The sequence below is a fragment of the Dermacentor variabilis genome, chromosome 2 (assembly GCF_050947875.1).
Source record: "Dermacentor variabilis isolate Ectoservices chromosome 2, ASM5094787v1, whole genome shotgun sequence".
In the NCBI taxonomy this organism is placed as follows: Eukaryota; Metazoa; Arthropoda; class Arachnida; order Ixodida; family Ixodidae; genus Dermacentor; species Dermacentor variabilis.
The window spans coordinates 140,502,112-140,574,200 of record NC_134569.1 but is presented as its reverse complement, the minus strand read 5'-3'; the positions used below and the strand labels follow the sequence as shown (position 1 = coordinate 140,574,200).

The window sequence follows — 72,089 nt, the reverse complement described above, 5'->3', positions numbered from 1 at the left end:
CTTTTAAGAACCTACGCTACGAGAGAACTTCGTTCCGTGACTAAAGTTACGGCACACAGATATTGGCCACCTCCCAAACTTCCGCAATGCTATCCGCATAGGCCTAGTCCATTCATAAGCCTACAAGTGCCATCAAAAGCTTCCTGCAATGAGGCTACATTGTTGTACCGCCTCTGGCTCACGATCGCACCGCGGTCGAATTTCGATGAGGGTGAAGTGCGAGAACATCCGTGCACATAGATTTAGGTGCACATTAAGGAACGCCAGCTGGTTCAGATTCCCGGAGTGCCCCACTACGGCGTGCTTCGTAATAGGATCGTGGTTTTTGGCACGTCAAACTCCATAATTTAATTTTGGTTTACAAAGGCGACTGGTTGCACATGCTGAATGGCGGATGCGCCCATGCGCGACTCTTGTGGAACAACAGAAACTATTGAACACATTTTTTGGGGGGTCCCTATCCGGTACGACGTCGAGCATGAACCTTTCCGGGCAGCTTTTAACCGGCTGGACACTGGACTATACTCGGAAATGAATATCTTTCGATCATGGCCATGCGTGTAGATGGAATAGAAAGTCAGAAAAAGCGCTTTTGCGGTATTTCAAGCCGAAAGCTCTTCGCGATCATTTGTAGTCTCGGTGCTCACTTTTAAATGGGCGCGGAACTGTACTCTCTTTCTTTCCTCTGTTATATATATATATATATATATATATATGTGTGTGTTACGAAGATTTGCGAAGAAATGGTTTTATTTACAGGCGATGGATGATGATCGTAGCGTGATAGTAGCGCAGCTCGGCCTCTCCAACGCTTCGTCCTCTTCGTCTTCCCTTCTTTTTTTCTTGTCCGTGCCTTTCGTATCTGTTACATTTCCCCGCAAGCAGACGAAACCCGTGGGGCGAGTCAGGATGCACAAGCAGGGTAGAAAGGCTTCAGGCGAGCAATGTGAGTCAGCTGAGTTCTGCTTGATCGCCGACCGTTGCACAGTAGGCGAGCTATGACGTAAGTGAGTTCGCTCAGGCGGTCCACAACTACAAATGGGCCTGAATATTGTGACAATAACCTTTGGCACAATCCACGCTTGCGTTGCGGTGTCCAAAGAAGGACCAAGTCACCTTTTTCCAACGATACTTGTACGTGACGGTTGTCATATCGCTCTTTCGAACGACTTTGCGAGGCCAGAGTACGAAGACGAGCTATTCGACGCGCTTCTTCGGCGAGACACAAAGTCTTCGATACAGAATCGTCACTGTGCAGAACGAACGGTAAGAAAGTGTCCAGAGGGCTTCGCGGTAACCTGGCATAGAGGAGATAAAATGGGCTATAGTTCGTGGTTTCGTGTTTCGCCGTGTTGTATGCGTAAGTGATGAAGGGCAGCACGTCGTCCCAGTTCTTATGATTGGAGGAGACGTACATGGCAAGCATGTTGGTCAGCGTTCTGTTCGTCCTTTCAACGAGGCCATTGGTCTGTGGATGATACGGCGTGGAATGACGGAACTGGGAAGTGCACAAATGAAGTAGCTCTTCAATGGCATCAGCAGTGAACTGGCGACCACGGTCGCTGATGATGACACGTGGTGGGCCATGACGAAGGACCGCGGAACGCAACAGGAAGACCGCCACGCAAGCGGCGGTGGAAGACGGTATGGCTGCAGTTTCTGCATACCGTGTAAGATGGTCTACGCAGACAATTATCCAACGGTTCTTGTTGCTAGATAACGGGAATGGACCCAAAAGGTCAATGCCTACTTGCTCGAATGGCGTGTTGGGTGGTGTCAATGGCCGAAGGGGACCAGGGGCTGCGGTGGTCGGTCGCTTGTGACGTTGGCACGTTTCACAACTAGCGACATGGCGCTTGGTTGTTGCGTACATCTTGGGCCAATAAAAACGCTCCTGCGTGCGGTGTAGCGTTCGTACGAAACCGAAATGGCCGGATGTCACATCGTCATGCATGGCGCGTAGAACGTCGGAGCGAAGGCTCTCCGGGACAACAAGCAGAAAACGCGCTCCATGCCCGGAATAATTAATTTTGTAGAGTAATTTATCACGGACGGTAAAGCGACCGCTGCCTTGAGAAGTACGGGCGGTGACAAAAAGCGGATCGAGGGTAACATCACTCCGTTGTTCTCGCTGAAAGTCTGCCGCGTCAGGGAATGTAGAAGTAACAGCAGCGAGACAGTCGTCAAAATTCTCAGCATCGCAGTCGGTAGCCGCAAGAGGAATCCGAGAGAGGCAGTCTGCGTCAGCGTGACGACGGCCACTCTTGTACGACACCACAAAGTCGTATTCCTGGAGGCACAGTACCCAACGTGCGAGGCGACCAGAGGGATCACGCAAACCGACCAGCCAGCATAAAGAATGATGGTCGGTGATAATCTTGAATGGTCTACCGTAAAGATAACACCGAAACTTCTGTATGGCGAAAACAGCTGCCAGGCATTCCTGTTCCATAACCGTATAATTCCGTTCAGATTTGCTCAGGCAACGGCTGGCATATGCGGCTACATGTTCTGCGCCACTGTGACGTTGTACAAGCACCGCTCCTATCCCAATTCCACTAGCATCAGTGTGAACTTCAGTTGGGCAAGACGGATCGAAGTGACGCAAGAGCGGTGCTGAAGTTAGTATAAACTTCAGTTGAGAAAATGATGCGTCACACTGTGGTGTCCAATTGAAGGATGCATTTTGTCGCAAAATACTTGTCAACGGGTAAACGATGTCGGCAAACCTGGGAACAAAACGACGAAAATATGAACATAGGCCGATGAATGAGCGAAGTTCTCGTGCTGATTGTGGTGGCTTGAAGGAGCTCACCGCTTCAATCTTACGAGGATCGGGTCTGACGCCATCCTTGTCAACTAAGTGTCCCAGGACCAGTGTTTGACGTTCGCCAAAGCGACATTTCTTTGAGTTTAGAACCAGTCCAGCTTTCTCGATGCAGTCGAGAACAAGGCTGAGGCGTTCATTATGTTCTTCAAACGTGCGGCCAAAGATTACAACATCATCGAGGTAACACATGCATATCTCCCACTTCAGACCACGTAGTACTGTGTCCATGAATCTTTCGAAGGTGGCAGGAGCATTGCAAAGGCCAAAAGGCATAACATTAAATTCGAATAGGCCATCTGGAGTCACGAAAGCGGTCTTTTCCTTGTCGGCAGGGTCCATAGGTATTTGCCAATACCCCGATCGCAAATCAAGTGTTGAGAAGTAAGAAGCAGCGTGTAAGCAATCAATGACGTCATCTATTCGCGGTAGTGGATAGACATCCTTCTTCGTCACTGCGTTTAGATGTCTGTAATCCACGCAGAATCTCCAGGAGCCATCTTTTTTTCTGACCAGGATTACTGGGGCTGCCCATGGACTAGATGACTCTTGAACGACACCTTTGTCCATCATCTCCTTGACTTGTTGTGCAATAACTTTTCGCTGGGAGGATGACACTCGGTAGGGCTTCTGGCGGATGGGGTGTGCGGAGCCGGTATCTATTCTGTGACGAGCGCGAGACGACGGCAAATGAAGGGGTGCATCTCCATGCGCGAAGTCGAATGGAGCCTCATGCCTGGCAAGGACATGTACCAGTGCTTGCCGTTCGGACGTGCCGAGAGCCTTGCTGATCATGCCAAGCATTAGCTCTTCAAAATGGCTATTATCGCAAGGAGAGCAAGCTGTAGAGACGTCCGTAGTTAGGGCCGCCATTGAGTTACATGCGGCTTCATCGAAGAGAGCGATTTTCATACCGCGAGGAAGGACAACCGGCGTGGCGGAACAGTTCAGCGCCCACAATGTGGCGACTCCTTTCGTCATGCACACGACAGAGCAGGGCACAAGTATATCTTTTTTAGCACAGTTTATGCGGAGAGGCCTAACTACAAGATCAACACAATCAGCGTCAACAGTAGTTGCAGAAACACGAACGGGCGTCAGGCACCACGACGGTGCAATCACTTCATCAAAAACACTGAGTGTATCTGTGTCCCTGTGTTCGCCACGCGAGCTTTGTTCGGAATCTGTTGATATAATTAACTTGTTCAATGATATTTCGCCACAACCACAGTCCACGGAAGCGCCGCACTGTTCAAGCAAATCAACACCAAGAATAACATCGTGCGAACAACGAGCAAGAACAACGAATTACGACACAAAAACTTTCCCAGCCAACAAAACACTCACAGCACAAACACCAAGGGGATTAAGCCACTCGCCGCCCACTCCACGAAAAGTAATACCGTCGTTCCAAGAAAACATAACTTTGTGGCCTAGACGGTTCTTGAAAGCGAGGCTCATCACAGACACAGTCGCCCCAGTATCAACTAACGCCATGGTCGGTATTCTGTCAATAGAGACATTCACTTTGTTTTTGAGCATCACAACAGGCAGAGGAATTTCTGGCAAAGACCGTCCGGCGACCTCACCTCCATTGGCCGCGGATGCTAGTTTCCCGGCGGCGGTGACGAAGAACGGCGCCGAGGGGACGGAGAGCGACGGGGACGATTATTTGGCGGCGTCAAACTCCGCTCAGAAGTTGGCGAATCGCTGCGTCTGGTCTCGTGTGGGAAGTGGTCCATTGGAAGGGAATCGGTCGTCCGCAAGTCATATGAAGTACGGGTTCTGGGTGGCGAGAACATTGGTGGTGTCCTTCGTGATTGACGGCCTTGGCGACAATACCGTGCTATATGGCCTGTGGAACCGCAGTTGTAGCACACGGGAGGGTCGCGGTGCACAGCATCTTCCTTGAAACGGATGCTAGGCTGCTGCGGGCGGCGAGAAAGTTCGTTGTCATGTGGATAACGTGTCTCTGCGCCTCGCTGAAATCCGTCATATCGTTCATAAGTCACGTCGTGGTAGTAGAGTCGGTGCCCTTCTCGTCGCGGCCTGACAGAAGTCACAGGACCTCGGGGGTAAAAACGCGGCTGCTCTCGTTGTGGCCGAGCGTCATAAGTAGGGCCTCTGTCGTAGAGACGTGGCTGCTGTCGGGGCGCGAGTTCATAATCTTCGGTGCCCCTCGCCGCAGGATATGGGGCGATCGATGCCACGTTTGACTCGAAATCTGGTGGTAGGCGGAAGCTGTGAGTGCCTGAATGTGTCGCTTGTGCGTGCAGGCTGAGCTCTTCCCGAACTATTTGTCTGATCGTTGATGCAAGATCGAGGGGCTGGTTTGCACGCTTGCAACTGTTGTCACATTGGCTAGCCTACCAAACTTCGGCGTGATGCGCCTCGTTTTCAGCTGCTCGAAAGTACGACAGTGCCGAATGATGTCAGTGACGGAAGCCAGGTTGTCCTTTGCGATGAGGAAATTATAGACGTCTTCGGCAATTCCTTTCAGGATGTGCCCGACTTTATCTTCCTCAGACATTCCAGAGTCCACCATCCTACACAGTTTTATTACCGCCTCAATATAGGTCGTGCAGGTTTCGCCTGGCACTTGCGCACGTTGCAGTAGCGTCTGTTCCGCCCTTTTCTTTTTCGTCGCGGAGTCGCCGAATCTCTCTTTGATTTCGGAAACAAATCTTCCCCATGTTGTGAACGTTTCCTCGTTATTGTCGAGCCACAGCAACGCAGTATCCGTTAGGAAGAACACGACGTTCGAAAGCTGAGAAGCGCTGTTCCACTTGTTGGCGGCACTCACCCGGTGATAATGGATGAGCCATTCCTCGACGTCTTCGTCCGATCTTCCGGCGAAGGGACGCGCATCTCACAGTTGCAGAACGTAACTTGTCGGCGCAGCTGTTGGAATGGGCCGTTGTTCGTCTGCGTCGTGGGACATATTCAGCTCCGGTAGATACGGTGGGAGTCCAGCAATGCGACGGCTCCGTTGAAGAATTTCTGGTTCAGCCTCCGTCTTCGGGTGTCGATTACCCCGCACCTTCCACCACAACTGTTACGAAGAGTTGCGAAGAAATGGTTTTATTTACAGGCGATGGATGATGATCGTAGCGTGATAGTAGCGCAGCTCGGCCTCTCCAACGCTTCGTCCTCTTCGTCTTCCCTTCTTTTTTTCTTGTCCGTGCCTTTCGTATCTGTTACAATATATATATATATATGTATATATATATATATATATATATATATATATATATATATATATATATATATATATATATATATATATATATATATATATATATATATATACATATATATATATAGCTCGTGCGCATGCAGGCCGGTAGGCGAGCGCACTCCGCGTGTCTCGCTGGACGCTGGTGGTGTTTAGCTTTTTTGCAACGCTTGTGGTGTCCACAGCGATCTATGTGGTACTTGAATTCAGGCTACGTTGCACAATATGCATATATGTCGGACTTTGTTTCTCGTCCTGACTGTGATTTTTGGATAACTAATTAACAGAGTGGTCAGAGTAAAACTTTGCATTAATATGTGTGGCATCGGAATCGCCTATTTTCGTCGGAAACAGATTTATTGCTTGAATAAACAGCTATCCTGATTCTAAGTTATTTGGTGGGGGCGGGGGGGGCAATGTGTTTTTCATCTAAGAACAATTAGTGTTTGCGCTATATAGAACACATTTATTATGGTGTCTCGGGGGCCTGAGGGGGCGGAGCAGGACGCAATAGGAAGGCGATGAAGAATATGACAGGAAGGAACATAAGGAAGAGAACTGAAATACTTACTTAAACCCACCGTAAGGAGTACCTGCCAGCAAAGCTCACCAAATTCAGCATGCGCATGGTTGATGTGCAGACAGCAACGCTACAACGACGTCATTTCCTATATACTTGTGCAGTGCCCTGAGAAGACTGACACATTGGAAAGCACGTGATGCGCATTCACTGCTGCCTGGGAACTCACGATCATCATAAGAACTTGGTGCTGCCCTTAAAATTTTGGATAAATCATGCGTATGCATAACCAAAGTTTATGAAATCTCTGAAGCATGATGTGCTGTTTATAACACAGCGAGAATGCGCACGCCAGCTTCCAGAAGCAGATACTTTACAGTAACTGTCATAAAAACGTGATAGCAGACATAGATCCTTGAGATGAGGATGATTTATGTTCTCGGCATACAAAGAAGATATACAGGATTGCCTGTTAAAAATGAGATATAACTTGCTTTTACTTAATTATTCCCTTGCGATAATTGAGGTTTAACCTATTCTGAAACCCGCGCGCAACATTCAGAGGCGATAAATTTTCATTACTTTGAAAGAAACGGTTGCAAAAGCCAAGTAATCGTCTTATCTTTCTTGCCATTTCTTTAGAAAGCAAAAAGGTATCCCCATGGCAATGAATGTACGATCTTTCTTGGCCCTCATCCTTCTTTTCCCCTTGACTTTTCTAATCTGAACCGCTGCTCGGACACACGGACAACACTTAAGCATTGGTGGCACCTAGCTTAAGCTGTAAAATTCAAACACACTTTTTCTTGCTTACCCAGTAGCATCATCCTTTGCTTGTCCATTCTCTACCCTGCGTATTTACATGCTGTGCTTACTGCAGTTTCAGCATTTCTTGTATCTGTTTGCTACTCCGATTCGCTTGCCATATATATAAAAAAGAGAACAATTCGTTACTTTCCCAAGACGGCACATGAGGGTTGTGACGGCTCTTTCTATCACTGCAGATGGATTTGGCACTGTCCGCAAGAGCAGCAATCTCAGTCAGGAAGCAGGAAGAGGAAATGCAAGATTCTATTTTTGGATTACTGTTGCTTTTTCCATCCACACTGTTCCCACTAGCCATCTATACACATGCCACGTAGTGCACACTCAGCAGGAAACGCAGCTTTCGTTGAACGCCGTCTGTCATTGTGTTACGAAAAACGCGTTTCTCAGCGGAATATTTTCCCTATGCACTCCTTTTTATCTCGTGGCTCTCTGTGGGGGACCCGTGGTGCCGTTCTTTGTACCCATCGGTCAGCAGGTTGCGTTCTTCAAAGCGAAGCTTTCTTGCCGAGTTCGAGCAACATTTTCGTACGTGTGTGGCCTCTTACGCCGGGCGCATTTAACGGGATGGTTGCGCTATCTGGGAACGGTACAGTGAAGACGTAGTTTACGAGTGTACCGTTTCAGGCGTGGACGTTCAGACAATGATTACTAAAGGAAACTTTTGCGCCAGTGCCTACAAGAGGAGCAAGCGGGCTGGTTCAGCCAGCGTGGGAACGATGATCAGTGCATGGATTTTCCTAAACTTTGTCCTTTTGGCTTCCAACGGTTTCGTGGCTTTGCAAAGTCATCATTTTCAAGAAAGTACGCTGTTATAAACGATTAACTTAGCTTCAATAACATTGTCCGACGGCAGAATTCGAACGCACGAAGAACTCAAGCACACGGACCTGTTACAGAAACAATTACGCCACGGACTCATGCTTCGACAATTGGCATTGGACAACCATTCTGGTGGGCAAGCTAGTGCGTTGAGACACTTGGAACGTTTCGATTTGCACTTGCATCATAATAAACCGACACATCAGAAGCACCAGGGGTGTAAAACACATGATAGTTCAGTAGTAAACGTTTAACGAAATAATATTACATATACAATGTACTGCACGTAAATATGTGTATATAATTTCCAGCCCGTCTATTATTCGCTGCAAATGAAATAATTTCATTGTATAGCATTCTGTTTTTTAACAATAATACTTATAGCTCAAAAAACGAAGCTTAACGCACGTAAACACGTTTCATGGGCCACTCAAGAAAACAGTCTCTCGCTTTACGTAGATGTCAACGGCAGTTGAGTGTGACGGTTTTTTTTATTCTTTGTTTTTTGCTTTTTTGTATTATATTACTCGTTCACTTCAACATTTATCTTCGCAGCGAATGTCTTTGCAGGCCTATCTTTTTTTTTCTTTTTTTTCTTTTTTATAAGAGGTTTTCATATCACGCATTCACTTAACCCATGGTTGGCAAAAATTATTTATTGAAGGCAAACTTCTAATATATAACTTATAATATCAGCGGTTAGTCTGACGATAACGTTCTTCTTTTTTTTTGCAATAGCGAGCGTGTCGACATCCTAGGTCAATTTTCACCATCGAAGTCACCGCGCTGTTTTGCTTCCGTGTGGATGCTGTATAGGTGATCTACATAGGTGTTGTATTATTCAAACGCGAAAACATTTTGATGAAGGTTTGTGGCCGTGACTGAATCATTTCTTACTATTTTTGACAATTGCGAGCAGGCGAAGAACTGGTGAAGAATTTCATTCCCAGCGTACTTGTTTATCTGAAATATCCTAATGCAGGAGGAGGAATAAACTTCGTTTGTAAAAAAATGAGCTGACGGTGGAGTTGTTCGAGGTGGGCGACGTCCCTAGTCCAGAATGCAGTGGGCCTGAGCCGATAGCTTGGCCCTACTCATCAGACGATGCTTGGTTTCAAGGCTCGGGCTTGTCAGGTGGGCCTCCCACTGCTCGACGCTTGGTTTGGTTATGTGTGGCATTTTACATGCATGGGCATTCTTCCAATATGCTAATGCAGACAAATAACAATTCCAAGAAATTTATGTCGTTTCGCTGGTCCCGGCGCGACTTCTTTTTGCGAGCAGCGCAGTTGCGCCAGTGTTTAAAAAAAAAAACGCTTGCATTTCTGGGGCCAGCAGAAGGTTCCACCCCATCTGGTGCCAGCGCGCACTAACCTGTTACTAAGGGCTCAGTATAAAAGCTCATTCTCTCTCTCTCTCTCTCTGGGGCCACAGCCAACTAGGTCTTTAAGACGTAGAGCGCGTGCATTGGCGTGCTCCTCACGTGCAAACCCCTCCACCTTCCTCTACTAGCCTATTCCCCGGACTACAAGCCCATTCCCCGGACTGGCTCATTCTCAAGAAGGCACAGTGCTACCAACGCTGCCTGGATGCCTACGACCACAAGTGCGCGGGAAAGTTCACGAACGGAGCCCCAGACTGATCTGTCCCTAACCTAGCAGGTTCTCTCAATAACGAAAAAGTTTGCATTCTTTCACGTGCCAGTTTCTGCTTTTACACTTGTTCGGCGAAAGCTTTCAAGCGTGCCAGACATATTTTGGGCTTCCAATAATGATGCTGAGAGCAATCAGTAGAATAAAATTTATTGACTAGGCCTGAGGAGGCTAGCCGATTTGATGTTTTCAGTGCGAGAGCAATTATACAGACGCTTGAGACACATTGACACCACCGTCAGCGCTGTTGATAAAGCTGTCCCGCTGATTGCGCATGCGCGAATCGCACATGGTGGATTAGAGGGTCTCCAGATACGTGAAGTACGTTTCACGGGGGGAAAAAAGAAAGAAAAAGACGACGCGACGCGGGCGGATTGTCAAATTAGGAAAATAAAACAACGCGCGTGCAACAACGGAGAGCAACCACGGGTAATTTCACACCGCACCAAGACAGAGCGCCCTGCCGTCGCCTTTCTTTGTACCCCTTCGTTTGTTGCGCACTGCTTCATATTCGCAATGTTGGTCCAACAAGCCCAATGCTCCAGTATATTTCAAGCTACGCTCAATCGCCTCGGTGGTGGGGCAAGAACAGCTTCCGCCACTGGCATGAGCGTTCTGCCTGAGCGCACTGTAATCACACTAGCTTTCTTGGTAAGCGGATTTTATATGCTCTGTAGGTAAGCATAGGAAACATCAAGCTAGCGTTATCCGATATTTCGGGGGCATTGACTATACGCCGATGTTTTCCCGACAGTATCGCCTCGTGTTCAGTCCTGGTGCGACGCCTGCTACGCCATTGACTGGGTTCACGGCGTTGAGACGCCCGGTAGCTGCCAGGGCGCTGTTGCTTCTTGCAAGCCGTAGTTGCCCAGCAGGAGGGTCACATGCTCCAACATGGGGCTCTCGCGTATAGTTACAGCACCGTGCGAAGAGACAAAGCACAGCGCTTAACCTGGCCATTGCGTTCAATGGTTGGCCCTTAAGGCGACACTGTCAATTTATTTGGCAATGACAAACAAGAAAGTCTTGGAGGGAGAATGCGAGATTTACTTCTCATATCAATGCGGTTGTAGTTTTCCAATGTAACAGACCTCGGCTAAGACAAATGTGGCTCACAAGTTTTTAAGTTCGTCTGCCATATATTTTTGTTAATATTTCATAGCTTTGTCGTAATGTTTATCACGAAGGGCAGTTTTTGCTGACAATGGTTTGTGAACCCGATCTTGTGGACATTCAGTTAGCAGTAGCATCGGCGTAATTGAAACTGAAATTGCTTGAATGTAACTGCAACAATTGCCAATGTGTTCCCAGTGTACACACACCACATCTGTTTATACATTTCCTGTGTATTATTTTTTTTTGTTCACCGGTTCCTCGAATTTATATGTCGGAATTCGTTTCTCATCTCCTTCTGTATACGCATTTTTGCACACGCACGTTAATAAGCTCTACCTTTAGGACATATAATTTAAAGAAAATAACACTCACGTAGTTTGACGTGTCAGATCGGGACAATATCACATATTAAGGACGATGTAATGGAGTGCTCAACATGAGTCTACATTGACCAGCTATGATTATTTGCCCTACACCCAAAGCACGGTACACGAGCTTTCTTTTTTCGCGCTACGCTCACACGGGAGCGTATAGGCACCGCACCGGAGTACAGGAAGGTGCCAGATACATTAAGCACAAGTTATCTATTGCAAAGCCAGGTAATCCTGCATTTGCCTGAGGAAAAAAGTTAACAACTGCTGAACATTCATGTGTTCCCTTTAGACATTCAGCCCCAATGCACACTGTATTCAAACCCATGTTACGAACTCTCACAACAGAACACTGCTGCTGCTGCTACCGTAGGCGTGAGTCTTGTGTTGTATGGATCCTCGCTCCAACTTCTTCCCGCTTCAATGATTCCCGTTATCGTATGCTTGTAAGAATTCCCTCCTGCTGGACTCATGCACTACTGCAAAACAGCGCGCTTGATCTCTTCTATGGCGCCTTGCTGTGGTGGTGAAATATGTTCTCAAGAGGTTGCCTACACCAGCTGTAAGCTGAGCCAAAAACTATTAGCACGCTGTACATCATGTTCAGTACTGCATGCAGCCACAGAGTCTTGCCACGAAAAAACATGACGAAGACTTCTGGAAAATTTATTGCCAGGACAAGCCACAACATCCTATTGAGCCTATTGTCGTAAAGAGCGCGAAACGATGACGAGAAAGGGACTCGTACACACAGAATCAGCGCCGCGCCCATCCGTACACATTTCTCACTGCGTTTTCGCAAAGTTTACCATGCATTGTGTCGCACAAAGTTGTCGAACGAGAAGCACTTCTGGAAGATCCTTGCTTAAGCGACTAGTATTATCGTGCGCCCTTCTCAACCACATAAGACAGCTGCTTGAGTTTATTGTGGCCACTTCCCTGCGCTCTTCCGTCGCCGCTATAGTACATGTTGCAATCACGGAACTAAAAGAAAAACATTTCGGCTCTACTACGGTGTTGTAAGACATGTAAGTATGACTACAACCTTGAGTGAGTGAGTGAATGAATGAATGAATGAATGAATGGTTTATTAATCTTACGGGGTGCCACAGTGGAGCCCTCATTGCAGGGCTCCACTGGTGATCTTTTCTCCAAACGCTCTTGGACGCAGTCCACCCGCTAGTGCTGTGTTTTGGCGATAATGAACCGGTCCGGCGCAGGTGCTAAGTGGAGGCTGAAGAAGAGCGCTGGACGAATTCGCCGGCATCTAGGCTCTCGTCCGTGTTCGCTCTCTGCCGAAGCGAATGCTACATCGTTTCTGAATGCCGACCCGAACATCCTCTAAGAGACGATGCAAAGCATCTGACTCCGTTTTGCGATGCCAGCTTTCGTGGTGTCTCGGTGGTTAAGAAAATTTCCAGGGCCATCCTTTCTGCCGTGTTCCCCGCGTAAAAGTTCGGGTTTTCGGCCTAGTCACAAGCGTGCACAGTGAGCTTGCTGAGGAGATGCCTAACTTCGGAGATCACAAGAACATTTATTCACCCGTCGGCACGCGTACAACTGTGGTACGTGTCAATACCGGGGCACACATTGAGCACAATATAAGGTATGCGCCCATGCAAGAAATAGGCTGAAGGCTTAGCTTGGTTAAGCCTGGAAGATTGCGAAAGCAATACCCTTGGCTGCGCCTTGGTTCGGCTGATGGTGTGGACATGTGGACACCAGCGAGCGCCCTCTCTCGGTAGCGCCGCAGCAGGGGCGCGCAAGGCTTCACCTCCACCATCGATGCCACGAGCTGGGACCCCGTCTCTCGGTCTTGCGTGACGTCACACGGTCACGTGACGCGCAGCTGTGTAACGAGGCGCCACGACCACCGATGCGCCGAAAGTGCGGGCAGTATTGCTTTCGCAATAAAAAAATACACCGTACTCAATATAACAAAACCTTGGAGATGTTGCGCACTATTCGACCACGATAATGAATAAGTGAGTCTTATTAAATCACATGTGATAGGAAGGCGTCCCTCGCAGAGCAGCACGCGCCATCGCCAGTCACGCGTGATCTATATCAATGCGCCTCAGAATGCGAAATTTCTCCTGGCTCCTGCTGTTTTTCTTTCATTGTGAATTTTTTTTCCAAAATAGGCAAACATTCTTATGCAAAACATATCTTAGTTTTCTTCTTTTCGTGCTCTCGCCTCTTTTCGCTAGTTCTTGGACAGTTTTTGAGTACTTCTCCGCGATAATATTCAATACAGAGGCATGCGGCACGTAGTCGTGTTTGCACTGTACTTTTCGCTGCCGCACAAGTTTGAAATTGGGATAAAGGGTGGGTAAAAATCAGAATTTCATATGCGCATTCTTTTTTATGGATGAGCCTCCTCTGAACTGACTCTATCGGTGAGACTAATTACGGAAAGTAATTTGCGGCAGCACCGGTTTAAGACAGCGGAGTTCGGGGAGATGCAAGCGCGATGTCTTCATCAGTGTGATTAAAGCAATGGCAACAGTGTGTGCGGTGGCTTAATGCCGTAACATATGCAGATGAAGCTCTTCTGGCATTAGTGGCTGCACCCAATTTGCTCGAGTGGTGCAACCCTAAAGCCCATAAGCCGAGGAAGCACGAAATAGAAGCAACTATCGTTGTAGCTTGAGTTCGCGAATGCAGCCGCTCATTGTGCCCGACCTCATCCTTTGAGAAACAGGATGCTTAGGCGGACTCTCACTTTTAATCGAACGGCCTTTCGCTGTCATTGTAACGATCATAACAGCGGCGGAAGACAGACATATTGCAAAAGTGATGATAGACAGTATGAGTGGGTGCCAGCTGACGGCATTTACAACCCTTATTTAGTTCGTTTCCCGTAAATAAGAGCAAGAAACTTGAAAATGTATAGCGTGAGCTTGATCTTTTGGTAAATTCAGAAGCACTCATTTTTTATTTCTTCGCAGGCCTGTTTCATCCACCAGGGTATAACTGTAAGAAGCAAGCAGTGGTTTTCACAATTCCTGCGAGAGCCGCCAAGAGAATAAAGTTACAAACGAAGTAAGGTGACTCGCTTGTCCGCGCCATAAACGGAGTGCTCCTGAAAGCTGGCCTTTTATTTTTTAGCTAAATATTTTCGGCACTGTCGTAGCGTGAGCCTCACTTTGTCGATTAAATCGCCGGGAACCTACAAAATGCGCATGGCAGGCCGATTTGGATTGATTTTAAATGTTTATAAGTGCGCTGTTCTGCTGGTTTAGATATTTTTTTCGTGTTTGAACCACCGCCGCATTATCCTAGGCATGTCGTACGAGCATCATATTGCATGCAAATAATGAAAACATATTGTGTGATTAACAAAAATGGAGTGACTGCGCAAGCGCCAATTTTGCCAGATGTCTTGGGGATTAGGTTCCCTTGGCAGATGCTTATCTCGTTAGGTTAGTTCGTACTTCATATTCTGTTGATCATGCGTTTTCGCACGAGTATTTCATGAACTTACTGATTAAAAATTGCTGATGACCGAAGTCGTCATCACCATTTTCTTCTCTCTTTATTTTAGTCGGGGTTAGTTTAGCTTTTAGCGGAAAAACATTATTCAGTATAGAACTGTGCTAAAATATAACCATGAACGGCACCCTCAGCGTAACGATATGTTGCAAAGAAAGTTATTAAGTTTATGTGTTATTTGAAGTAAGTGTATACTAACTAAACAAACATTACCTGCCAAGGACGGATTAAGTTTTGTTAAACAAGATTTACTTGGTAATATAAGAAATCCCTATTTTAACTATAAAGTGATTACTGTGATGGTGTTTGTTTAAAGAGAACTTTCCTATACCGCTACGATGCGGACGAAATTAAAGAAGAACACTCTTAACTGCTGCAAAACATGGACCAAATACATTCAACGACCGAAGCAAATATTGCTACACGCGCGTGGTATTCGATTCTTCGAGCGAGGCGCATGGGCGCACCAATCGAGAAAAGAGGAGGAAGAACGAACTGGGCTCGCGCTGGGAATCTAACCGGTCAGCGCCGACCGGTTAGAGAGTAGAAGGACGTGCCTTTTACGTGGGGTTCCCCTGGGGCTGCCGCATTTTCACGCCTTATCACGATTCTCACCAATCCACCGGTCTTGACCCAATTTGACCCATCTGCACGTACAGAGGTCCATCACCGAATGTAATTTAGTACCGCGCTGAAATCATGAATCGCATACCAGCCGTTCCGCGGCATGCCGCAGCATTCCACAGTGTGTTAGGTTTAAATGTTTGCGAACGGTGACGGATACATTAGTGATGGTAAAACGGGTGTGACTTCCGTGCTACTGCTTTTAGCGAAAGAATCGCAGTGCTCAACGCTTATTCCACCAGCAGATGGAGAAAAGATTGCCAAAATGGATTAACACTGCGCATGCCTGAGTGCATAACATTGTTTACTTGCACTGTAGGATACCAGTATACTGATTATTCTTTCCTGAATAAAAGGAGCCCATTCATCAGCAGAAGCTGCGAAGCTGTCACATGCCTGCCACTAAGCCGCCCAGCCACGCCAGAAACAACAACTCATCTTAGTGTCTTATGGACGACTGTCGCCCTCCTTGCATACCCCCATCATATGGCCCCGCCTCCTTCTTGCGCTGGCTCCGTTACGACTCATCATTCCAGCGGGAAATTTCACTTCTGTCGTCGTAATGGGACAGCCGCGTTTGCGAGGGTATGAGCCATTGCTTAAGGGGGTAAGATCTATTCGTTGTCTAACGTGACGTACAGATATAATTTTGAAGCAAATAATTTTGAAGAATCGCAACCGTCACTGGCGGGTGGATGCTGCTAACCATGCCGCCGGGCAAACTCGAACCATCGAACGTGTGTGTAACCTCATTAGCAGCACGAAGACGTAACCAATAATTGAGAAAAACTTAACTGCACCATTGGGATTAACGCAGTGATAAAAGTCGGGGCCGAACGTTTCAGCTTCGCTGGTTAGCCATCTGTAACGAGTGCTTGGGCAGTGATTATTTATTTTCGCTTGGTCCTTCCGCACGTGTAGGTTAGCCAATCAGTCAAAAACATCCTTAACCTTCCTGCCTTCTTTTCTTCGCCTCTGTCTAAGCTATCGTATTTGGAAATGAGATGTTGACCTGTTCAAATATCAACATAATGGTATAATGGCAATAGCTGAAATGATTAATAGCGTATAAATTGGAACGAAGAAGAAGAAGCAGGCATGATCAAGTAAAAAAATTAGGTTTAAAGAAAAATGCCAACTACATTTTAATTATTCCGGAGTTTATTTTTTGATTAGGCGCTTAGTCAACGGCAGCGCTGGACAAATTTGGTCAACTTAGATCAACTGCAGCAACTTACAGCTGTAAAAAAAAAATATGCTTAAAACTCCTCGCGTTCTTTAGCTAGTAGTCTCACTACACATTCATTGAAGAAGGAGATTGCCTATGAATGATATATGATGATTCGTATACAAATTGGAAGCCAGACAGCTGCTGCTGCTCTTGCTCAAGGTATGCGTGGACTGCTTCTTAATAGCCCATTACTGTAATTCCTTTAGCTAAAGTGGATGGCATAGTAATTAAACCAAACGAGGAGATAATAGCAGGGGCTCTTTGTAAGGTTTTGCGCACAGTACCTGATGCTAAAAACAATCTAGGTCGATAAAATGTTCTCAACCAAGTAGCACATAAGATTTTGATTTTTATCTGCTGCTTGTGGCTAAAAAAAAAACAAGAAAGACAAAGCATGGAGACTCTGGCAAAAAAACTTTTGCTGTCACTATTTGTAGCACTCAGAAAACCGCGTTCACCTCGAAACAACTAAAACAGAAGCGAAGGATTCCGCTTAAATTCATTTGAGGGAGAAAAAGCCCGTTTTTCTCTTTTTTAGAAGATGCAGGGGTCCCATACCTCTGGAAACGTTCTCCTTTTTTTCCACGAAACAGCATCTACCGTCCGCGCCCAGGGTAAAATGCTATTTGCGGCCAACCTTCGATATCCCTCTTAAGCTCTCGTGACCGCTCAACTCAACCACTTAGTTGATTTATGGCACAGGTTGCCCCAGTCGCCACCATACTAATCGTTGTGAAAAGCTTAAAATCCGATGCGCAAACATTGTACACCAGTGTTGCCTCACTTTAGATAGAATTGTCGTTATCAGAATCGTGGATGTGCTCAACTTAGAAATTTTCTGAACATATAATTTGTTTGACTGTGGTCGATATTCCTGAGAGAGACAATCTATGAAGGCTGCCTTGCATTTGCATCGTGACTCTAGCTTAATGCAGCGGGACACCCCTGGCTTATGCTGAAACGCTGCTTGTGCATTGGTTTTCTTGCACTTCCTACTGGAAGAACTTTTCCACACAGTCATATTTAGCGCATTAAGAGACTGTACTCGGTGATCAACACTTTAACGGGGCGATACTTTATGACGCCGTGGCTAAATTATTTGGAAACTTTGCTCTTGCAGACGGAGAAAAGACACGGCACCTGGCCTGAAGACAACATGCGGAATCCCGCTCTACTGTTTTTTGCAGGACTCGCCATTTGTTTTCTGGGCGTCAACTTCTATAAGCAGCACTGATGCCTTGCTTTCCTTAGTCGCTTATCGAGGCAACGGGACCATGAAGATTGCGTGACTGCATCGCCTGTAATTTGGAGTAACGTCATCGCTGGCTCAATTCTGAGCTTATTCTATGCTTATGGTAACTACTATCCTAATGCAGAGGACACATCTATTCTCGAGTATTTAGAAATGTCACTTCATGATATTGAGAGTGCGTCAAAGTCAGAATCTTTTGAAGAGCTGTGGAAACACTTTGAAAAATTGTTTCTTTTCTGTAGATGATTTTGTACCTAAATGTCTTAAAAACAGTGGAATACGTGGATTGATAGAAGCATTATTCAGATGAACCGCAAAATAAAGATACAGAGCAAAAAGAAAGCTGTGTTAACTAAAATTTGAGGTGCTAAAGGAAAAAAAAACGTAATGACAAGAGTTTATTCTATAATGAAGCGCTCCCTAAAGTACAAGGTGGAAGCTTGGATGAGTTGATTCTAGAATGCTCGCCAGCACTGTGAAATTCTCGTCAAGAAACATTTGGCTTTTCATCCACAATGTGGAAAACAGTGCGTCAAGCGATGAGGCAACAACCCCTACAGCCATCGCGCAAACAAAACAAGCCCCTACTTATTTAGTTTGGTTTTCATTATTTCCTGGCACTGGGAGGATTTATGGAGCTATCGAACTATACACCACGGAATCGTTTATCGTATATTGCAAGGAAAAACAGTGTATGTCATTTTGAAATCTACCTAGCTAAGTATGTCGCAAAATGTGCTATCGCTTTTGATCATTTGTGAAATGCGGGTGTCATTCTGCAAATTTCAGCCATTACACCCTCCCTGGAACGACTGTCAACAAAGGTTCAATATTATGACTAAATAAATATAAATAAACGAACGAATTAATAAATAAGATAAGTAAAGTAGTGACAGCCTAAGGTATATGAAGGCGGACATTACTTTGAGTATTTTCGGTACATATTTTGTTATTTTTAAGGCGTATTCAGATTAAAATGTAAGCCAGCTATTCGACTAGGTTAATAAAGATTTTCACACCTTGACTAAGATTATAAAAAGAAGAAAATATTACGTTAATTGTGCATTGGTTAGACGCCAGCTACTTCAGGAGCTCTACTACTCATAACAACAGCAATATTTCCCCAAAATTTGCGAAAAATTTGTTCCTTTTACTCTCTCGCAAAAAGCGCCTGGCGCACAAAAGTAAAGCACTTCTTCCGTCATTTGTTGTACGTACAATCAACAAGCGTTCAGTATTTAGTAACGCTACGCCACAATGAGTTCATACTGTAGTGTTGCGTGCTCAATTTATTATTCGACTTCTCCGAGGCCTTGATGGCCCTTAAACGTCTTCTCTGCACCACGTGGTGAAATCTTTCTCCTACGCACACGCGCCGTTGTGCGCGAGACACCGGGCCTTCCCGTTTCCTGAACCTAACCCGTCCTTGCCACAGGGACGTAATGTCAGGGCAAGACACATGTCCGGAGTGTTACGCGGCGTCAGCCGCCCGCCAGCGAACGCTTCATTACCCTCGCTGGCTTTTACAACCGCGTCACATTATTCTGCAGCAGCTTCATTTGCGAAACAAGAAGGGCACTGCAAGAAAACTTCCTCGCAGTAGGCAATACTTGGCCGCCGTAAAAAGAATGGAAAAGAATCGCCACATTGCGCTTTTTTCCTTTCCTTAGGTCTACCGCTTTATTATGTTCTGATCCTGCGCTTCCTTCAGCTCTACGTGGCTGCTTCAGTTACTGGGGTGCAATAAAGTACCTTTCTGGGAAGTCGTAAAGCGTTGCTTGACGCATTACAGGCGCGTGCGAATACTGACAGTCAACGAATCCCGTGCGCACGATCAGAATTGGTGAGCGTACTTGAAGGTCGCTTTTAAGGGTTATTTTGGTATTAAAAAGCTAATAACTTAAATAAACTCAAGCGGTGTCTTATCTGTAGCTGCACTGCCCATGAGGGCTCATCTGTTCCCCCACAATTTGGTTGTGCAAATATATGATGTGTCCTCTCTAAGAAACATCTGGTACGAATATTATTGAGGAAAACGCTCGTCGAAACTTCGAGTCTGGTGGAATCAGGAAAGCATTACTCTGGCAGATTTGTTATGATTAGGCTTGCGCAAATGTACGCAAGTTTTCAATTATCCTCGTTTTTTCCGGTCGTTACTTCTGGGGTACAGGGCTATCCAGCATTATACTACCGGATCATACATGAAATTAATAACACGTGCGGAAATTTATGAACTGGTCTCATGACAACTACGTCCCCTTAAGGAACAGCAGACATTCCACTAAATCTCTCCTTATGTGTTTTTAATATCTTTTTTCTTATTTAGTGCGTGTTTTGGTCTCAAATGTTTGTCTTCGTATGACTTTCGCACTGCCTTTGACTAATGTGCCACAACTCCGCAACTCCATCTTCCTGTCGTTACTTCTAGGTAAAGACGTTTTATAAAAACCAAGTATTCAGGGAATGGCAATCATTCTGCCTAATTTATCACATCTGGCCGGATGTGATTGCTTAGAATGTCAGAGAAGACACTCAGTGAAGCCTAAAGATTTGAAGATGCCCTCAGGCTGAAAGATCTGGTCAGCTTCGTTGTGGTGAAGGTGTTGAACAAGCGTGAGAAAATAACTATCTTTACTTTCACACGGAATCCAGTGCCTTAAGACATTGATCAGTGAGATGAATGTAGCTATGTTATGTGATGATTTGGGGAGGAACCTTATGCATGAAAAAAGCAAGAAGACACTAAACGCAGTGTGCTTGTTTACAGGCTCCGTCACCAACCAACGCCGTGTGCGAAAACCAAACTTACAGGTTGCCCAAACAATACATTTACAGTCATATCAATAACTACGTCCGAAAAACATTTATTACATAATAAATTCTGCCTAAACATTGAATAGTTATCACTAAATTCTGCCATCTAGGGGAGCTGTATAGATGGCCAGATACTTCTGTAGATCTGCACATATGGAGAACAACGCCCAGAATATAGCACACCGTTTCGAGCGAACCGCAAGAATCGCAATGTCGATGCTATAAGCGCCGTAAAAACGCAAATACCATCCTGCGAGCACTCGATGCTAAAGACAGGCATGGTTTATCGGACTTAAATTGGTGGCATGAAACTTGTCTTTCCGTGATGCTGGTGTAAGTTTGAATGGCGATCGTCCGATGGTGCTAACAGTCTTAGCTGCAGTACTGAATGAGAGCTATCAATCAAGTTGAGTACCTTGAGAAATTATTTACAACACGTACGCCATCAAACCGCACTTATAAATAGTTAGTGATTCTAGATCTCTCGCTCATCTGTGTAAAATCAAACGCTCGAAGCGTGGAAAGCGCAGAAGATCTCTGTGGGACGCTTGTTTAACAAAGTCTAACGTGAAACAGTATTTTCTTTTTAATTACATTGCACTGCATTATTTATGTCAACAGGCGTAGTGTAGAAGGATGTTCATTTAGATTTGTTCATATACAGCTAAATGCATTTAAGCGCCCGTTTGTCTTTGCTAAGGCTCGAAAGCCTGTGCTTGGGTTCAACGTGGCTGCTTCCACTATAAAGTTCTTAAATCACGTTGTAGATTATGCAACGACGTGCGGGACTGCGGTCTGAACTCAACATAAATTAGAATTCTCATTATTATGGTTGCTGCACTGAACATGTAGCATATACTAACGAGGAGAGTGGCAGCTGTTTCTCCACTGTCAGCTCTGTCTCCGCCTGACTGTCGGTTTTCCTGCGTCATGTTATGTCCGCTGCTGTTATCCTTCTATAAACTGTGTAACAACTCGCCCAATGACCTACTCTCATGAACGTGTAGCGTGTACTGTACAGAGACCTGTAAGAAGTGCCATACTTAAACCTTGGTGAGCGGCCCTGCTAAGTACGTGTAGCAGGGGCTGTGCGCGTGGCTCATTTATACTGCGATCCAGCTTTAAACGCTGCCCTTCTCCTCCTTCCTGGTCTCGCGACGCTGCTCCAGTAGCCAAAAATGGCACCGCGGTGGGTCGATGGAACAGTATTTGCTTAATGCCGTCGCCAAGATGTCCGATGGGGCACGTTTTATTGCTTCCTAACCGATCTCTTTCTTGTTCTATGCTTATACTGGTACAAGCGCGCCTTTAATTAAGTATAAGTCGCCCTCTGCAGCCGCTATTTCCTCTGGCTCTTCAGCCAGAATGAGTGGGACGCACACTGAGAAGCCGCGGAATGGCATACGGGGCAAACATGGATGAAGCTGCAAACAGACGACGGCGTGGAAGTGAGAGCGCAGCAACGCTAAGACTAACAGCGTTCCGTTACCTGCCATATGGTAAGTGAGAAAGAGAGGTTCTTGATTAATAGGTGTAGACACTTGCCCCGCGACAGGCCTAGCGTGCTACTCAAGGTGAATATGACGATAAATGAAGCTGAAAACTGATGATACGTATAAAAGAGATCCATAACACCACGCGCCAAATCCACAACGCGTAAAATAGAGTAACAATGCATCTCGTGGCGATCAGTTCATAAGTGATTAGTTAAGTGCTCATCTGTGTTGCAGGATGTAGTGACAACGCCAGTCGATAGTCCAAGCACATGTCGTAGCTCACGCTGCTATGCCTAATATGCCTTCGATGCCTTCGAAAGGGCCTTAACTTCGCCTTAATTCACTTCGCCTTAGTTAACAGCAAAGATAGTCGGTTCTACTCTCGACCTTCACATTTTCAATTAAAATCCGACTTGGAGATATGGCCGGTTCGCCCATATCACCATATTGGGTCATAGGTTCGAATGCCTTAATTAACTTCACCTTAATTAACACCATTGTCATAAGTTCGACTCCCACCAAAGCTCCTGGGTTTGACTCGACTTTCACGATGTCAATTGGAACTGAACTTTGAGAAATGACAGGTTTTCCCATATCTCCAAATGGGTTCGACTTCCCCCAGAAGTAGTGGGTTTCACTGCAACCGAATGTCGTGGGTTAAACTGCCTTAATTAAATGTGCTCTAATTCACTTGATATTAATTAGCACCAAATGTAGTGGGTTATACTCTCGACCTCCGCGATGTTAAGTGAAATCCAACTTGGAAGGGCTGGATCCATCATACCTCCATGTTGGGTGGTGGGTGATATTGTTTTAATTAACTTCGCCCAAATAACACCAAAGGTCGCGTGCTCGATTGCCACCGAAAGTCGTTGGTTCGACTTTAGAACTTCACGACGTCAATTGGAATCCAACTTGAAGATGTGGCCGTTTCGCCAATCTGTTGCTTTCGCAGAGTTCAATTCGCAGATGCGTAATTGTGTCACAATTCGTCGCTGCCGAAAATTTGCATCAGCAGTAAAGTAAAATATAAAATTATTTAAATTGAATTATGGGGTTTTACGTGTCAAACCACTTTCTGATTATGAGGCACGCCGTAGTGGGGGACTCCGGAAATTTTGACCACCTGGGGTTCTTTAACGTGCACCTTAATCTAAATACACGGGTGTTTTCGCATTTCGCCCCCATCGAAATGCGGCCGCCGTGGCCGGGATTCGATGCCGCGACCTCGTGCTCAGCAGCCTAACATCATAGCCACTGAGCAACCACGGCGGGTATTAAAATATACTTGGTTGATACAACGTTAGCTCTGTGTTTATGCGGTTCAGCTCCGCCCTACGAAGTGACAACACCTGTCAAGCCACTGACGTTTACGCCTCCACCCCATCCGGTAAAACGCCCAGTCCGCCCGCGTTTACCGGAACGCCGGGCAAGCTAAAATACTCTTTTCATTACATCTTAATTACCGTGCCTTAATTAACGTTGCCTTAATTATCACAGCTTTTGCTAACGCTGCTTCTTCGCCTCCGCTTCACAGTTTCTTTTAAAGAAATTCATGACCTAATTCGCGCTATTCATCACCAAACACCATGTGGATCGACTCCTAGCAAAGATCGGGGGTTCTACTTCCACAAAAGGTCGTGGGTTTTAATTCGCCTTAATTAATACCGCAAGTCGTGGGTTCAACTTCCGCCAAAGCTTGAGAGATCCACTCTCTATGAGTTCTGGTGCGACGAATTTTGGTGGCATAACGCCAGACATAGGATTTTTCGGCCCATCAGCCATCTAAGAATTTCGACTTCACAATCAAGACTCCCCTGCTACCGCATGTATCATATGCCTATCCGGCTTTCTGCACGCAAAACTCTCTTTTTTTCATTTCTGGCAGTAGGTGCTTTTTCTACAAGAAACACTTGTGAACATTTTTGAATTTTCAACTGCTGTCACTGGGGACATCGGTATAGCACTTCCAGGCCCAACCTTAACGGCGTTATCCTCGCGATTCGTTCCTGCATTCACAATCGCCCAATCATGCGGCGGTGCCCAATGATGATCAAAGGCGCACCCAAATTACCGGAACTGACACGCAACCTGAATGCCTCTATTGCTGCACGCGAGCTACCCGCTAAATTGTGCCCTTTCTCACACTGTAGGGCTCACTCTTCAGCATGAACCTCTCAACTGCCGCCTCCTTATGGCTCAATGCTGATTCTGCTTGTAGCAAATTACTGTACATCAAGTTATTTGGGAAGGCAACAAGAAACAAGCCAGATGCCCGATCGGCACTTTTAGGCGTAGACTTGTCACTGTCTAAGACAAACAGTCATTAACGTATCGAGAAACCTAACCAATCAGCTGTTTGCGCCTCGCAGAGAGTATATGCACAAGCAGTAATCGGTTCAGTGATGGCTGCAGCAGTGCGTCCTCATAAGCATTGTGTTGCTCGAGCTGCACTCTCCGGGCTAACGTAAAATTCCAAATCCGTTTTAGCACTCCATGATAGGTCAAAATGGCTCGGGCTCTGCCCACATGGGCGTGACGCCCACAAATATGGGCTGAACCCGAATCCTTCTGACCTTTCGCGGAGGGCTATAATGGCAGATTTGGAATAAAAACAGATTGAAATAGTTTTACGTTATAGTGGCCCCCACGTCCTCATTTCGCAAACTCACGCTACGTCTTGTTCACGGAACTCGTGGAGTTCGGATAAAAATCGCTGTAAGTGAAGAAGCTGTCCAACAAGCTTGCACAAAACGCCTGTTCGCGAACATTCCAAGTTTCTGTACCTAAAGGCTGCCTAACAGGTACGCTGCACGAGGCGCGCAGCAGCTCAGTTTGCACAGTTGTGGTTGCCGAGTTTCGGCTTGCGTCATTTGTTGCAATTATCGGTGCCTGGACTAGACGCGCAAACTAACCCTGAAAGTGAATGAAACGCTTTGAAGAGCCTTTTTTTTTTTACTAGTGCATGACGATGGATGCGTCCCTTGCGCTTTCGTTACGGTATGCCTACGGAAGGTTCATGAACAGCTGCAGGCAAGAGAACCACAGCAGACAAACCCGTGCTCCACTCTTGTAGACAGTTGTTTGCGGCTGCTTTTCTGTGTGCACTCCCAGTCTCATTCACATATATTGAAGGGGATGTCGCGCCCTGCCATGTGCACCTGAACTTGCCCGCGCGCGATACTCTACCTCCTTTTGAGAAAATAGTGACCCAGTTTCTCGAGGGGCCGGGACGTCACGACCACTGGCGTGCTACAGAGCTTCGAGGGGGACTGAGAAGATCGAGAAATTGTTGCTGCTCCTAAGCCGTGACACTGAATTTTATGCCATTCAATGTTAGTCAAACAAGAATTGGAGTGTCAAGAGGGGATACTTGTCATGCGTGTTGCCACTTGTGCCTAAAGAAAGTATATAGTGCACACAATTTTGTCGCAATACCTCTAGCGGGTATCGATTGCTGACTTGGAAGAATATCGTTCGAATGCATGGATCAATGTTTGACCGCACGGCTTGCCTAGATTTTTACTCAAGGAGTCGAAAGAGTCAAATTGAACTACCCATTAAGATCAAAGTTTTCTGACCGAAAAGGCAAGTTATAACTTCGTGGTACGCCATCTATGCTTTCAAACGCCGAGGAACATTTCGGAGTTGGACATATTAATTATGAGAGATGTTTTATATACCCCGTGCAATTGTGCGAGTAAGCCGAACATGGACAGAAGCAATACAGGTGACTGGGCTGATTCTGAATCGCTGAAGCCACTCCGTACTTTCAATACTGTAAAAACTATTTTTGAAGCGCATTTCCTCAGGAAAATTCTATTGCTGTATCAACTAGAGAACGTTTCAAACACCTGTCATTATTGTGGCAGCGAATGCGAACAGTTATACACATAAAGACAGATTAGCGCGGAAAGACCGAGCAAAAGAAGCATTATAGCTTCGATGTAGTATATTACTTGCTGTCTTAGAAAGCCAATACACGCAAGAAATATAAGAACGTTGCCGTCCAAATTCCATGACAAACAAGCCTCCAATTACTAGCAGTAAAACAGCGCTAAACAACAGGACAAGGTGAGGGACATAGACAACAGCGCTGTGTCCCTCTCCTTGTCCTGTTGTTTAGCGCTGTTCTATGCTCGTAATGGTGCAGCAGTTCAGCGCTGACGCACTTTGCATACGGCCGCTCATTAAGCACGCTATATGCGTATAGACAGACCTAGTACAGCACATACAAGCAAACGCAACACGTTTGTGATAGCGTTAGCGTTGGATGCTCCGCACTGCGCATGCGCTTTACGTTGACGGTGCTGGGGCTCTTGCGGGTGTATGCTGTTTCCGGTATTATGCGTTCAACGCTAACGCACGCAATGGGAGCCGTACGTAGGACAACATGGCAGCACCTGTTGGAGGGAGGGCCACCTGTTTCGAATTTATCGAGACGTCGGCCCGCACTGGTTCGTCTCATTCGTTGCCGCTAATGATCTGATTCGCTATAGATTTGGGTTCTATTAAGCTTATATTAGATCGAAAGCGGTACTGGTGCCAAATAGGTGCTGTTTTCAAGTCAAGTCAAGTCAAGTCAATTTATTTCAGCATTTCTTTTGTACAAACAGAAGAATGCTAGGACAAGCACAAAAAGCTGCTAAGCTGCAGCTTGACTGGGTGCTTGCCCCATCACTTGGCAGAAACAAGAGACAGAAAATACATTTGAGTGAAAAAAAAAATATCTACAGATTTCAAATGGTCATGTAAAAGCATGGGAAAAAAACACAAAGTACATCATATAAAATACTCAAAAATGCGTTCTCGATTGGCGGCTAATTAGACTTAACGAGAAGGTTTGCTCATGTTTACTATATATCCACGTGGAGATGGCGCCAAAGCCTGGACTTAGTTATTTCCTTGATTGGCCCGTATCAAAGGATGCGACTATAAGCCAAACCGAGACCTGTCTGCTTTTCCACGGCGGTCGGTGATTGCGGCAGGACGTGAGTGCGTTTCGCGACCACAGACGACATCAACTTCCTGGAGAAGGTGTTCGCGTTAGATCCATTCGAATAGACATCGAGATGCTGCCAATGATATTTTCTTCAGCGCTAACGTTTCGCACTTTGTGCTATTCTAGAAAAAAAAAACTACTTTGTGCCGTTACGTGCAGCCTACCTTAGCGTACGTGCTGCGTCGCAGGCCAACGCTAAGGGAAGAGTTTTACGCTATACTAAAACTCTCTACTAGTACAATGACCGCGTCAGTTCGGCTGATGAACCGACACAGTGGAAAGGCATGCTCCATCCATGTGATTACTTAGCCATTTTTCATTCAAGCCAACCTCGCCTCGCTTATATCCCTCGCACAAACGCTAATCAATAACGCCAAGTTAACGCAGTTCTCTGCGGTTCTCTGCGCGTTCGAAGTGTGAGCGGAACGCAGTGCTAAGGGCTGACACCACAAGTAAGCGCCAGGCACGATGCTCTTCTTCTACGGGAATAGGCGGGAGAAGCTCTTAGGAGTACGTTCTTAAAACCCAATGTAAAAAAAAAAAGAAAACTCCTCGAGTTACGCGCACTAAAACCACGACATGATTATAATTCGTGACATCGTAGAGGGTTACGAAATAACGTGGACCACCTGCGGTTCTCCAAATTGCGGGCAAATGCTTTTTTTGCATTACGCCTACCATCGAAATGCGGCCGCCGCGACAAGGATCCAGCCTGTGACCTGGTTTATAGCAGCGCGGCGTCGCCGCCAATAAGGTAACGCGGCGGGTATCAGAAATGTATCGTGGCCTAGATCAATTTTTATAGGAAAATCTTCAATATGTACGCAAACGATCGTGCTTTAAAAAAAAAGGAGTACTGTAAACCGTACGGAGCGTGGGGTCTGCGAAAAACGTTGTATTTCTGAGCAGTTTGTGATCGCAGCCAGTAAAACTAGACGTGGTAACTCAAGTATCAAGCTGTGGCCCAATGTTGCTGAGATATGCAGCTACCTTTTTTTTTTTCGATTCCATGATTCAAAAAACTATTGGGCCCAACTGTGCAATATAAGTATCTTTAACCCATTATAATAACTACAAACGGTAGTGCGGGGCTTACAGACAGCAATTTATCACATTTCTAACGATCTTTCCCTAGATAGACTGTGCAACTTGAAATAGGGACGGTAGACTCCGGGCGATAAGGTGATAAATAAAGCGAAAAGCACCTCCGAATTAGAGGAAATTGATGTGGGTGATCATTCTGCTGAAAATTACGATTTTCATGTGCAGGGCGACATGCTAGATTGCCGCAATATTTGCAAAATTATTACGTCACTGTCATTTTGTATACCGGCTAAAGCAAATAAAAAATTCAAAATCACGTCGCTCAATATTGTAAACAGATTCTTTTAACAGTCGCTGTTTCAAATATTCATTTTTTCATGTCTCAACTGGAGACTGGAAATCATCGAATTTCACTGTTGTTAACAAATTATTACTGCGCTAGTTTGCTACAATGGCTAATAAAATTACCTACTCGCTGTACAAGTATCCTGACTGTCAGCGTAGAAATAAAAAGTAGATTATTAAAGATTATAAAGCATATGTCGATTTTCTTTTCGTAGCCTTTTCGTGTCATGCATTGTTGTTTCTTCTCGGCTGATTTTGTAACTACAGCATGACCCAAAGTTCTACCGCACTTCTATATTGTATATCTTGAAGTTGTTTCCTTTTAGTTTGTCCGAATTGCGCTCCTTTGCGGTTTTTAAAGCTGTATTTTTTGTATGTACGGCGATATTTTTTGCTGTAGTTGTACTAACTGAAAAGATTGCTGATATTCGCAGTTGTTCGAATGCGATTGAATATATGAATAAGCATCATTCTGTACAGGCAATATGCAAACACCGAAACCGTTATGTGCCTTCTCTACTATAATCTTCTATGATTTCGACAGTATTGCGGAATAAAAAAAATAAATAAATAAATAGATAAACAAACAAACAAATAGCAATAAATATATGCGCGCGTTCTTTGCCAACAACATTTCGGGCATATATTTCTCTAACCCAGGTAATTGGCAGATTTCATATGCTTTTGTGTGCGTAGTCCTTAAGTGTTATACTTTGCAGCAGCGCAAAATTATAATAGAGTATGTCTCTTGACAAGGCGAAAAGGACCTGACCTCAGAATTTAGGAGAAACATAAATTGCTTGCTTCTTGGTACTCATCCAATAAATTATCGTAAGAAAAAAAACAGGTACTAAAGGTTACTTGACGGTTCGTCGACAGTAGGCAGGCTCGGCAGAAGTAGCGCCCTCTGCCTCTTTGTGTTCAGATACAGCATTAGATTTGCACGATAATTCATTCGATCACGGAAAGGGGCCTTAACAACGCATACTACAGGAAGAAGTCCTCGGAAAATTATTGTTGGCAGGTGCCGCTTGCGCGTGCATTTCATTCTGAGTGTCAGTGCGGTCCTACACTGCCATTCTTCACGTAAAGCGCCGTAACAAGAAGCCCAGACGTCCATACCTCTCCATAAAATAGCCTCTACTACATGGCACTCTACCGCCTTTTTTTTGTCTCACTGCGGTCGTATACATGTTGGCATCACTATGCGTATAACGAGGCCGTAAACGGCTCGAAGCTCCTGACCGGTATTACCCAGTCGGCGCGCACTGGGCGTGGTGCAGCCGGTTGTGCCGAAATACGGACGGTGAGATTGGTCTCCTTTTATTATCCTTGGTTTAGTGCTCTCCCGGCTGTGAATAAATTACAGCTTGCTGACTTCAGTGCTCACCGTGCGCTTCGCGCAACGAAAGCTAATTCGTGATAGTTCACGTCTTACCAGACCAGTGTCATTGTTAACGGACGCGACCTAGGGCAAAACTAGGAGCTATCAAGAGCTGTTGTGATGCGAATGCCGATGTTTGCGGCCAGAACCAAAAGGCTATAGCAAAAGATAAGCGAAAGGAATATTGCGGTACGCCTTTAAGCTATAAGCAATAGATGAGGCTGATAAGTAGTCAGGATAATTTTCAGCAGGTTAATAAATCTGCAATAATCGTCGACGTGGGATGAAGGCTCGGGTTGGTTTATCTCTGCTGTTGTGAGACCATACAATTTGGTTGCCTCGCAGCTCTAAGACTTGAGGGAAATAACGATCAATCCGCACGAGAGAATGCAACACAGAATGCCACCGAGATCTCTGTTGCTAATATCAATTCCTTGCTCTTTCAGCTGCGATGCGATGCAGTGCCAATTTTCTTGGCATACATGACGTCTTTGTATCGGTAAGACTTGTTTGTTGTAATGGTCTCTCTTAAGATTGCTAATAATTTCTTGAGCAATAGACAGTCCCTCGTGCCATGATGTTTAGCAGCCTACGGCGTGCATTGAGTAGTGTCGGTTTGAATCTGAGAATTGTTATTCTCTTACAAAACTAAAAATCGGGGTCGCTTCACAAGCAGCTAGCTCTGTCTTGTGTGCTACATTGAAATATATAAATATTCTAGGCAGTGGAGTAGCCTTAGTATGAAGCGTCAAAAAAGGGCGACGCAGAATTTCTGCTTTGAGGCGCCTTTAAACCTTCCCTCTTCCAAAGATAAAATAACGCCATCCCCCCCCCCCAAAAAAAATATAAATTAAATAGCAACATAAAGACCCCCTTTTAAGATATTATACAGTTAAGTTCGCCTGCGAGGCCCGAAGATTTCCCTCACGTTTATCGCAACGCTCCCCAGCCTCTACCTACTTCAATGACGAATGCGTCTTTCAAGTGTGGATGCGTAGCCGCTGCCAAACTGTTCCACTCATGGCATAGCTGAGGCTTGAGCTACTCCAGAACTATACACACACGCTTTTAACGTGTCTGGATAAATAATGTGGTGTGTATGCGCGTGATAATCTGAAGCATGCTTATTCGGTGACCTCGTGCACAGCCGCTTAATATACTCGGCCTTAAAAATTACAGTGCGAATTGAATTCTGTGGTCTTACGTGCCAAACCCACGATTTTATTATGACGCACATTGTGGTTGTCACGAAAGAATACGATAGTCCGGGGTCGGGTAAATCTCGTAGCGGTCTCAACAAATCGGGCATGCTCGTTCACGTGCACCTCTCGTTGGCCGTCATAAGAATACTGCAGTTTTGAACAATGTCCTCTGAACGGTGTCACTGAGTGATGGCACTTCCTAGCTTTCTTCACTAAGCGTAAGTAATCCAGAAATTCTTATTGCTGCCATATTCAGCTGATGAGGTCGATTGAGCTGCTTAGTACACAGCCTCAAGCAAAATGTTCGCTGTGCAAAAGCACTGAGTAGACCCCTAGGACATTTCAAAATGCCTGACTGCACCGACGCGAACCGTCTCTTCTGTGTAGGTTGTGGCTGGGGGTTGCCTTCACGAAAGCTTACTCAGCACTAATTGGAATGGCTGATAGTCCTGCATGTGGTGTTTGCGGATGCGAGCACATCGAGCACTTATTGTGCCACTGCTCTCAATTTCAAGCACAAAGACAGTCTTGGTCCAACGCATTCAGGAAACTAGATCATCGTCCTCTGAGTGAACAGACAGTACTAGAGCACCGTCACCACCAATCATAGGCTCAGAAGGCAGTGAAGGCACTTTTGTGCTTCCTCAGGACGTCTGGTTTGCACGAGAGGCTTTGACTCAACGGCTGTGTGTGCACTCTCTCTCTCTTCCCCTTCTCCCTTCCCCTGCGTATGGTATCCACCCAGACTCTTGACTTGCTAACATCTCGGCACTCCTTATATATATATATATATATATATATATATATATATATATATATATATATATATATATATATATATATATATATATATATATATCTGCATCTTTGAGTTTAATGTTTCCATGACTCTGGAGCGTTTGGCGGGAACAAGTTTCAATGACTGTGCTAATAGGCCTCCCTTGCACGTGCTGCTCGGATGGCAGCACCATTACGCTAAAGCTTTGCTAAACAAAGGTTATTCATTCCTCGCGAGGGAACCTATTCATGCGTGCAGTTTCATTTCCTCCTAATTGCCTTAGGATCAGTTCAGTGTGTGAAAACTTTTATTGTAATGAGGTCCGGAGGCTCGACTTCTTAAACCAAGGCGGGCCGCTTCCACGTTGGCATTGTCAGGCCAAGCCTTTCAGCGACATCATGGGCCCTCTGGAAGGCCCTTAGTTGGTCCTGAAACAATTTGCTTTGAGTCCTTTTCTCCCACTGCGTCCATTCTTCAACGAGGTTGGGGAGAGTCGCGGGACACCCCGCCAGCATATGTCTGATTCCAATGATGCCATTACAATCGTTACAGTCCATCTTAATATCCCTCTCTGGATATATTTTATTAATGGTAACGGTGTGCGAAATGTACCCGTTTGCAACAGGATCAGTTCAGTGCTTTTGTGTATTATTTGTAACACGCTTGAAGAGGAGGAGGAGGAGGAGAAACATTTATTAAAAAGAAAGGACAAGCAAGTGTCTTTCTGCTTGTGCGAGAGGCACCCTTAGTCCAGGGCTCCTGCGGCTCTTGCTGTCTCCCGGGCCCGCCGCACCAGTTGCTGCTGGTTACGAGGGTCCGAACTAGACAGCACGGCCTCCCACTGCTCGGGTGTGGGGTTGGGTATAAATGGTGAACGGTGTGCGAAATGTACCCGTTTGCAACAGGATCAGTTCAGTGCTTTTGTGTATTATTTGTAACACGCTTGAAGAAAAACAGCCCGTAAGAGACGAGGCTGAAAAGAAAGACATGTACGACGGACGGCTACGACGGATAATGCCCGTCTGTTGTGGCTGTTTTCTTGACTGTTTTCGTTTTTCTCTTTTATGGGCTGTTTTTCTTCAAATATGTTACACCAACTCATCCACATCAAGCTCATGTTGCCTTGTAACACGTTATTTTCGAAAGCTGATGTACTCTGAACACGGCGGCGACTACAAGTATATAGGAAGGCCCCGCAAGGCTGCTACAAGATTGTCATTAGCAAAGAATCCGAGCATTGCACCTACTGAATGCCTCATGAAACGTGCACTTAACGTCGTGCTAACTAATTTTGACTTGTTGGTCAAAGTTTCTTCCACGACGTCGAAAACTCCCCTTATCGAACTCCTCTTATAACCGCTAAATAAAGATATCATACTTTGATAGTGCTGCGCTCTTTAGCGTAGTTGCTAATTATTCAAAAAAATGACAAGATGCCCTAGACGTCACAAACTGTGAGTGCTGTACAAAAAACACGTATGCAAGGGTCATTCTGTGTGGCTGCACTTATGTACCTCACCCACAGTTTGTAACTTCTAATGCATCCTTGAAGGAAGCAGAAAACGATTTAAGAAATTCTGTGTCCTTACCTACCATCCGTTTGCCGTATCCGCTGAAAGGTTAATAAGCTCTATGTTCTCGATCGTGCAAATTTTATGGAGTCACTATTATGCTATGCCTTCATATTACATCTTCTTAGGATCGCAACATCCCTTTGTCCAAATCCTATTGTCGACACCCGTCTCGATCGCCTGGCTTTGTACAGCAACAAATGAGTATTTCTGACTGCCGACCAGAACTTAGTCTGTTTTGGCTGCGGAATAAAGGTATTTGTGGATGTCGAAACATCAACGATCGTTTAAGTGGTCCTTTTCTTTATTTTGCTGTTACTAGGTGGGCGACTGTTTCCCAAGACTCCCATATGCGACTGTAACCTTCGTAATAGCCTATAATTTCTTACAGAGGGAGTCTTGCTGTCAACGACCACCTGTGGAGTAAAGAAGAAAAAGAAATCAAAAAGCCGAAGACAGCGACAAAATGTAAAACAAACATCGAACTTACATTCGATAACAGTTGCGTTGGTAAATGTATCTATGGCGTTAGTCTCGCTCTCTGTCTTTATCTATGAAGGAAACTATAGCAGTATGCCATGTTTATGGACTTTCTGTTTAGCGTATTTATATGCAATACATATGCAGATACCTTTTTGTGGAGTTTTTCTGACCACAGTGCCGACCTAAACAGCGAGTAGCAAACTGCTATGTCACAAAGCTCATTCTTTAGATGTGCTCAAGTACAGGGGACTTTTAGGCTGTTTAAATCTGAATACGGAAAGCAAAGTATATTGCTGAATAAAGCTTCAGTTATAGTACCTACATCTTCTGCTATAGGATCTGGAGCAAGCACTGAGTTATAGGTTTTACGCGATAGAGTGTAGAACGTAGGGGATCTAATTCTGTAAAGGTTATTTGAATTTCCCACTGACTTTGCCCTTCGTCATTGGATCGCGCCTCCCATTTGCCTATAGATGGGACTCTCGGCGCGACAGATGATGTGAAAGCAGTCGAATATGAGGGAAATATTGCTTACAAAATCAAACTGTGGCCCTTCAGTTTCTAAACATGAATTTTACTGTTACAGCGCTACAGCTTCCTGGATTTGCAGTAAGGAAAAACAAAAGAACGAGATTCGTAGACATTGCATAGGGTGGGAATGATGCAGTATTATATTATGATGTATTATATGCTGGGACTTATGAGCTCAAACCGTGATCTTATTACCAGGCACACCGTAGTAAAGGGGTAGCGGGGGTGCTCCAGGTAAAGTTTGACCACCTATAGTTCTTTAATGTGCAACCATTATATGGTACACAAGCGTTTTTGGCTATCCTACCATGGCAGCCTCCTCGGGGCAAGCGGCTACCACGGCTGCAATCGAATCCGTGACCTCAAGCTCAGCAAGCACACCGCCATAGCCACTCGGCCACCACACAGGGTATGCAGTATTTGTATTCTTCCACAACCTCGGCAAAATCGCGAGCAGGCAGGAAGTTCAATTTTCGTTTTTCAGTATGGAGTAAATGAGCAAGTTATTTTCTTTCTCCGCATCGCCGGAGATGCTCAGGCCAAAGAATGGTACAACAAAATGCATACGTCTCCTTTGATAGGCGTAGTTTCAAAGCGATATCTCAATTAGGAATCTACTGCGCGAAAGCATGGATCGACATAGTTGGCAAATGGGTCAGTAACGGAGTGAGAACACAATTCGTTAATATTAAAATGAAATTATGCAGATCCAATGCCCATCTTGGGGGCTATGATAAACGACCCTTTCGTGAAGCGGTTTGATGAAATGCTATAAATTTGCCCATTTCATTCCTGCGTCTTGAGCGTAAAGGAAACCTGGCGTGGGTGGGCGTGCTGTCGCACATCAGTGCTACCCAGTGAGACACAGGCGGCGAGCTGCTGAAACAGATAGTTGGTGCTGGTACGATAGACGTGCCCGTGCGAATGTGCCGGAATGCTCAGAGCATCGACCTGCTGCACTGGAAACCGGGGTTCGATCCTAACAGCGGGTACATAATTAAACGTTCTTATCAAGTATGATGTATTCGGAAATACCGCAGCACTCTAACGTCATGGTCAGGAGAGTCTGGGAGGGTTTACAAAGAACGCTTAGCCTTAACGGAAACGATGTTTGTAACTCCTGCCGCCACGAGGCACGATTTCGCATCTTAGTTTTCCCGTTAATTTTTATACACCTAAGGACAATTCTACCTCGTTATATTCTACTGGAGAACCTGCCCTTGTTCTTTGCCTGAATGTAACTGAAAATTATGCCCTTAAACAAGCCACTAAGAGAAATTCCTCTAGCTTGCCTTTCCCTGGGTAGAGTCTGTGGTGTTTCTCAGATTAGATTAGGTAGGTATTTGCCAGCGTGGCACAGAACACATTCTCTTTTATATTGTCAGAAAACATTCCAGATTTGCACGCGTTTCACTTCAGTGCTGTTACTAAGCCTATCACAACACGCAGTATCTCCTACCCTCTTGAACAGTTTCTTCGTTTGCTGCAATTTACGCTACAAGCGCGAAATAACTTTATTGCCAATGAAAACCTCTACGTCTCCTTTTTGTGCCTCGATTAATTTTGTTCTGGTAGTGTGAATCGATAATCCCACGACAGATTAGTTCCACTGACAGAATTATTGATGCCTTTTAGTTTATTCGTTTTCTAACTCCACGCCACTGAACATTGACAGCTCAATTTCAGTACTGCAAGCATTACTGCTTACGCGGCGCTTCCTTTAAGCGATACCTGATTGAAGGAAAGAACGAGAAATCTCTCCCCAGATACTTCCGGTTGTTGTCGCCATCAGCCTTTCTATAAAACCTGTCGAATCACCATTAGAAAAAAATTGCGGTGCCGAGTTACGGCATTATTAACTCACATTCGTTGAAAATTGGACTGAGGATAGTCAAGATAGTGGTCACTGTGGGACCAGCGGTCGAGCTCTGGATGCTCAGCAGGAGTTCTTGCAGATCACAGGCGACGTTTGTTACTGTAGTCATAAGCTGCACTTGAGGAAGGCTTTTCAGGGTGCACTGAAAGAAATGAAATATCAACACTCAGGTTCGAAGATCGCAGCCGCTTCTTCGGGCTAAAGTGACGGTAAAACATTTATTACGCGTCCTGATTCCCCGTTTATTTTTCCTTGTCAATGAGTGTGGCGTTCCGAGAAAAGAGATCCGGTGCTCCTTTGAAAGGCGTCTCGTGCTTCCAGTAAATCCACTGTTGCATTGCTAAACAGCACTAAGTGTGGGCACCCGCGATGGTAGCGTAGTTGCTTTGGCGTTGCGAGGCTATGTCCGAGTGACCGGGATCGAATCCTGGCAGTGGTGGTCGCATTTAGATGGGAGCGAAATGAAAAAAAAAGCAAAGAAAACGCCCATGCTCCGCCTTTGGGGGTTAAAAAAACCCAGATGGTGAAACTTAATCCGATGTCGCCTACTACGGTGTGCCTCTTATTGATATCCTGGTTTTCCCACGCAAAACCAGAGAATTTATTTAATTTAGGAGCAGTACATCATGTGGCATCGTGGCCGACACCAAAGGGAGACAAAATACGAACGGCGCCATTTTGAAACAGTCATTTAACAAATCGCCGTTCATTTCTAGATTTAGTACACTGTAGGCGCTGTGTATTCGCTGTCTACGGGAGCCTGTGCCGTGCGAAGTGCCTTCTCCTGTGGGACTCATTGAGCTATTGGGAGCAATATTTCAGAATTATGAGGAAATCGGAAACGATGTTAACTTGCTCGAGTTGGTACATGTTTATGTTCAATAAAGTAACTGCGCATGGTACAGCAGGAACACGAAGGAACGCACGGAAACGGACCAAAACGTGTGTTTCTTTCTGTTTGCTTTATCGCATGAGGTGTTACTGCATTTGTAGTCATTATTATAAATGTTTTTAGCTCGCTTCCAGGACAAATATAGCGACAGGAACAGCTGAAAAGTGAGCGGTTTCATTACGCGACGAAAATAGGGGCTCAATTTAATATATTACGAAAGCGGAAGCCATTCATGTTCACATGCAAGACAAGGATAATGTTGCATTCTAATAACAGCGTGAAATTCATATACATTCAGCTCAAATATCTTATTGCATGCTTCAAACCTCGCGCTACCATCAGACTTGGAAAGCTGTTTTGTATATCACTGTGACGCCCGAAATGTACTTGGGACTCTATGTCAAGTTTCTTGTTTCGGCTGAAGGCCACCGATTCAGAAATAAGAGCCGCTGGTTCACTTTTTAATGCCACTGTCTACATTTTATTTCTATGACGTTGCCATTTTATAGTGCCTATGAGTACCTATCATGAACGAAGAAATTCTGCGAGAAGGTAACCTACAGAAATCGTTTTGAGCGAGCGCTAGCTGTTTTTCCTTAATTTAAATGCTCACACACTTACCGCTGTAATATCTATCAGCGATGCTACCATGTCAGCCTGAAATCGAAAAAGAAGCCACATCACTTTTCATTATCCGGCCATGCTAGTTTGTTACCCACAGTATACCATGGTTGCCAATCTGTCACCCACGCTTTCCGTTTGAGAACGTGAAAAGTCCGATCACAAAAAAGGAAAAAAAAAGGTGTCTGGGATAACTACAGCGCTGCAATAACCTCCTTGACTTTGACTAACTCCAACATCATGTTGATTCAATTTGCCAAGTTGTGCTGATTAGAGGAATCTTCAACATGTATGAGTCTTCTTCCTTGGGTCGCGTCTTGCTCGTTTTCTACAATTATAGGCACAATACTGTATAAAGAAGCAGTGTTCAGTATTATTTCACCTAAACAAATGTTCTTCCATATTACGATCGAACTTAGGAAAAAGCTTATTATGAGAGAAATTGTATTTAAAAGAGAATTCAACCCGGAATAGCTGCAGTTCTGCCTCATACCCGTGCATGCATTCTAAGGCACATTAAGCATGATATCAATGCCTACTGGATCACTTGACTTCTGTTTATCTCTCCAACACATTAGTGATTGCGACTGCAATGTCAACGTTTTATTATTTTAAATTAGGAAAGTTAACATTCTGCAGTATTACATAACGCTTATGTACACATCCGTGTATAAATGTGCTAAGTTCTCTACGAATACCTCGTCTATGATCCAAGGTAACTTTTTCATGCACGTTATTACTGTTTCTTCATCTTTTTTCATGGATAACATGGTCTCTGCAGCTAAGGTTCTTGATAATGGTTCTGTACTGACATTTATTATTCCTCTCGAGCACCTGGTTTATCTTTAGGTTATTATTTCATTTAAGTTCAAGGTGCATTTGTGCATGTATTTCCTTTTTCACAGCGAAGCTGTATATGGCTAGGTTTTGAAAAAATTGCGTGCGTCTATCGAGCCAGCCATGTAGATCGAGAATTTCTCCCAATACTATACTACGATCCCGAAGATAGTGAAATACCGGGCCGACCCGCGGAGGAGGCGAAGGAGGCTTTAACCATGCCACCAGCTTCTAAAAATATGTTTATTATCCTTGGTTCAAGTACAACCCGTGTCAGATACTAAGCAGATAAGAACAGATACTATAGTCAAGGTCGATTCAAATAGGTCGCGAAGCTTCGGGCGAAAAGCGGTTCAGTACAGATTGTCACCGACATCAGCAAGGGGGTTTATGGGAGCAGCGATTGAAGCGCGACTATGTTTAGAGGGAACAAACATTGGGAAAGAAAAACGCGTTTTTTAATTCAAGCGAGACACAGTTAGATTCACTCAGCGAAAATAAAATTCCTAGTCAATTTTATATATTCGTGACGAGTTAAGAAAATACAAGTTTATTTAATTTTATTATTATTAATAAATGCATTTCTTTTCAGCGCCCATTGCTACAGGGGGCGTTGACGCCACTCTCACTCGCAATGCAATACACGCCTTGATATGGGCAGAAAAGCGCACTCGTAAAGTTCACCTGTTGAAATACGCCCCCCTCACCGTTTGTGCTTTCTTGCTTGTCGAAGTTTGTCTGAAGTTGGTGACGCGGGTAGCTTCATCGCTTCTTAATCTGATCAGTCAAAAGTAGTGAGGTACGACGGTCAGATAATTGTGCAGTTGTTTTCGTGCGAGTGCGCTGGCCGACGGGCTTGGCATCCGACAGTAGGATCAGCACTCTACAGCTAAAGCTTTCGTCGGCCTCCAAAGAAAGTATGTTCTGTGCAGGGATGCGAATCCGGCAACCGTACGGCTGGCCTTTTCCTGCATCGCTTTCCACGCTGAAAGCTCGAAACGCCTATCAAGTCGAATGGCGGGGCATTTCAATATATAGCTCCAAAGGCAGGACAACAAAACAAATTTCACGCCTTCGAAAACAAAATGACGTCACTTCTGCTTTTAACGAACATGGCATTCTTCCGCCGGAAGTGTTCCCACCACATACAGATGGCGCTAAGCCCCATGAACCGCCGATGGACCGCCATGTTTTGAACGTATGGGCTCCTATGGAAGCTTCGCTACCAGGTATACTTACCTTGCTATAGTTTCACTCCCGTCGGCTATATGTTTACGATCGCAATGCCCTCTCTTTATCGGCGTTCCAAGCGCTTGCGTATCTTTTTACCTTTCCTTGCGCTCTCACGTGGTGGCAGTCCCGTAAGTGTGCTGCCCACCAAGACCGCGAGGCGTGAAGAAATGCGAACCATCCATGTGGCCCCGATCTCGCAGAAACGTTTCACCGGAGCTATACGGCCACGTTTCGGAGGGCGTTTGCGGGGAAACAATTTTATGTAGCCTGCGTTGTGTGTGACCGCGTGTGATTTTCGAGTGGCGTCGCAACTATTACTACACTGCGGCATGTCGACCAACGCACGATCGCCTTTGCTGAAGCAATGCGTGCCCTCGGAGTGCGGTGACGTGCATGTCTGTTCTACGTGGCGGGATTCGTTAGTAAAAGGTGTCGTGCCGCGTTTTGCAAATATATATATGGGTATGTATGCCCCCCCCCCCCGGTGCTTTATCATCTTCCGAATCTCAACATCGTGGAGGAGCGACTATGCGCGCCTCACCTTCAGTTTATGTACATACGGCGTTTGACGCACGGCAATGGGCAGTTCGCAATTCGTACACCTTTACACCTAAAAGTCCTGTAAGACCTGTAAAGGTCGTACACCTTTACAGAGTGGAATGGCACTGATATTTTATAAAATCTGCTTGGCCATACTAAAATTTAGAGAAGAAACGAAACGTGAAATGGTCGCGTGCAGAATCATTCATATATGAAAATTATATTTCACATTTGACGTGAACAAACACGGCGCACGCATCGCGAAAGTAGCGTCGCTCTCCGTGCCGCCTTTTAACGTCAGATTTTTTTTGTCCTCAGACTTGATCTAGTGATTTCTTTTGCAGCCCATGGCCATATAGCACCTTATATTTCTGATAAAGTGTGCATCACTGCGGTTTGAACAGTGATGCGTACATTGGTCGTACTACACTACTCACCTACAAACATGGCTGTTCATTCACTCCCAAAAGAAACATTTGTAGAAATGGCTGAAATAGCTGAAGTAAGCTGCCTGTAAACCAAAGTGCAGATTGAATACGCTTTCTTAAAGCGCTCACCGTTGTTGGTGCTGCATTCGAGCATGTCGATGGAACGTCTCTCGAGCACTGTAACAACGACAGAAATAGCAAAGGTGTTACGTACTCTTCCTGATGACTCAGTGAATTTTCGAAGTGAAGGACTTTTAGTGGTCATTGGCAACCGCAAGTTGCGTCGGCACCTTTTGTTCGCATAAATACCTAACCTTGTGCCGATATGCCCGTTCTTGTGTACAGCCTCCTGTGTGGCAGTGTTACCACGTGACAAGCGCCAACTTCCATTGTGACGTATACATGTATATCATGTGTGTCAACATATATTACGAAGCGTTGCTAATGCCTACCAGTGTCGCTCACTCTAATACGCTGAACCTAAGTCAATCAATATGATAAGCTTCACCCATGCCATGTGGTCCATAAACAAGGCTGCAAACATGACGGTACTGTCGCCTCCTTAGGATTGGAAAATGCGCATTTATTGGGCGTAATGTGGGTGTTTGGGTACGGCTGCTGCTAAGGGTAAGGAAAACAGTGTTTTATTCAGTGTTTCAAATGAACGCAACTTTAATTTGGATAGTTGAAATGGCGGTGTATGTGTACGTTCCACGAGGGGCGTAACAGCAACATTTGACAATTAATTAATAGAACGTACTGATTTCAAACTGGCCTTGATGAGGCAGTGATCAGTATTACATATAAGAGAAGATCGTGAAGATCGTGCACAAACAAGGCAAGTACTTGCTCTACAAGCAGAAAACTTTCGTACCCTGATAATTCTACCGATACGAAGGCCCCTTTTAGGTAACACTTCAAACCACTTTGTAAACTGTACTCCTTGGCGTTCTTGAAATTATTTCGAAAATTAAAAGAACATAAAATTCCTTTAGACCATCTAGCCCGCGGAACGGAGTTAGCGCCAAAGCAGCTTCGCAAAAGGTGAAAAACATTTTCTGAAATATTGCTGAGAGCTTCTGTGTGAGCGAAGGACCATGTCACTGATATTAATAAAGTATAAGTTGGTTCGTAAAGAAATTAAATTGCACACATATAATGCGCTCCATTCAAGAAACATATTTTAAAGCCGAAGTGATTACTCGAACTTAAGTTTTCCTGGTGAATATCATGTGGAGAGAAAACAATTTGCTGTACTCTATGCTATCGTATATTCATGGGTTGAGTTCTCTATATACTACACCACATGTCCCAACGTTAAGCAAGTAATTGAAAGAATATTAAAAAGAAACTAGGTGCAAGATTAGATTATATTGCTACGGCACAATATGTGCGATCACGAAAGGCGAGCAGTGTGAAGACGACGACGACGATTAGAAGCTAGCGCGGGCTGTTGCCTCTTGGCCAAGCGAGGCGTATTGCCTTGTAAATATACTTGTAAATAGCTTTTCGTCGGTGTCTTCCTACGTAACATATCTGGTGGAGGTGCGGGGTAAGAAGATGCGGGACGGTGCGGAATGGAAGAAGCCGGGCGGGTATCAGGGCGATGGGCCGAGCAGATGGTGTGAAGACCCATGTTTTCGAACTCCTGGCGGACAACTGCCTGGATCAGTGAGACCGTGACAGCAGATGTGTTGGTGGGACTGGAGTCGAAGGCAGCCGGATAGGCGGCCTCGATCTCACGCCGGACGATCCTGGTAACATCGGCAGTGTTGTTGGGACGAGGAGCGTCGGCACAGGAAGATGTCGCTGGGGTGTTGGGCAAACGGGCAAACTTCTGGTCAATACGGTGATGTGTGGCTATAGCGTTCTGATAACTGAACAGCGTAAGTTCTAAAGTCGTACCCTGTACCGTGCTTTTGAAAGAATTTGTTTCGTTGAGCAGCTTAGCTAACGTTAGGTGGCACACCCTATAGTGTGGTAGTGTTGGAAGGAAGGAAGGAAAAAGTGGAGAAGGAAGGCAGGGAGGTTAACCAGTTTTGCCTAACCGGTTTGCTACCCTACACATGGGAGCGGGATGGGGGGATGAAAGATGGGGAGAAGAGATAGAGGGCACATAACACGGCACACACATCGTTGGTTACAGTCTGTCACTCTTGTGCGGTACGTGACATCACTGTCAGAGCCGCTTGTCCAAGCCCGTATCCTTCATAAACCGAAGTAGTCCCTTCGTCGCCTTCAGCTGCGATGACTTCAGTCGGCGATATGTGAAAATGGTTGCAACTGACAATGGTCTATTGTCAAGGTGCGCTAGAACGGACGCCATGGACTGTCTCTGAACATTATATTCAGGACAGTCGCACAGAATGTGTTCCAGCGTCTCCTCGCAAAGACAGGCATGGCAGAGAGCGTTGTCGGCCATTCCAATGCGAAACGAGTAAGATTTCGTGAAGGCCACCCCTAGCCATAAGCGATAAAGCAGGGTGGCCTCACTTCGGCGGAGTCCGGTTGGCATACATAGATGCATCAAGGAGGGCAGGTCGTGTTGATGATTGCTGCGGTTGGTCTGGCTGCTGGGTGTGCACCATAGAGAGAGCGTGATCTCCCGTGCAAGCACTTGAAGTCTGCTGGCTGCGTCGGACCGTGAAAGTGGTATGGCCTCTTCCTGTGTGTCTTCAAGAGCTGTCCGAGCGGCTTTATCGGCGTCTTCATTTCCGATGACGCCGCAGTGACTTGGCAGCCACTGAAACGTCACGTGATGTCCTTTCTCATGTGATGTATGAAGTAGGCATGTAATATCGAATACGAGCTGTTCGAATGGCCCGCGACGCAGAGCTGATAGTACAGATTGTAGGGCTGCCTTTGAGTCGCTTAAAATTGACCATTGTCGAGGTGGTTCCCGATTGACAAAACAAAGTGCAGCTCGAAGAGCAGCTAGTTCCGCAGATGTAGAAGTCGTTGGGTGGTCAGTCCTAAAGCTGATGGTAATACCTCTTTCTGGGACGACTACAGCACCGGACGAACACTGGATGTTTGTGGAACCGTCAGTATAAATATGTGCACGGTCTGCGTACCGCTTGTGCAGAAGAAGCAGAGACAGTTGTTTCAGCACAGGCGACGACAGCTCAGACTTTTTCCCGATTCCTGGCACGTTGAGATGGACTGTGGGGCTGACAAGGCACCAAGGGGGCATCGATGGTTTAGATGCAGCGGTGAAGCCCGAGGGAAGTTTGTCGTTATACTTGACAATAGTTTTTGAGAATGATGCTTGGTGCCTGTCTGAAGGTAGTGTTGCAAGGTGGTGATAGGGGGCCCGTGCCAAATGTCTGATATGCGTTCTCAGGGTTTCCACCGTGATGTGAGTCTGCATTGGATGGTCCCGAGCAATCGCAATAGTTGCCTCAGTTGACGTGCATCTCGGCAAACCAAGACAAACTCTGAGTGCTTGAGCTTGCGCTGCTTGCAGAACACGAATATTTGTCTTGCAGGTGTTGTTCAGTACAGGTAGACTGTATCTTAAAAAACCGAGAAAGAGAGCTCTGTAGAGTCTCAGCATTGCGTCTACTGACATCCCCCACGTCTTTCCTGTCAGGTATTTAAACAACTGGGAGGTTGCTGTTAGGCGTCGTTTCATGTAAGCTACGTGCGGGCTCCAACAGAGGTCTCGGTCGATAATTACGCCAAGAAATCTGTAGGTTCTGACATAGGAAATGGTCCGCCCATTGATTGAGATGACATAAGGCGTCATTGGTTTGCGAGTAAACGCCACTAGGGCGCATTTTTCTGGCGATATGCTGAGACCTTGTTCACACGAGTAGCTCGCTGTCAAAGTAGCCGCTCTCTGAAGCCGTGCACGTATCTGAGGACGTGTGACTGCCGAAGTCCAGAGACAGATGTCGTCTGCGTATACTGAAATTTTGGTGGTAGTTGGCAAGTGTTCAGCAAGCCCAATGAGAGCGAGGTTGAATAGCGTCGGGCTGAGAGCACCGCCTTGAGGAACGCCCTTGCTGGTATAGCGTCGCGTAGTTGGCCCATCGTCAGTTAATACATAGAATGATCTTGCAGATAGGTAACTTGCAATCCATAAAAATACTCGACCACCTAAGCCAACCGTCACAAGAGCGTCGAGAATAGCCTCATGTAATACGTTATCGTATGCCCCTTTCACATCTAGGAATAAAGCTGCAGATAAGCGTTTACGGGACCTTTCGTGCTGGACATATGAAACGAGCTCAACTACATTGTCGATGGAAGAGCGGTCACGTCGGAAGCCAGCCATGGAACTCGGATAAATCTTGTAGTGTTCAAGGTACCATTCCAGGCGGCCAAGGATCATCCGTTCCATTATCTTTCCTAAACAGCTGGCCAACGCTATCGGGCGGTAAGAGGTGAGCTCTAGCGGGGATTTGCCCTGCTTCAAGATTGGCACCAGGCGGCTCACTTTCCATTCGTCAGGAACATTTCCCTCCTGCCATGAGGTGTTGTAGAGACTCAATAGTGCTATCCGTGCGGATTCTCCGAGATAGCACAAGGCTCGGTATGATATACCATCTGGACCCGGAGATGATGAGCGCCTGCAGAGAGCTAGTACCGCCTCGAGCTCCTCCATTGTAAAAGGAAGGTCCATGCGGCAATCTCGGGAATGGGGGACATCATCTCGGGCTGGAGGATGTGGACGTGTCGCTTGGTCTGCCATTCGCGCACAAAAGTCTTCTGCGACATCGATGTCTTGCCGCCCTTGGAAAAGCGCGAGTGCCTTGAATGGAAAACGCTGTTCCGGAAGGCAACGCAGACCTTGCACCGTTTTCCAAATGTGAGACAGCGGCTTGCGGGGGTCGAGTGTTTGTCAAAACGTTGCCCAACGTTCCGACGCTAATCTATTCATTCGACGCTGAATCTTCTTTTGTATCCTCCTGGCTGCCCGAAGGTCATGGATAGATCTTGTACGCCGATATCGACGTTCCGCCCGGCGACGAAGTGCGCGAAGTCGCTCTAATTCTATGTCGAAGTCGTTTCGCGTGTGAGAGATCGTCAGTATGCGAGTGGCGTTCCGCATCGTATTTTTGATTGTTTGTTCTAACCCAGAGGGTAGGCCCTCGCTGCAGGCATCTTCCATATCAGATTTGAAGTAGGCCCATTGAATCGTCCGAATGGTATTTCGTGGGCCAGATCTAGACGACAAGCCTTTGATGGTCAGATAGGTGGGAATGTGATCACTCCCATGTGTCTCAATATCTGGTAACCACTTCACATATCTGGCGAGAGAGTTGGAGACAAAAGCAAGGTCGAGGCAGCTGCCGTATGTCACGCCTCGAAGAAAGGTGGGGCTGCCATCGTTCAAGAGAGTAAGGCCATAGTTGTAGGCGATGCTTGATAATCTTCGTCCTCTTGCATTTGTCTTTGTACTTCCCCATGCTGGATGGTGTGCATTGAAATCTCCTATGATGACCCATGGGGCGGGGCAAACACTCAAAATATCCTCTAATCTTTTAGTGTCGAAATTGCTGGAAGGCGATATATACACGCCTATGAGAGTAAACAAGAGTTTGTTCTTTTTAACTGTGATGCAAATATACTGATTGTCGTCGTGGGGCGCAATTGGTTGCAAAACATAGGTGAGTTCACGTCGAACAAAAACGATGATCTTGCTGCGTGCACTATTTGTTGATGACATGAAACCCTGACAGTCTGATTGGTTTCGACAAGTTGGGCTCACAAATGACGATGAGTGGAAACACATTGGTGTACACATACTGACGGAAATCTGAAATTCGTGATTTTAGCCCTCTGGCGTTCCACTGCATGACAGACGCTGCCTTGACTTCTTTTCGGAAGGATGGGGTATGGGTAGCCATCTTTCTAGTTGAGGGATTCAAGCACTGGGCTTAAGGCGTCCAGCACTTTAAGTGCGCTTCGAGCAGACGGTGTCCCCATCTCAACTAAAATCGTTCGGATGGCCTCCATGAGGGAACGTAGCACCGAGATGACTTGATCTGTTTTAGGTGAATCATCAATGGCCGGAGAAGGCTCCGGTGGCGCCGTGACCTTCTGAGGTTCCTTAGCAAGGGAGCGGCTCGGTAGCGTAGGCCATTCCTCTAAAGAAAGAGCCTTATCTGATGCCCTCGTGGAAGTGGTGGGCCCTTTCGCGTCGCGACTAGATGGTTCCGTAGTGGAGCGGGTACTATCGCTTCGCTCATGCGCCTTCTTTGAAGACGTACGACGGTGCCGACGTAGACGCCGACGCCGGACTACTTCGGCTGCCTCCCTGTGGGCCGAATTGTCTCTGGCCATTTGCTTAAGAACCGCGCGCTCCCTCTTGATGCGGGGGCAGTCTTTCGACGAGGCTGCGTGAGGGCCGCTACAGTTGGCGCACTTCAGAACTGTGGCACCGCAGGTCACTTCTGCATGAGGTTCAGCGCAACGGGGACACAGAAGCGAGTTGGGACACACGCCCTTTACGTGTCCTAGCCTGAAGCACTGATGGCATTGAAGCGGCTTCTGGATGAATGGTCGAACTGGATGTCGAAAATGTCCGACTTTAACGTGGGAGGGTATGCAATCCCCCTTGAAGATTACTTTTACGCAGCGCGTGTTCACAAGACGGCGCACTTGCGTAATGATCGTGCCCTCGTTTGCCTGCTTGATGAGGCTAGGTAAATCTTCATTGGGAATGGCAATGTCAATGTCGTAAATTACACCGGCTATCGATGTGTCGTCGATCGGGATGAAGGGGCGCATTTTGATTCCGCCAAGCTCGTGATTTCTTGAAGTGTTCCAAGCGCACTCGCGTTGTACACGTCTATGGCGAGTATATTCTTGCGTGGGTTTATTCTGATGTCTTTAATTTGATCTGGCACCGCACGTTCCAGAAAAATGGATAGGGCTTGCCTGTTCAGCAACCGTAGGTTGCTTGACGGTTCTTCCGGCATAAAGATGATGACGTGTGGCCAGGGCGCAGGCCTTGCCTTCATAGTCGTAGTGCTCGCAGGAGGTGACGGCGCTGTGTTGGCGATCTTTCTCTTCGCCCTCTTACTCCGGACGGGTATGAAGCCGTCGTCGGATGAGTCGTCTTCCGACATAGAGTGCAGCTCGGTGTCCTCGGTGTCGCTGGGGGAGCCAACTCGCTTCCTTGCGGTTGACAGCCGTGATGACTTCTGGCCAGGCGGGCCTGTGGCATGCTCCGCGTCCATGGTCGCAAAACGGGGAGGTGAGGCACCCCGAAAGGCAAAGAGTTCACCAAAAATGCAGAGAGCACAGAAACAAGCGTTAGTGTTGGCATGTCCATTCAAGTCATACATCTTGGTGTGTCTGTGATTGCGCAATTTAGAGATTTCGTCTAAAAACTGGCTATTTCTGGAACTTGAAAAACTGAAAAGAAGTTCTTGCCCGACTCTGGCGGTTTCATGCAGACTTTTGGTGAGCGCAAATGAAACCGAAGCCACGTGACCTAAGCAGTTCCACTATTGTCAAAGTTCTGCAAGAAACTGAAAGACTGTAAATTCCAAAAAATTGCCGCCCCGTGATATATACAAAGAAGCAATATCTCAAACCACTCAAATGTTTTCCAGACTCACTGCGCTCATGTTTGTGACACCTGGTAGCAAAATGTTGATGGACCCATTGCAAGTGTTGACCTTGTTCAAAATGTTGGCAGCAGCGCTGGTGCCACCAAGAGTAAGGTTTCCAAGCGTGGAGTATCCCAATTCCCCTACGACTGCAAGAGAATGAAATGAGGCTTTCGTATTCTCTCAAATCAAAAAGAAACGGCGCAAGACACAACAGAATGAAGTTGCTCTACGAATAACGCAGCTGCGCATTGTGTGCAATCGAACGACAGAATTTGCCACGATATGACACGTTTAGTGAGGTTAATATCACTGGGTTGTTACCGCATTCTTTTTCTGCAACGTGCATTTGTTACGTTCAGTAGTGCAACCTTTACCTGAGTTTCTGCATGAAACGTCCTTGAGCAAGTCAGTAAATTTCTAGCGCCACATGAAATATAGTATATACCGACGAAAAGTGCAGATGCTTCTGCGAAGCCTGGCAATAAACGCATTTACTATATCTCCACGACTCAGCGGCATCAAATTTCTTGGTCAACGCCTGGTGTGCTCAGCCAGCAAGCAAACTGGACAGGTTGAGCCCTCGATAGCCAGATGTCCTAGTGGTGCAATGAATTGTAAAGCCCTTGAATCTTTTAAAAGTAGCGGAAAGCTTACATCTTGCCGCCATGCTACGCGAGTGGACGATAACTTTAGCGCACCTGCTGGCAGCTAGCATCACGCCCTGCACCGCGCCCGGGTCATTGGGCCTTTTTGATTGTCAGTCCCTGTCAGTTCCGGACTGCTTGGTAGTGCTGTGCCGCATTCAATTTCCTCAAACAGTTTCAGAAGCTCCGCCCACCAGTCTGAGAGCTGCCGGAATCGCGCTCGTTTTTGACGGACCGGAAGTCGCGGACTGTCAGCGTACTGTTGGAGCTGTCAGAAGATTTTTGCTCGTGCAAGCCAAAGGAGTTAGCAGTCAGTGGCTGTCTTAAAAAGAGTTGCGAAAAGTGACCTGTGCTTCTGCGGACTTCGTGCATTCCAGATGGCACATAGTGGGCCTCATCGATTATGCAGTCCCCGACTCTCTGCAAACCGTCTGCGGCTTCCGGTCTGATTACCGCTAACAGAAGAGCTCGTTGCAGTCACGTGATCCAGCTGTGGGAGACTGTCCAAGGCACGGAGGGAGGGTAAAGTTACGAAAGAGCATTACGTCACGCATGCAGCCTTGGCAAGTGATTGCTGCGTGGCGCTAGTCCCTTTGCTCAGTGTCAGCACAACACGTGACTTCTTGCGTCGAGACCACGGAGAAAGAATCGAGATTTGCTGAGGCGTTTGGTTCCCAGTAGGTATGACAGCAGTTTTTATTAGGTGCGCGCTTGTTCGGCTACGCTGCCGTAGCTGAGCTTGCAGAGCGGGAACACGAAAACCAACCGGTCACTTTGATGTGACGATCACGTGTTGTGCCGTCAGGTTAGGCTTCAATCAAGTGGCGCAATGCTCCCTCCTAACTCTTTCCCTTCTCCATGGTGCGCGGTTTCATTCGAAACCACCGTGGCCGGAAGTCACTCTACTGGCTGCCATCGTCTGCTCTTAGCTACTCGTACATGCCCCTCCCCTCCCCCCCCCCCCGCGAATTCATTAACTTGGCCTCCGAAATGATGCAGTCTCAGAGACCACGTCGCTTACACAACCATAACGCTAAGTGGAATCGCAGTTTCAGCACATAGAACATGTTCGCAAAGCGCAGTTTACGTCACGGGCTCGCTCTTCGTGCCTTTTAACTACTGCATATAAGCTAGCTCATTGCCTGCGAAATTTAAGTGGGATTCCCCCACGGACATAAGCAAAATCGCGGTCGTGGCACGTCGCTGTTCATGCAGAAATCACCCGCCGATATCTTCGAAGATCGTGAGACCATCTACTAAAAAAAGGCCCGACGGTTGTATAGGACACAGGCCGTGTACACCGTCTACTAATCCTGCACGTCAGGGAGCAAATGCTCGAACTTGGCAACACAAGGGATCAGCATATATGTGAATACCAATAGGCGAAGCTCCAACTGCATATCACTTAAGCTGCTGGCTTGAAATAGCCACATGCAATATGACATGCTTCCTCGCACACCAGCTTCCCTTACCTGAAAAGCGAAATCTACCTGTTTACTGCGCATATCGCGAAAGATTTCGCTAAACGCATCAAGAAAAGCAAGCATGTGCGCGTGATCGCTTTGCTTCTTGAAAAATACACGAAACCTAAGGCTACGCCAGTTATATCACTCGTGGAAAAACCTGCAGGATGACAAGGCAAAGGGAAAGGAAAAGTAACGAAAGGATATGATGCGACGTTAGCTAATGGATTGACCTGTTTATGTCGCACGGCCACATAAAGCGACGCGGCGTATTGGGCCCGCGCATTTTTATTATTTTTCAGTTGGACCAAAGCGGGAGGTGCTGGAAGCAGTTGGCGCTATCTTCAGATGATCCAAGGGCCTTAATGAATTCAGGGCGGCATCCGAATCAGGACTTTCTAAAGTGAGCCTTAAATACCTGTGCGTTTGTGTGCCTTTACCTGGGCACTTGTGTGAAATGGCTGTGCTTTATAATTAATATTCAATTTCATGCGAGCAGCGCTAGAGTAGCTGCAAAGTAACGTCCTCGGTGATAGACAATGCAGGTTTCAATTCAGCCTGTGCTTTAGAATTGTGCGGGTTTCCACCTGCAAAAGAAATGAGCCTCCTTGTCGCGCCATATTGTACGCCACACGACGTTTTAATTGTGCTCGCCGTCGTTACGGAGTCGTGTTAAAAAAAAAAAAACTGCCGTGGTTGTAAGCAGGAAGTCAGCATTGAATGTTCTTGCAAAAAATGTCTTGCTACCCCTTTCGACTTCCCACTTTAACCTTACTGAGGCTGATCTCAGTCTTGTGAAGTGACCGAGTGGTCTTTATTTGCTAACTCGAAAGCCCCGGTTGGAATAGTAACCTATTATATATATACATATATATATATATATATATATATATATATATATATATATATATATATATATATATATATATATATATATATATATATATAAGTCTGTGAGTGGTGGCGCTGGCTAACACTCTCAGGGTTCTGCTAGGACACTTAAATACTCAAGAAAGTCAATGGGAAAAACGGCGCCGCGGTAGCTCAATTCGTAGAGCATCGCACGCGACATGCGAATTGTTGTGGGTTCGGTCCCCATCTGCGGCAAGTCGTTTTTACATCCGCTTTAATTTCCATTAATTTATCGTTTCTTTATTTCATTTATTAACCACAAGTAATTTCCCCTATGTTGTCCTTGGTGTCAGTGTTTGTTGGCTTCTAATGATATGACTATATATATATATATATATATATATAGGTGTGTGTGTGTGTGTGTGTTTACACTGTATGCATGGACGATACATGGGAAGCTTGTATTTAGAGAAAAAAAAGCAATAGAGAGGTACGTAATTACCGGTTAGACGGTAGCTGATGAGTTGAAGTAATGGTCCCAGTGCGTTCACTATTCCATCAGGCGACCCATACTGACGGAGACCGGTCACGACACACTGATAAAAAACACATTGTTATTGATGAGTGCCGACAAAATACAGCAGCTAATTGAGGATTCATTGCAAACGCGCTAGACTGATTTCAATCTGTATGTGAAAGAGTTCGAACTGCAAGTATAATAAACATAAATAACATTTCCGTACCAAGCAACTAACAGTTCGCACTAAGCATGGTGATGCAGAGGAATACAACAGGAAAATATATTAGTGATATTGATTCATAAAGCACTTAGAAATATTTTATATTTTGAGAGGCTAAGCACACATTCGTTAAAAGGTCAATGGCTATATGAATATTGCATCGCGATTTGGTTGAACCAACTTTTGGGGTATAGAAACTGTGTTACACATCAGGGTCAATAATAAAAAAAAAGAAGTACGCTATACTTGAGCTTCAACTGGAATTTCTTTTACTGTGCTCAATCTTCTATAGCAACATTAATGCCCCGAAAAAGGCGTAATGTCGCCAAAAATGTGCGACGCTGAATCGCCAATGTTGTATTCAATTAAGTCTACGACTGGCTGCCCGCGAGTAAAAAAGCTACGTTCCTCTTTGGCCTGAAGCTATTTTTCTATATTGCATTGAAACATATATATATATATATATATATATATATATATATATATATATATATATATATATACATATATATAATGCAAGAATGGAGTGATTTGCTGGGCAGGAAAGGCTCTTGACTACCGCTATTGCAAAAATCAATCACATGCATTGCACCTATAGGGCAATAAGAGATGAAGACTGTACTGTGGCTACACATGTGCCTTCGACAGAAAACCGCCTGCACGCCGGGGTAACGGGATCCGCCCATTTTGTACATGACATTTCTATACAAAGTGGATAGGAAAGCGCGTATATTAAGAGATTTAGAAAAAGGAAGGGTGGCTATTCCGGGCTATCAGAAAAGAGTAACACATTTTCGTAGAATCTTCACACTGAAAGAAATGAAAGTCAAGCGGCGTAGTGAGTGCCAAAATCTCGTGGGGCGTAAACATTTTTTTTTCCGAAAATGTTACCAGACGCAGCATATTTTTCGTTTGTACGAAAAATCGGTGACCCTGCAGAGGAAGCTCGACATGTTTAACTTCAAATCACTCTTCATAAGTAGCTGCATGTGATGTAATAAAGTCAGTGTGTTCTCTTGTAGAATGAATTAATGTCTTTATTTTATAGGGTTCTACTGCATATCGTTAAATTATTCGGAGAGGCGAAAAAGCGAATCCCGCCATGTCCAATACAAACCGGATTGTAATCTTCAAATGCGTGGTTATTCAACTAATTCCTATAGAGGACGAGCGCGTACAGCGATTAACTAGTTTAATGCAGTAAGTCCAGTTCAGATGGATGAAGAATTGCAAAACTACAGCTTTTCGAATTTTCTACGACAGCAATATCAACGTTATATTAGCCAGTAAAAGCTATTGAAAAGTGGTTCCAATGAGACAGCACATTTTTCTTACCATATGCTTTATGCCTTTCCCTAGCAGAATATACATAGCACGTACACAGCATAGTAATTATGCTTTTCTCTATTACACCAATGAGCTCGTGAGCGTATAGAAACTGATCTCCAGCATTGCTATGACGACCTTTTTACTTACGTACCTTAACAATTGTGGTTGCACCGGTAACCAAATTGGTGACAGGGAGCTGTGAAAAGAAACATGCGAAGTTATGGCGCCCATTATTGTCTGCAACCTGAGGCACAGTACAAGGCTGAGTTTTCATATATAGAATTCGATTTGATTGAAAAATTCAAATACTGAAGTCTTTACGCGGCAGAAGGAGGGGGAGGGGCTGCGCTTAAGTTTGCATCTTTCCAATTTCAGTACAGTTCTTTGAAAGTGCACAATAAAGTAATAGTTTCAAGTGCTGCACTCATATTCCTAGTAAAACATTATTGGCGTTAGAAGCACGCCTAGTTTCGAAGCTAGTGTGACACCCAGAAAAGTACCAGACTATCTCCTATACTGTTGCCAATAAGGATCCGGTTTCCTCTGAATAAAGTTCAGACAGCCAAGGAATATACACCATAGGCGGAATTCACTAAGCTAGGTTAATACCTTGCGAACGCCGAAAAGTCGAATAAAGGCGCGTAGCTCATGGTAGCACAGGTGCGAATTTAAGTACTTGCGCCAATAGGAAGCATCAGCCGTTTCACAAAACTTAAAGAGCGGTCGAAGTTGCGACGTAATAAGTAATTTCTACGAGGAAAAGAAAGCATTCATATGCTTTCATTTAACGCCATTGGCTACAAGAGGGCTCTTGCGACGATTATTCGCCCCGTTCCTGCTTTTGTGCGAACACCTCTAAGTTCCGTCTGTACCTATACATTCTATTGAACTACAAAGATCGATACCGCATGGAAGCCTCATGTAATGGGTCAGCAGGGTGTCGTCGAAGGCGGCCTGCGATCCCGTGTATAGGATGTCACGACATCGTCGTTTCATTCTTTCTAGTTGTTAAAGACTGTTCGATGCAAAAAGAAATACGCCCTACAGGATACGACCCCATATATTGGCACTTATGCGTGCTCCCCCCACCCCACCCTGTCTGAGACCTATAATAATTCCCGATTTCTGAACTTCTCTTTATTGAGTACTGCACTGAACATGCGTATTAATGGTATTAAGGAATGTACAGATAAGCCGTATGAATTAAGTGAATATCCCGCTACGTCGAGGCCATAAGCTCACGTCTTTCAGTCGCTTCGTGCGGTGTTCTTTCTATCTTTTGCTTCTTTCACTTAGGATAGTCTTCAGAGGCGTTTGCAAATTCAGCGTAATAATTTTCTTCCAGCCGGCGACGCTCTTAGAAGCTCCGTGCCGGCTGCGCGACAGTCAAGGCAATATGACGGCATGAAAAAGCCACGACGGCCGCATTTCGATGGGCGAAATGCGAAAACACCCTTGTACTTAGATTTAGGCGCCCGTTAAAGAATCACAGGTGGTCCAAATTGCCAGAGTCTCCCACTACGGTGTGCCTCATAATAAGATGGTGATGTTCGCGCGTAAAACTAGAATCTTTAAAAAGCCAGCCACGGTGGCCATGTATCGCGAAGTGAAGAATATAAACCGTGCACGACGCTGCCCGCAGTCAGGAAAACGCGCCGTATCGGCAAGATCAGCATATTCGTCGATTGAACCACGAGCTTTTTTTTTGTGCCCTCCCGGCGGCGTACAGTTCGACATCCTAATAGAGTGCGTTTGGATGAAGCTATGTCATTTGTATATATTTATCGGTGTAAGTGCATATCGTATTAAATGTACTGAAGGACTGAATAAACATCATATCGAGGCCGTGGGACTAGAAGTGTTCGACTAACAACTAAAAAATTGGCCAATATATCTGAAGCTGCCATATTTACATTCAGGCACAGCGCACGAATCCGCAACTCCTCTGACTCGCTTTGACTCTGCCTCTGCTTCACATGTGAAGGCGGAAGGACTTCACATGTTTTAACTATAAACAAGAAAAGTGAAAAAGAACTTAGCAGGAAATGTGTCAGGTAAGGAGACACAAGCGTTGCAATGCTGTTAACTCCATGCTTAGAAGTACTCAACCTATCAGAGTGGGAAGGATGAGGAATTAGAATCAATGGCGAATATTTCAACGATTTTCAGCTTAACGATGACATTGTCCTGTTCAGCAACGCTGAGGACACATTGAAAGAAATGATTCGGGAGCTTAACCAACAAAGTGTAAGAGTAGATCGAAGCTTAATATTCAGAAGACAAAGGTAAAGTTGAACAGCCTGCCAAGCTAACAATAATTCATGATCAGCATTCAGCCTCTAGAATAGGCTGAAGAGTAAGCTTGTCTTGGTCGTTTACTCACAGGGGATCCCGATCACGAGAAAGAAATTTACACAACAATGAAAATGGATAGGAGCGCATACGGTAAGCATTTTTCAAACCATGACCGGGAGCTCCCCGCTGTCGTTGAAAACAAAAGGGTACAGACATTGCATTGTGCCAGTGCGAACATATTGGGCAGAAACATGCAGGTTAACAAAGAAGCCTGAGAACAAGTTAAGGACGACGCACACAAGCGATGGAACATAAAAATCAGGTGCAACCTTGAGAGATGAGCAGGGCACGTGATCCTTAGGGAAGGTAACCGGTCGCCAGTCAGTGTTACAGCGGGGCTGCTGGCTGCTAGGTGAAATGAAGCGATTTCGAAGACGGCAGAAAATAAGATTAAGTGATGAAATTAGTCAAGTTGCGTGCACAATTTGGAATCAGCTATCGCATGTCGGCGGCACTTGAATATCGCTGAGGGAGGTCTTCCTTCTGCGGTAGACAAAATATAGGTTCCTGAGGTTTTACAACATAAGAAATTACTCCGAAATTTAACGAACTATATTACTCTAGAGCAGCAGTTTGCTGTGTACTGCGAGACCGCAATCGCGTGTTTACAGAACGGTGTTGGTCGTCGCTCGGAATCGACTACCCTAACCTTGTCCTCATATATTATGCACAGTGACGGCGGCGAACGACGTGTGTCAGAGGATCAAGATCGATGACTTGAGCCTAATTGATGGGAAACAGGCTAGGCTGACAAACTCTTATGCACTTCGCGTATCGTGCTGGGCAGTAATCTCACGTGTACTTGAACGTGTGTTCTTATGAAGATGGTAAATTTATGCAACAGTTGGGGCGCTGATTATCATGGGTATGTTGATTGATTAAGGTTGACTTCTATGAGATGCCCCTTGTACTATCATCATCATCATAATCATCATCATCATCATCAGCCTTGTGCTATGAGAGACACCATAGTTAGAGGCTAGAGACCTTGACACCACCAGCTTTTGATTTATTACAGGGCTTCAAAATTGAAGTGTGCGCGCTTTGCGCATTTCGCTTCTTTCGCAGTGCGGTCGCTCGAACTTGAAAAACAAACTCTTTACTTGACGCGAGGCATGATCGTGTTTTTCAGCTGAGAAAAAGCGAAGACGAAGGAAAATATTAATAAAATAATGGGGCTTTACGTGCCGAAACCACGATCACTGTATGAGGCACGCCGAAATGGGGGGGAATGACTCGGAATAATTTCGACCACCTTGGGTTCTTTAACGTGCCTCTATATCTAAGTACACGGGTTCTTTCTCATCCCTCTCCCCATTGAAATCTGGCCGGCGTCACCGGGATTTGATCCCGCAACCTCGTGCTTAGCCAAGAAGAAACAATGAACGCTGATAAGAAGTAATAATGTCATCGGCAGCGAAACTTGCACATTTGGATGTTAAGCAGCGAAGTTTCTCGTCATAATTTTGGGAGCGTCGGAAGCAACGAATTCTTTCCGCATTGCTTTTTCAGGGCTGCTTTCATAGCTTTCTATGCCCTCGAGAGGAATCCCATGCGAAGGGAGCGCGCGTTTCGTGGTCGATTGGAGCTCGGCGACATCTCAGGCCCTGTGTCGTTGACACGTGCCTGAGCGTCTCTTTCTGCGCTATGTATATGTTACCATATGCACGTGCCTATTACTCCGGTCTCTCATAGAAAGCTGAGAAGAGTGCGTGGCACTTCCACTGCCATTCTTTTGACGGAGGTGCGGCGAACGGGCGAGCGCGGTTGTGCTCGTCGGTGCTGTAGCAGATGCCTGGAAAAGGGAGTGGCCAGAAATGGGTGTTCAGTGATTTGCCTTAAGGACTCAACTACAGATGCGCGATCATGCGATCAGTTGACCGTGCTTCTTCCGTTCCTTGTCGTTCCACCCAACCTGTCCTTCTTCCTCGCCTAATGTCACCCGACGTCGTAAGTTAAGTGCGCTGTCACTTCGGCTGCAACGTTATACTAGCGTAACAACTTTTTGGCCAAGAAATTTCATACGAACGGCGCAGCTGAGTATATTCCCTCACCTCCCCCCCCCCCTTCCCCCGGTTGTTTTAAGGAAAGTTCTTCACGTTCAATCAAGCGGCTGAACGTGTAGATGACAAGCTGAGGTTTTTTTTCGTTTATTTTGAAGCAATGTTTTCTTCCGTCATTCATCCAGAAAATAGAAATAAAAGAAAACACAGCGTAGCCGCAGATTCTATTGAGAGCTCTGTGGAGGCAGAAATTCTGAGTCAGCTTGCAGAGATCATTTCACCAAAGCGCAAGTCTACCCATCTGTGAAAGCTTTGCGCGAGCAAAATGTGTCCGCACGGAAAATTGCCGAGTAAAGAAGGAAGCGTCGACCGCGCAAAACTTTACAATTCTGAATTTACGTGTTACTGCCACTTGTATTAGGGTTTTCAAACACGGACAAAATTTAACTGCGCCTAAATCGCGTATATCGCAATCCACCTTTGCAATAGTAGCTGGTCGAACATCTAAAGAAACAGTTCTGACATGGATGGAGAAAGCAAACACCGTCTATCTCACCAATGATGAAGAGCAATAGTTCAGTCTACCGCCAATGCACTGAAAAAAAAAAGAGTAACATTAGCATACGCCAGAAAGGGCGGAGGTGAAAGCCTGCGCCCTCAAGAGATAGATATTCATTAAACTACTTGACATTCTCAAGGCGTTGTTACTTCTTATTACTTATTTTCTCCCACCAAAGATAGCGGTTGCGTGTGCCTTAATTGACGCTACCTTAATTAACTCTGCCTTAATTACCTTAGCCTTAATCAAAACCAAAGGTTGTGGGTTCGACTTCCACATAAGGTCATGTGTTCGAGTGCCTGACTTAACTCTTTCTTAAGTTAGCCTTTGTGTTGGTATGATGAGCGGCGTCGAATCCAGCTGTGGCAGAAGACGACGACGAACGCGCGAGCAGTGGCGCGACCACGTGCCTGCGCCAGGCGGGTTCTCATGACTTTCCGTACCGCACGCCGCGTTATCCAGTCCATCGGGTGTATGTTTCGATTTCTCATAAACAGCGACATGTCTCCAGGAGCGTGCTACCATTAGCCGCGCCGAAAGGGCAACCTCTGTGCGAGTACATTCAAGAAATGTCATCGCACCTTTAATGAATACGCAGTAGCTTTATCAATACTAAGCTTCTTCAGGTAGTGGGTCTTTTCTTTAAGGTCTGAATCTTACTTTTATTGAAGTAATTTCTGTCTCTTCAGCTCAGACCTTGAAATTATTTATGATCTACGGATAAATACTACACATAAGTTTAAAGAGAGACCCGAAAGTAAAGACAGGCAGGTTTACCAGAGGGTGGAATCGGTTGGCCACCCTGTACTGTGGAAGGCGAATAAGCGGACCGAAAATAACAGGAAAAATGGGGAAAACGAACAATAAACAACTATCTCTATATGGGTGAAACACAAGTCGAAGACATCCATGAAGCACACACACTATGGGTGCGTGAAAGTTATTGAAAGGTATTTAGCTACTGGGGGGGGGGGGGGGGGGGGCTTTTATTAATCGAAATTCATGTCGGGTGTTCGTCCACGAATTCGCCAGAAGCCAGCTCAGGCGTTGTCCATTGGCGCACGGCAGAAGTGGGAGTGGAAGTGGAATATTTATATATCGCGTTTATTTTTACCAAATTTGTTCGTAGTTTCTCGGCCCTTTTTTCCTACTGCCACCCGATTCATAGCCTATCACCCGTGGTGGGTTGAGCCATAGCAGCTGTGACCAACAACCCCACTAACCATTTTGCACTGCAGCTGTTGATGATCTGCGTAAAACTGGTTAAAGCATAATAGGCACCAACTTTGAGGTCAGTGCAGTAGGAAAGCTACTCAGCAGAGAAAAAGGAACGATGCGGGATTCTCTCTCTGCAAAAAAAGCAAAACTGAAAAGCAGTGGGATAATTGATGTGTTAAAACGCAGCGAGCTGCTCAGTCGTTCCTTGACCGAGTTGTATAGTGCAGGATGTTCGACATGATAACAATGTTCAGCTGAGGGTATTAGAATGGCCGATCAACTTTTTTCTGCGCAGACACCCGCACATTGTTCAAAAGTGAATGTGTTTTGGCAGTAGAATGCTCTTTTGCAATGTCAGTTAGGGGGTTATTGCCCGTGTATTTTTGGTTAACCTCTTTCGCCTAAGGAAGACGTACCTTTCTTCCAAATGCACTAATTTCGGTATTCTTTCGATATCCCATTCACTAACAGCACTATTTTCTATATTTTGTGCAGTCTTATGTTTTCGAAACAATTTAGCCTAATTTCCGTATTGCAGTGTGATTAGCGTAATATCCTATATATTACCTCAAATGGAACACGCTGCCGACCGTCAGCCCAATTCAGGCTACATTTATTTGTCGTATATCAAATGCAGTATCGGCTGATTAGCACCAGCTTCGTTGTCAATTCTCGTTTGTTGCATATGTTTCAAGGATAGGAACAGCGAAAAATTTATATGACTATGAGCAAAATATACCGCAATAAACGCTACTTTACAAGTATTTGCCAGGTAAACCTTTTGAGTGTTTACTCGAGTGGGTTGAAATTTGAAAGTGCCGAATACATGTGCATGGTAGTGCTGAAACAGACACGCGCATAGCAATCTGCCGCTTTAAGTAATTCGCCGTAGCCAATGTTTATTATGTGCATTACAGACCGTGCTATAGCTCATGCCAAAATATTTGTCTCTTATATGACAGGCGTCATAAAATGTAGGGGTGGCAAACTGTATTGAAGACACAAATTGAACTTGACGAAGCTCTACCTAAGGCTATAGAATGGTGTAAATGTGATAAAAGATTAAACATACGCTTCCAATGTCCAGAGTGTCATTCAAAGTGATATTGACGCAAGCAGCTGTAAAAAAAGACACATGTGGCACATTTAATCTCAAATGTATTTGCAAGGATATTCAACCTTCAGTTCAAGTCCATGAAAGGTAATGTCTTCCTTGGCAACCTAGGCTATCATCTTCATCGTTGATATAAACATCGTCATCATTACAGTGACTATCATATTTGACCGTGACTGACAGTGACTATCATCATTGTAGTTATCATCACTACAACCTTTGTCGCATTTTTTGGCTGTACTATTTTTTGGAAGATCAGGCTAGAAGCGGATGTTAGAAACACAGACACCCTACACATAAGAGCGGCGGTAATTCGCCGAGGAAGACATTGTGTTCATAACCTTGCTGACTTATAACGTTGAATACACGCTCTTGCGAATTATACTTTTGGTACTTACTCCTCCGTGTTGCCCTCTGAATTGACGAACACACGATAACATGGAATTATTCCGCGGCCGTACGAATGTGCGCATCGCTCTTTGCACAAGAAGTAGTATCCATATTGTGAGCGTACTTTGTGAGCTCTTGCATATGTATGCGAACGGCTAATTTCATATGTCATCCTCCTTATCTAGAATACAATGCTAGGCAGATTAGCAGGCAGACATTTCCAGCATCTATTATACAATTATTCTCATTCGCTCTGTATTCATGTAGTCCATGCTTAAGTGGCTTTCCCCTATCAAAATGGGAGAAAGAACGCAGATGATATTCAGATTGACATAGGAAATAATGTGGTGGTGAATGTGACCGCAGTCTCGCAGAACGAACTATGGCGTAATTTAAGGTCTAGGATGGAACAAATAAAAACGAAGAAGCAACGGCGCATATAGGTTAGTCAAGAATTTTCGCATGATTTCAAATTTATTTTGTGCGATAGACAACATGAACGCAGTGATACTTGCAGGAAAGTATGGTGCACCTTCATATGGGTGGGGGGGGGGGGGGACACTGCAACAGTAGCTCTATGGTAGCAACCTTTATGTTGTGCAGTTATTATCGTACGTTCACAAAATAACAAATGGCACGTTCTTCATAGCAATATTGAACACCCTACTGGCAGTAAAATCGAACTGCATTAAACGCTAGGTGGGCCTATCATGTTCAAGAGACGTTGGTGGGCCAGATGCATTATAGTATTCTGAAAGTCCCTTGAAGTTGCTCATTTTATTTACAAAACTATAATGTACACTTGTATAATGAACAGCCATGATATTAAACAAATATTGTACCCGTACTTACAAACGGATCCTTCAGAAGGTGCAGTGGTCAGTGCCCAGAGAACCATGGCGAGACACAACGTAGCCATAGTAGAAAGTTACTATCTAGTACCAAGGCGGGTAGATGTTCAGCGAACGAGCTAAGTCCTGATCTGCAGCCTCGCGTATCTCACATATAACGCAAACATAAAGAAACGAAGTTGTCCTCGAGCGACCGCAGGTGATAGCAGTGCACCGAAGAAAGGAGTAGGACTATTTTTATGCAAGCTATAGCACTGTCTATTTATTTCTCTCGGGGCCCCGTTTGCACGTGTGCAAGGATGCAAGTGTTCGACTTAACACTGAGCGTGGAGAGCACAAGAAATTTATTTCAACACTTCCGTTGGAACTGTTTCATCGCCGCCGTTGCGAGGATGACTGTTCGCGCAATTCCAGCGTTCAGCTAACACTGGCACGTAGCTGCAAGAAAAAGTAAACTTATAAAAAAAAAAGCGGAGCTCGGGCGGTGGAAGTTATGCTGAAATCCTTGATGACAACGTAACAAGAAGCTTTCCTTTTCTCTTCATTTTTCATAGCAGCAGAAAAGTAGGCTGTTCGGTGAATCATCCTTCCATCCGGGTATGGCTCACTGAGGGACTAAACTTCGTCATCACAGCTCTCGGAACGTGGCGTGTTGTTAGCTGAAATTGATGGTACTGTAACGCAACCCAGTGTCCGGGTTAAGCGTCAGAGCTGCAAGCTCGAAACATGCAGTTAACGTGAAGTTTGCCCGGAATATTAGGAAGCGAAAACTTAATATCTAGTTAAGAGATATTCAGGGTATCGAAAAGTTTGCGCACACTCTATTGGTACCAATAAAATATGAAGAGCCCACCAGGATAGCGCGTATGAGTAAAAAGCAGTGAACGACCATTAAAATATAACATTGATGCATGTAACGAGTGCATATAGCATCCGATATGGGTTTGGACGCTTTCAATGTAGCTTTCCTATTTGCCACGTGTCCGAGGCAACTTGTGCCACAAGTTAAGTATATCCAAGTGCCACGTAATCGAACTGAACCAATGTATGTTGTTTGCCATCGCTTGGAGCAAGTCAGGCATGTTTTTACTTGGCCTTATTGCATAATTGGTTATTAATAATTATTATACTGCTCAAATAATAAATTTAGGGCAAAACCGAAAATTAGATAATTGCAGACCATCCGTGAAATTTTCCGATCGATCTTTGTATGGCTAAACACGTGCCTCAGAAAAGCTTTTTTCCAAACTTGAGAGGAAGGCCGCAAAAACCCGCAAGAAGTACCACGCGAGTGCCCGCTAGACGCTTTTTTTGTGTTTTGTCTGAATTGCTCTAACCGATGGCAAACAACATTACCGTGGTTTTGTCCATTTGCGTTGCACTTGCATATTTTTTTTTAATTTTGGAACAAGTTACTTGTGACACATGGTATATGTTTAAGGAATGTTGAACAAGCCAATTTTGCCCAGAGGTGTGACTCGCAAAGTGCGAGAAATTGATGAACACATACATTGAACAGATTAATTTTCGATTTCCAGATGTTGAAGGTCAAGGACAACACAGTAGAATGAGTTACTGCCGGTCAAAAAATCATCTCTCTCTTTATTAGAGACCACGTTTTCGATGTTCCGCTGGAGTCAGTTCAATATCGGTTGGAGAATTCGGCAGGTAGGGTCTCTATAAAATACAAATATATTGCTGCAATGTGAGAGCTGCTACGAAAGTTCTTCTGTTAAGCCAAACGTAAGTATTTACTTCAAAGGCGCGCAAAAATTTATGTGTGTTTTTCTCGGACAGGTACCTGCATCGGCGTACAGCACCTCGTCCATTTCATTCTGCCTGTCCCGTCTCTTGCACTGTCATTGGGTTGAACCTTCTTGGGGCGTCATATATGAAACAAAAAATATTTCACTTGTACAATGAACACGGGAAACACGGGAAACGGGAACGGGAAACACACTTCACCAAAATGAATTCTTTTGCTTCTGTAGTACTGGCAAATATATTGTTTTTTTTTCGTCACAATACCTGGTCACAATCAAGAACGAACTAAGAAACAGAAAAAAAGAAGAACACCATTGTGCGTGGTCTGGCACGAATTTCGCCACAACCCCTCAGAGTACACAGTGAACAAGGTTCATTGTCGCTTGTTCTCGCTTTTCAGCAACCTTGCGCTATCGATCAATAATCAACATCGGTAAAAATTTGCCGTAAACGTTCAATGCATGAAATATATTGTAGACAGCCCGCGCACTATGACAAACGGGAACCGAAGCTTTCGTGTGCCAGGAAGGGGAAGATGTCGCTTCGCGACGAGAGACGCGCCGCAAATTTCAGCAAGGAACGCATTTTTCAGCAGCGTATATATATATATATATATATATATATATATATATATATATATTTTCGAGGCACGCATGAAAGCCACATAAACGGCTAGACAAAAGTATGCAAACCGCTACGTTGTGGTAAGTACCGAAGAAAGCTCGGTGGTTGAATGTGCAATGATGCCAATGCTAGTTCGCAAAAAAAAAACTGATTTTCAGTTACTGCCATAAGCTTAGCAAGTCGTTCTGGTTTGACTATTTGACTACAGTTCTTCATATGTTTTCGGACATATTATTAGAAAAACCAAATCGCATCAGGCTTATCGGAGTGGAGGTGCAACTGCATAGAACAGGTGCTGCTCACAGAATGTGCCGGAACTGTGGCGTAGCCACAGCGCGGCTCTGCGGTATGGTGCATTTGCAAGGCCTGCGTTCTGCATATGTGCTTTATCTTGTTTTCCCTTGCAGTCTGCATAGTGGCACAGATGTATGTATAGCTGAAAGCATGGAAGCCCCCCCCCCCTCCTGTATAAATTGCATTAGTTCTTTAGTGAACCTTGAACCTATTGCCCGTTAACCAGTACCAATAGGTGCCGGTTGGTCCCCAAGAAGCCCTTTCTCCAAAACTAATTATTCAGCCCATTTTTCATGAGACAGCATGCTTAAGCAGACAGCTGCCGTATAGCAGCGACACTATACCTGGCCTTCTAAAGTAAGCGTGTGTTATCAAGTATTGTCTACGTCTGGTGATCGCGCACAGGAAAGGGCGTCGACGTAATCAGGCACGTTATGGAAAATATTTAAGCAGCCCCTTTATTATAAAACGTCTGCAACATACATTGACGTCATACGCAACGGTACTACTGGCGTCTGAAACTTCGTTATGAAGCCAGACATTTGTCCCGCCTCACTGACCTTACACAGCGCTTTTGTTTAGAAGATGAAAATCAGTAGAAGGAGGCCCTAAAACGACAGCTAAGTGTTTGTGATTACCGACTATTTTTTTTGAGTGCGTGCTTGCGAAGGAAGTTTACGAGATTCAGTGTACTGGTGAAAGCAGATCTGGACTTGTACGTACAACGTGCTAAGTAAAATTATACAGAAGCTTTTGAAAATTGGGGACTAGAAAAAATTATAATAATTGTTGCTATGGAATCAACCAAACGACGTTACTGTTGACTGAGTTCGTACGTAGACGAGGCGATGTCTGTATTTCTTGCACTGGTTTTCTTCGCGTTCATCGATGCCACACCTACTCCTGTCGCTGCAGACGCAAAGTAGAAAGCCTTCAGAATCATCAAATATGTGTCATTAGGGAACCTTCATATCTCTATGCAAATGCATACATACGTTCTCAATATTGCCCTCCTTCGAAGCGGAAGTTTCATTCTACTTGACGAGGTCACCGGCTGGATGTGGTGTTGAGCTGCTGAGCATGAAGTCGCAGGCCCGATGCCGGCCACGGCAGTTGCATTTCGACGTGGGCCTAATGCAAGAACCCTCGTGTCGCATGGATTGCCTGCGGGTTCAAGAAGTCCAGACGGTCAAAATTATTAGAGTTCCGCTCTATGGCATGCCTCCTATTCAAATCGCGTTGGTGACACGTAATACCAATCAACTTAGTTACTTGAAGTTACTTTCTGCAATAATCTTTCTGCTTTTCATTGTCCTTTTGAATGGTAAACCTTGTAGCTACAGCTCTTATATCCATCCCCTAGAACATTTTAATAGTGATGATTTCAAGAAGATATGCGCTACCACTATTGTCAGCTTCTGTATAATTCACTGGCAACATTGACGACAAAAAATAATTGTGCAACACAATAATTACAGATGACTTCGAATTAGGATCACGGAAGCCTAAAAGTAAGCGCATGCATAAATACTGACGGGCCCAGGCGATACTGACCTGCAAAATACGATGCAGTTATCTAGCCGCAAGTTAGCCAATATCTCTGGAGATTAAACTGCGTTCTCCAAATTTTCCTCTTTCCTTTACGCGCTTCCCACCTTTCTGGTGTCACCTTTAGAATAGGTATTGCACTGCACTCCCAGTGCAGAATTCCACTTCGCAAACAAATCCGGCGAGAATGAAACAATAATACAGCATTCTAATAATGCATCTCTTGTACTTCAAATAGGACTTTGTGTGCAACGACCTTCCTAATTTATTGAGGACAAACTTCACCATCAGATCTTGGAAATAAAGCAGCAGTCAGCAGCCCCACTCCCACAAGTGGATGGAACGGTGAATGAAAGTTTCGCTTCATTGAAATGCGTGTCTTGTTGCACCATGAAAGAACGGTGCAATCGGAGGCACACACGCGGCGCCGTGCATCTTTGTATAATTCTATTATTCATCCTGCCTTTTGCGCTGATTCAGAGACGCACCAACCGGCCCTATAAAGCCCTCGGCTGTGGTCTTTTTGAGGAGCACCTAACATCTGTTGCGAAATACAAGTGTGATCTAAGCAGTGAAATGCTAGACTCCGTGACATCGGGGTTCAATAGCGAATGTCTCTTCGGTTGCTTTAGTGTTTCGTAAGCGTGGCGCACACAAGAGCTAACCAGCTGTGGAGAATGGGTACGCAAGTATTCCGTGATCGCCTTTCGTCGTGCAAAGCAATTTGGTTGCATCCTTTAGTAGGCCAGGACAGAATGGTACCACCCCGGTAAACAGGGATTTCGTTACTGTTGTCGGCCCAATTTACTGCCCTGGGCATGGTACCTGCATTTTTTTATAAGGGTTCTAAACAATGCTCTATGAGGTTGAACCCGTCCTGTGCAAATTAACGCACCAGTGTTGAATACTTGTAGCCCAGCTTAGCCATTTGATGACCGCTTTCAGATACTGCTGAAGTGAAACCTACAAATTATATGTTCCCTAAGTCTTAATAAAAGCATGCCTATAAAAGCCTGGCGACTCTAACCTTAGAACTTGAGAGTAGATATTGCTTTGTTTGGGCTATTATTTGCAAGCGCAGGAGAACTAAACGCCCGTTGTAGAAGTCTAATAAAGATATAGTTTGCTATGAAGGTCGTTACACAAAAATTTAAGATGTACTTTACGTACTGTGCTGCCTGCGTCCATACAGTACAGTCGATAGCCTGATTTGGCAAGAAGTCAAAGCGTGATACAGAGTCATAACTACAAATTTAACGCAGCTTCCTCAGGAATAAAGCATGGCATTCCAAAAAAAGAATACAGGCGCACAAAGAACAATAATGATAGCCTAATTGATGTCACAGCCTATAAATATCACCCATACAATCTTGACGGTGTTGCAGCTGAAATGAAACACAAATTTATTTCAAATTTAAACATCTTTCAAGGGAACAGCGCAACAGGCGCGACAAGGGAGTTTTTTTTTTTCGCTATTTCCTTCGATGTTGCTGCAGTACCGATTAGCTCGGATTCAGGCCTTAGTGTTTAAGTGCAAAGTTTATCGCAAAATAACGTTTGGGATGTTACTTTACAAGCCTGGGCTGTTAAACATGACCAGGTTTCTCTTTCGGCAAACGTTGGGCGACATTGTTGTAAAGCCAGCTTAATTTTCAGCCTAATGTAACTGAACAATTTGCTGCCTAGATTCACAATTGTTTTTTTTTACTTTTGCTTTTCTCAATAACATAGACGCGGAGATGCTTTAGTTCAGCAGAACATGATTCTTCTGGTGCCATAACAAAGCAACAAAAGTTGCTTAGAATTGAAAATAGCCTGCTAAGAAGCCTAGTTGAGTAGATAATTTTATCTGGAGGAAACAACCTTTTATTGCTAATGACATGTCATTGCTTCAGCATCTGTGCTCGTTTTAATGACGGCTGTATCTGTGCAACATATATATATATATATATATATATATATATATATATATATATATATATATATGACAATCCAGATAGCGATTTAGCCATGGTGTTACTGCGGGCATTACTCAAGCAAGGATTGACGACAGAGAAAAGGTCACATGGGCAGCGCGTGTCTCCAATATATATATATATATATATATATATATATATATATATATATATATATATATATATATATATATATATATATATATATATATATATATATATATATATAAAATCTTCAAAGTTCAGCACGCAGGACACGGCGTAACATCTGCAGGAAAGGGCCGACGACAAACTTTTTGGAAGACTTGTTCAGTAAACGTTTCCGGCTGGTGGACTAGCTTTCGTCAGCAGTACGCTCGATTACTGTACTCTGACGAAGGCTGGTCCACCAGCCGAGAACGCTTACTAAATAAGTATTCCAAAAAGCTCGTAGTCTCTTTCTAGCATATATATATATATATATATATAAATGATTGTCCAATGATTCAAGAAATTATATCTTAAGTATTATGAAAAATTATTGTTTTAGTAGGTGGTGAGATTATGATATGAACGGCCATTCGGATTTCTCCCTTTTTTGTTTTTTCTTGCATTTCCTCAAAAACACTTCCACACATATCAGATATAAGGGATGATGAAACATATTTCACGCCAAATCACAAAGCGCATAACTCATTGTCAGCATCTTAGTTTTACAATTTGTTTCTCATAGCAGGGTTTGTCATCTGCGTGCGTGCAGTCCTAACAACTATTTACGCTGTGTTTGAACGCACCTTGAAGGCATGACACCATATTTTTTGCGCATTGCATTCACGTGACACACGGAAGGCATGGAAACGTCGCAGTGTATGTCACGGACACTCGGACTGCCACAAAACGGCCGCGCCAGCCATGACAATGGGCGACATCAGCGGGCATAATGCCGCACGGGTGGGCTTCAATGAGAATATGCTCACAAAGGCGCTTTGTATCCTTCGAACAAACATATCAAAGCTAACCTTGCCTACTGAATATGTTTTTTTCAGCATGGCTAGTTTTTGTGTCTTTAGAGCCAAGGAAATTCAACAACAAACTGAAAAGAGTTTGCTATAGATTTCGGCAGTTGTGATGTTTTGGTTCCACTTGCTGCTTCTTTAAGTTTAGTATTTACTTGGTACGACGGAAAGTGTTATGAGAAGTGTAGTTATTGTAATATTTATTTGGAAATAATTTTTAACGGCGAGAAATACTGTAAAGCGTCTGAATGACAATTTGAACTTGGTGGCGACAAAGGCATATCCTTGCGTTATCACCTAAATTTCCCTGCATTGCTAGATGCGCCCGACTGCGTATCTCATTTTGTCCATGTCTAAGTCCAAAATGTGTTCATCATCAGTGTCAGCTTGCTACGCGCTACGCAGACGCTTTAACAAGAAGTCATTTTTTTTGTTCTTCTTACAGCGATGCTGTCTATGGCTAGGATATGGGAAAAAATGCGTCAGAGATGTTGACGAAAACAAATCATCATGTGTACCGATGCAGAAAGGCTTCAAGCTCAATAACATATATGCATGTGGGCTCTGGGACCTGTAACGCGCCCGTGAACTACCCTTGTCACACGTGGGACCCATAGCGGCCCCAGGCAAAAGGGTAAGAACTTATGTTTCTGAAAAAATGTTTTGTACGACTTTTCAAAAAAGGACTGTTAGATTCACGGCGTCAACCACGCGAACGAGCTAGTACCACTGCTCGCGCGTTCGTTGCGTCGTCTGCTTCCACAGCTGGAGCCGTTCTGCAAAAAACTGTCATCATCAGTGATTGTGTATAAAGTAAAAAAATAAATAAGAAAAATTAAGAAATAAAGTAAATAGAAGCTAAAGAAAAAAACGACACAAACAATGAAGTTACGTGTTAGTATACATAGTGGTTATATGTGTGTTGTCGCTGATCTTCCGCCTTCACATAGTGGAACTGCTCTGAATTTTTTTTCATGCACCACTGTTTCTTGTATCTATATTTTGTCCGGAAATAAATCCTTTAATTGTGAACGTTACATTTTTTAAAGAGTAGCAGCAACAGCCCAGGAGTAACAAGTGTAGTTTTCGCGCTCAATGCTAACTAATGCAGCAGTACGTCACGTGACTCGCCAAAAAAAAATTGTATGTATGTATGTGAGTGCTTTGCGAATGGATTGATCATGTTTAAAGTTAACCTGGACGGACGAACCCAAGAGAAACTAGCCGGGGAGGCGATTTCGTAGCGATGCCTTTTCCATGCTACTTCTTTTTGCGCTTTTCATAATAATAATAATATTTGGGGTTTTACGTGCCAAAACCACTTTCTGATTATGAGGCACGCCGTAGTGGAGGACTCCGGAAATTTTGACCACGTGGGGTTCTTTAACGTGCACCTAAATCTAAGCACACGGGTGTTTTCGCATTTCGCCCCCATCGAAATGCGGCCGCCGTGGCCGGGATTCGATCCCGCGACCTCGCGCTCAGCAGCCCAACACCATAGCCACTGAGCAACCACGGCGGGTGCGCTTTTCATGCTTCGTCGGTGGTCATGAATGGGATCAGCCGACCACGAGCAGTGTACGACAAGGCTGGCATAGAACTGTGTCGAAGGCATCAATACAAACTCGCGGCCTTTGTGTTTGGCCAGAAGAATAACCCCGCCCAAACGGCACGACAGAACCGAAGGCATCAAACAAGTCAAGCAGAATTACTGCGTATGCCGGCCGTGGGAGTGCGGGTAGGCAGAGAGATGCTGATGAAATCTTGCACGCGAGTAACTATAGCTAAAGTATACTATACATACCGCTGCGAAGCAGTTTGCTTTTTGAAAGGCGATCCTTAAGACACGTAATCCGAAGAAAACGCACCAAAGAGAGACAGAGAAATACAGAGAAATTGAGAGAGCAGGCAATCGCGATGGGCACCATCCGGCGCGGATGGAAAAACACGCCCAATAGTGCACCTACTTGCAGCCGAACTTGCTGTTCGACGATATGTGGAAGAGACTGGAAAATTTATTAGGTGTATTGCAGCACGAGAACGCGATGGCAGTGCCAGCCTGCCATCTGTGACTTTACCGATAAACGAAACACCCGCCGTGGTTGCTCAGTGGCTATGGTGTTCGGCTGCTGAGCACGTGGTCGCGGGATCGAATCCCGGCCACGGCGGCCGCATTTCGATGGGGGCGAAATGCGAAAACACCCGTGTACTTAAATTTAGGTGCACGTTAAAGAACCCCAGGTGGTCGAAATTTCCGGAGTCCTCCACTACGGCGTGCCTCATAACCAGGAAGTGGTTTTGGCACGTAAAACACCGTAATTTAATTTTAAATAAAAGAAATATAATTTTATCGATTCACGGGGTTTTGCATCCCACGGTAACTGGTGCTACATGAGAAACGCCGTATAGGGGGCGGGGCTTCCATTTATTCTTAACCATATCAGTTTTGTGTTATGTAATTTTCCCTGTTACTTCTGATTTCTTTTTTTTTTATGAATGGCATAAGCCTGCAAACATGCGCCGCTTTAAGGAAAAGCATTGTTTGACACTAGTATCTGAAGAGCATTGTTGACTCTCTAACGTTGCAGTTTTCTTGAGGAAGGAAGAGAAAGAGGAAGGAGAAGAGAGGGGAAAGACGGGGAGGTTAGCCAGTCTGTATAGCTTGGCTGGCTACCCTGTGCGGACGTAAGGGGGTAAAGAGAACTAGAGGTGGTAGCGGACGTTTCGTGAGCGAACCTCTATTAGCAACCGCCGTCGTGACAACTGCTGCCGCCTC

At 45.1% G+C, this 72,089-nt stretch overlaps 1 protein-coding gene and 1 non-coding gene across 3 annotated transcripts; both read right to left on the bottom strand.

Annotated features, from left to right (window-relative positions):
• Positions 1-33,905: 33,905 nt before the first annotated feature.
• LOC142571004 (uncharacterized) lies at positions 33,906-62,364 on the bottom strand. 2 transcript variants are annotated; one of them, XM_075679303.1, is made up of 8 exons: positions 62,135-62,364; positions 60,851-60,897; positions 52,077-52,170; positions 48,622-48,761; positions 41,177-41,224; positions 38,010-38,045; positions 36,485-36,638; positions 33,906-34,022 (listed from the first exon to the last, which is right to left on the bottom strand). In XM_075679303.1, exons 1-8 carry the CDS (start codon positions 62,199-62,201, stop codon positions 34,012-34,014), a joined length of 597 nt encoding a protein of 198 aa, XP_075535418.1. In that variant the 5' UTR covers positions 62,202-62,364; the 3' UTR covers positions 33,906-34,011. The 2 variants fall into 2 exon arrangements, with proteins under 2 accessions (XP_075535418.1, XP_075535419.1); XM_075679304.1 differs by lacking the exon at positions 38,010-38,045.
• On the bottom strand, positions 38,993-39,185 carry LOC142573447 (U2 spliceosomal RNA). Its single transcript, XR_012826319.1, has one exon. It is a non-coding gene; the product is annotated as a U2 spliceosomal RNA (small nuclear RNA).
• Positions 62,365-72,089: the final 9,725 nt, after the last annotated feature.

Bases quoted from the DNA above. Each gene is read 5' to 3' on its own strand.
- LOC142571004 (XM_075679303.1), bottom strand. From the start codon at position 62,201: ATGGCTACGTTGTGTCTCGCCATGGTTCTCTGGGCACTGACCACTGCA. The intron at 48,762-52,076 runs GTAATTACGTAC...ATTCTCTTGCAG, and splicing joins CATCAGCTACCGTCTAACCG to TCGTAGGGGAATTGGGATAC. The intron at 38,046-41,176 runs GTGAGCGCTTTA...TTTCGATTTCAG, and splicing joins CGAATGCAGCACCAACAACG to GCTGACATGGTAGCATCGCT.